Source organism: Corapipo altera, unplaced genomic scaffold, assembly GCF_003945725.1.
Source record: "Corapipo altera isolate COAL_440 unplaced genomic scaffold, ASM394572v1 89, whole genome shotgun sequence".
NCBI classification, from domain to species: Eukaryota; Metazoa; Chordata; class Aves; order Passeriformes; family Pipridae; genus Corapipo; species Corapipo altera.
In genome coordinates this window covers 361391-433235 of record NW_020884968.1, presented here as the reverse complement: position 1 = coordinate 433235, position 71845 = coordinate 361391, and the positions used below count along the sequence as shown (strand labels likewise).

Sequence of the window (71845 nt, the reverse complement as noted above, 5' to 3'; positions counted from 1 at the left end):
GGTGTACTGATTTGTGCCTAACTAAGGGAGAGCTGCCTAGGCTACTGCTGTCTGTCAAATAAAACATTTATTTTAATGGGTCAATTGCTCAGGTATCATCTATAAACACATTAAAGACCTCTGTCATTTCTGCTTTTAATTATAAAAAATTTTCTGTTGTACAAGGTCTAACATAGTATCAGAATGATTCTATTAGTTTTATAATGTTAAACAATCCTTTAATACTAATCTCATAATATTGTATTTCATTGATGGCATACATTTTGTAGAATGAAGGTACTAAATATTAATTATATTCCATTTAACAAGAAAATTTGCTACAAAATTCTTAGTTATATTAAATTTTAAAATTTTATGAAATTAAAAAATTTTAATGCATTTTATGCATGAAAATTTGTAATAAGCTAAGGAAAATCTTATATTTCACACTGTGCTGTATACATAGGCCAGACCAACCATGTGAGTACATAGTCTTTCTTTGTGACCAAAAGTCCTCTCAGAAATATTTTTTAGCCACAAGTAATATAAAGTCTCCAACCCTGCTTTGACCACTGGAAAACAAAATACATTGATTTTATGCCTAATCATTGTAACAAGACCCTATGTCCGCCTTGTGACATTTTGTTTTGGTTTCCTCCATAACAAATGATGTGATGAGGTTATAGTTGGTCTAAAAAGGGTTAAAGCTTACAAATGAAGGAGCTGGTTAATTACACTTTGTGGAAGTTATAAGTATATAGTTCAGATACATAACCCCAAAACCCTTACTCAAAACCCTTTAGGAAAGCCCCTGTTACTCTCAGTGTAACATTTCCCATGTTTATTGCCCCTGACTTTATCACATATTTACATAAATTTGTGCATTATGTTTTTCTGAGTGAAAGGATTGTAGCAGATGGCTTAAAATAAAAGAAAAAGAATAAATCTGCATGTAAAGTATTTTCATATACAAAACTGATGATGTCCTTTTCAGCTAGGACAAATCTCAAAAGTGTCCCAACAAGCTTCAGGTGTGATAGTAGTACTTAACCCATGGGTTTCTTGAGCAAAGAGGATAACTCTGTTTCCTTGCCCAAAGCACAGAGCTGTAAGACATTCAACAGAGCAAACAAATTTTGGAGGCAGTGGACAACTTCAGCCCCTTAGGATGGAAGAGCATAGAAAGCTACATCTGGAGAACTGGCTTAAAAGCTTCAGCAGTTGGGCAGGATGTAAAGACAAATGTGAAACTCCACATTGGCATTCAGATCTCTCATATCTGCATCGTGCCAAAATTTATGTAGGTATCTGAAACACAGAAGTCTCTGGGGAAAAAAAATGACAGGGTTTGATCAACTTCTGTGAAATGGATGGGTACCAGGAGAACTTCCTAAAGACAGACATACCATGAAAATATTGACAAATCTGAACAGAGGTGTTTCTAAAGACTAGTCAGAAGTGGCTCCTAGAAATAAATAATTCAGATTCTTCAGTCCCAGAGATGTAACAAGAAGAAGAATACTTGGAAGGATTTAATTCCTCAGTATTCATCACCACTGGGCACTCTTTGATTCTGTTGCTTATGTTAAGGACAAATGTTCTCAGATTGGACCTAGATGGTCAAAATAACCTCACTGAGCCTGAAACTGGTCATGGACTTGCTTCATTCAAATAGTGGAGGTCCTCTGAAACCATAATACAACCTTAAAACAGTCAAGAACAACTGGTGCTACAGACCTTGACTGCTGAAATACAGATGCTTGGTCTCCTTTTAGACTTCTAATCAGAAACCTTGCTCTTCCCCTTAATCCTTTCACTGCATAGGAACAGGAGTTGCCAGACCTCAGACAGGTCTGGAAGACCTCAGGACTTGTGGAGGCACAAAACTGTTCTTGCAGGTCTGTCGTCTTACTGTGTGACTGAGGAGCCTGTTCACAGACAGAGAGAAAGCCATGGAGCATAACTGTCTGCTCCACACAGGCAGTGGTCAGCCCTGGAGTGCCTTAACCATGCTTTTGAACTTAAAACCACTCCAGAGTGACTAGACTTTCCTGAGTTATATCCCAGAATCCCTGATCTGGGATATAATTTTAACTTGGAGTTCAACACATCAACCAAAGTTTTGCAAATGAGAAATAGCAAATAATCTGACAGGTGTCATTTCAGTAATTTTATCCTTCAGCTCAAATGAACATTGTTTTGTTATCAGTTACTTAAATGGATCTGTGTAACAATGTTGATGTTTAAAGAACAGTTGAATTTCATGATGATAAATCAGGGTAATCACTATGAGAGGTTCAATTTCCCAACATATTCTATCTAAGCTCAAATGCGTCAACAGACCTTGGTAAATATATTTGCCCAATGCTCATTAAAACAAACAAACAAACAAACAAAAAACCACCAAAAAAACAACAAAGCAAGTACTACATTCACTGATAATCACTTGGTGCACACCCATTGTGGAATATGCACTGCTCATGGGTCTGTGCTTTTTTTTCTGGTGTGGTTCAGTTGTATCTGTCAGTTAGTCTTCCAGGATGGAAAAGAACAATCATCTTGCTTTTAGAGTGTTATTGCAATGATGATATTATTCTTTCATTCAGAAATCTTACAAGACATAATTTTGTGATCATAGAGGTCATGTCATTGTGGAAACTGAGCTGCAACAAGTTTGAACAGTCTAGTTGACTTCCCCAACCATTACATCTTCTTTTTATGGTGGCCATGCTTACTGCCTCACTAGTCATACTCCATTTACTTTCAGAGCACAACAGCACTGCACGATGCGATTGTCTACAGATTGGTATTGGGTGCCATTCTGCACATTTGACTCTGTGTGCTTCAAAACTGGTTAGGATTACTCTTCCAACTAAGCAGACTCACATATAATATCATACATTATATTTCCTTGTGGGTTTCTGGATGTATTTCCGTTCTGAGGCTCAACTGAATAAGTCAGAGAGTAAAGTGCTGGCAAAGATGTGGGAAAGGAGGACCTTAGAACTAAGTCTTTTGGTAAAGTGAGAGGGGTGAGCAATGTGGGGAACAAAAGCTCTTTCAAATCATTATCAAAACCAGTTTTTTGCAATGGGGACTTAATTACCTCTGCACCTCTCTAATAACTACTAACAACACTGCTTTGGTGCCTGCCAAACCCTCCATGTGGCTGTGTATATATCCGCTGCCTTCTCAGCCTGTCACTGACCATATAGACACGGTCACTATCCCATTGCTTCCCAGTACTCCACAACCACTTGGTCACCACGTCATTCCTCTGCAGATCCATGTTCTTTGCTTGACCTCCCACTCACCCAGACTTAAGCTGTAGTAAAACTCCAGCTCAGGCAATGCTGAGAACTGCCAATGCTAGAGTTTTGTGGAGATAAATTTTGTTTTCCTGCCTTCTGTTCTAGACATTTCTTTTTCAGTGGTCACAGCCACATCAAGAAACATCTGTTTCAATCCCTTCAGCACCCACAGATATCACCATGTCCCTAAATTCTACCAAAAATCCTGATACATGTGCCAGAATAAGGATTAGGAAATGCATTAGGAAATTCCACTAGAAAGTTCCCAGGCTGGCACAAATAGATGAAAGGCCTTATTTTGGTTGCTACATTCCTCGGAAAAGGCAGTTTTATCACCATCAGTTTCAACAATAGGCATTTCAAACTAACAGGAATTTATTAACAACACTATGAGTACTTCATTTCTTCAGAGAGACTGGTAGCAGTAGTGTCTAGTCCTCATCTGTCCCATGGGGTTTCTCTTACAATCAGAGAGAAATGTCTGCTTTTCTTCACAGCCCACAAATGAGCAAATAAAGCTCTCCTTTTCATTCCCTTCCCTCCCTGTCTGATATTTATTCAGAGTTCAATGTGGCGGAGTGAAATCAGCAGCCCAAGGACCATTTGCTGGATCTGGATACTCCTTACACGCTCTCTGGGGATGACCCATCACCCTCCACTCTAGATGATGCTGCACATAATGCTGTGATAAGCGTGACTGGCAAAAGATGATGGCTACTGACATTTATTTGGTAACTAATGCATTAATAACAGTTTGCTTCTCTGTGATAATAGTCTAACTACCTGCAGCTGAGCTTAACTTTACTTTCCAGTGGTTCTTTTTCAGTTTGGTCTGGATGCTGAGGCTTGTGTAAGCATAACATAAATGCAGCTGGAAGCATGTCTGCCCTTTGGACTCTGCACTTGCTCTTCCCAGAAGGTCTGTCTTATTATTTCTGTTCAAGAATACATGAAGTTGGCTGCATGCCTAGATCTACATCTGGTATCTAAAAAGAAAAATAACAATTTGCTTCAACACTGTGTTTGGAGATGACAGAGGACAAGAAGAAGCTGAGGCTGAGAAACTTTGTCACAGAACTGAGCAGCCACACACCATAGCCTAAAGATGATGCTCCTGGGCCTAAGAGCAGGAGCCAGGGAATACAACTCTTTCCTTGTGTACACGTCCTTGTAAAAGCAAACTATGGCAGACTAGAAAGTGATTTTTTTTTTCCAAGATCCCACGAGCTTCAAATGATATTTATTGGTTACTTAGCTTGTCAAGGTCCTCCAGACAGCTGGAGCAAAGTTCATTCTCCATAGATTAAAGAAGATTTGTACCAACTTGCCACTTCTCTGAAAATTTCTTGAGGGTATTGAGATAGTCTCTTGGTATCACACCTCTAGCCCACTTCTACCCTGAAAAGTAGCTGAAGAAAATATCTGGTGTCCCCGATCTCCTGGATAATCAAGTCAGCATAAGGAAAACATGTACTTAACTGATCCACAGTCGAAGACTTAATGTAGTTAGAGTGTTTTGTATAGTGTCAGCATCTTGGTTAGCTAATAACTAACCTGTAATAACTATCATGTTCTCACCACAGGATGTGCAGCCTCCTAATTTTTGCGGGATAGATGATCAGCTTTTGCAGGATGGGTATTTCCGTGAATGGGATCCTGTTTTGCTCAAGTATGCCTCTGTGAAGAAAAACTCAGTCCTTTCCCAGGCTTGAGATACACATTGAAAAGGAAGACAATGTTCAGTCTTCTTAGACTGTTGACCAAGTGAATTTTTCTTTCCTCAGACTATTATTTAGCCAGGATTATCTGTCTGAGTCTTCAGTCACCCTCAGTCTTAGCATTACTTTGGATGCCTCTTTAGGGAAATCAGTGTTCATATTACTTTAAACACAGCTTTATAGTAGAAATACATATTCCAAATATTATCTATGTACTGTGGCCATGATATATTGTGGATGTATTTCTATAAATTCACTCTAAAATAACCCAGAGAAAGAACAGATGGAAAAGATTTTTACAGTCTTCATAACAAATCCCAAGCAATTTCCAGAAACTATGTCAGTTAGTATAATAACATTTGCACCCACAGTTCTGCCTTTTTGAAAGATTTGATATTGTATGTATAGGACTTCTTAGTCCTGTATTGCATTTCTACAGCTTTTGAAGTCTTACTTAAATTTTGGAAAGTGAAGCTATTGGAAACTTGGCTATTTCCTCATATTTGATGGCCAACTAAAATACTGGATATGTCTTGTCAGATGTAAATGATAGGATAGTATGTTGTGATGTGTGTATTTTAGCGACCAAATCCTTGTTTGTAGAGGTTTTATGTTGACATGGGAATCATGCACCACTTCATCAGTAATTTCACTCTCAAACCAAGGTAATTATAATAAAATACAATAGAGTAGAACCAAGCCACAACTGAAACATTAGCTTTCTCTCCTGGCCCATCACTTGTGAATGAGATGTGAAAAGTTCAGCCTTACCGTAACTCTTCACTAGTACCCAATACACAGGATTTCAATCAGTAAAAACAAATATTTTCAAGTCTTTACTGCTTTTTTTTTTTTCTAGGTTGCAAGCAGAACAGCCTGTAAAAACACCGCCATAATTCTACCAACACATGACTTGCTTAGCTTTGTCTGCTTTCTTAAATGCTACTAATACATCAATAGAACAAAATTTTATGACTTGCCCATCTCTTCTAAAGTTTTCTTTCCTAATTGTCTTTCTGTATGGTGCCTGTAAAGCATGTTTAACTGAATTCCTCCTTACTAAGGTACCTACTACAGAGAACAGTTTCTGACACATTTCCATTTACCCATACTGTCATTTTTTCTCCACTGCTTTGCTGTTTTGTTATCTGTACTTCTGGCAACCTTGCCATCCTTAAACAGTCCCTCAGCTGTGTCTGTTAACCTTGTGAATTTAAGGCACAGATAACAAATTTACTGCAATGCTGTGATTCTTGTATTCTTAATATCAGAATAATCCAAACAACAACCTCTGGGAGATCCACATACAGGTAAAAAGTCAGTATTGGTTATGAACTGATTTGGGAATACTGATTTAGTGTCTTGCTCTTGCAACAATTACTGGAGATTTGTCTGGTTTTCTGTAGTTTGTACCTCACCTGCACTTCCATAGCTACCATTCTCCTTTTCCAGGTGTATTGCCACACACCTTATGAAGTCTGATCCCCCTTCAAAAAGCAGCACCATTACCATGTCTACAACAAGTGAGTTGTTCTCACTAGCTTTTAGAATTAATTAATGTAATTAAAAATGCAAGGGAATTAGTTCACACTTCACCAGCAGATCAGGAAATCAAAATGTTTCTCTAATTTAACCCTAAATTGTAAGTTTTGTCTTCAAAAAATACGAAAAGGAAAGCTTTTGGTTACATTTATGGCTTAGGTTGGAGAAATATTAAGTAAACTTACTTCGGCCCTGATACATTGTCCCGTTTTAGTGTTTGTTACTGTTTGCTTCATTTTAAATCTCTTTCTAAAGACAAACACCACTCTTTAACCAGAGCAGAACTGCCCCCATTTCCTGTACCATGTGAAAAAAACCAAAAAGCAAAAACAAAACCTAGGCTTAGGTCTCAAAGGCTGGGAAGAAACCAAACAAACCAGCCCTAGTTCTTCACAGAGGCCCAGGCAAATAATGCTTTTAAAACAAACTTTGTCTGAGAAAGACTTTCTCCTTTGGAAACTGAGATCTTCTCTTTGAAGGCTGTAACCTGCTGCTCAGAACATGGTCTACTGCTTCTGGCTGCAGCCTTTAGCTCTTTACCACCTTCTGTTGGGATCATGTCTACACATATTTATGAAATCATTACAGTAGAGGTATATGTACATATCTGTACTTCTCCATTCACAGATCCTTACAAATCCTCACTAAAAAAAATCTATAAGATACTTAAAGATGCAGTACCATATATTGCAAATAAGTTACAATTGAATACAATATCTTCATAAAAGGAAATAAAATATGGTATCTGCATATTATTTATGTACTATTTGTATGTGGATCTGTGGTCTATTAATTTGTCTAAACCCCTTTTTGCATTTATCTCCTTGACCTGCTTTTCTCCACCTGCCTTTGCCTCTGTCCCAGGGCTGCATAAAGAATGGCCTATTAACTTTGCAGTCCTTTATGTAGCCTTCAAATTGATTATTTTACTTGGTACAAGAGTGAGATAGTTATTCTACTCTTCATCTGGTGCCTTGCTTGCTAAATTGTTGCTCCAAGAAAAATTCAGCTTTGAGAGTCCATATTTCAGCCCTCCTGAAATAAAGCTACGATCCTCAAACACAGTAACTTTGCATTTTGAGCAGCTCAACAGAGTGGCTTTTAGATCCTGTTTCCTTGAAGAAGGCCCTAAGAACATTCTCTGCCAACAGAGTGGTTATCAAAACAGAGATATGCATGTTTTCTAAAGCTTCACAAGACCTGAAATGAGCCCAAGATGAATGATCCTTTGCATCCCTTCAGCAGCCAATGCATCTGCAGTACTGCAAAGGCTTGGTGATAACACACCTGGGTGTCCACCATACTTAAAGGCAACATCTGCTGCCACATGTGGTCAGACACCAGCTTTTGGCAGATCTGCTGCCTGGTGGGGGAAAGGCTTAAGCTGTCAAAGCCACTGTGCAGTGGAAGTTGCCAGCTTGGAGCTGAATAATCACCCATTAATTGCATACACGTTTCTCTCCCTCAAGGGCAATTACAGAAAGAGAACAAGACAGTATTTCACAGTGAGGAAGTAACAACATGTAGCTGTGAACACACTTGGGAAATGCATAATTACAGCATGGTTCTACTGTAAATAAGAGGAAAAAAGTCAGTGAATCCAGTAGGAAGGGATCTTTTCCATCAGCCCTTGCTCTGGGAGTGACATATGCACCACATTTTTCCTGGCCTACTTGTGTGTGGCAAGATGCAACACTGCCCAAGGCAGCAGGATTTCAAGAGAAGTTCAGTGAGGTACTCCTGAGCAAAAGAGGCTTGTGTAAATAATGTCACAACCTGGCAACAATGCCAATCGTTAATTAAGTGTAAATTCAAAATCAAAGCCTGCCCCTATAGAGGACACAGTTTAGTGGGCTTAGTGTCACAAGATAATGATTCAAGAGTTTCTTCTGTGTGCTGGAATGGGAATGGGCTGTGTTACCTAAATGAAGTACCAGTCAAAACATATCTTAAAAATAAAATCCAGCTCCCACAGACTCAATGACAAAGGTTGCAGCCTACAGCTGCCTGCATCACTCTGTGCTCTTTACCTAATGGCTGGGATTTCCTACTCTACTGAGGGGCAGTTTTAGGTTTCCATATCACAGACTGAAAAAGACAAGCATTTCTTTCCCCATTTCTGTAGTACAGAGCAAACTACAGCACTAGAACAGCAGCCTTTTTAAGTAGCTTTACCAAGCATATGATTTTGCACTTTAATAATTATCCTTAGCATAAAGAGCCTCAAGCTGTCAACACTTTATGCTTACAGTTTCTTTAAGCTACAAGCAGTTTCTTTTATGAATTTTATTCATCAGGTTTAAGAATTCTTAGTTAAAACCACAAATTGTTATCAGCATTTGCTTAAGCTATGGAAAAGCTTAATTTTCTAAAACTAAAGTTAGACTTTTGAAGCTGATAATTTTGTTACCTCTTCTTTAAATTGTATTCTCTCATCTATATAAAGTCTATATAGTATTCTCTCACTTGTATTACTATCCATATGTGCCAGTATAAGATTATACAAAATGTATCACTAAAAATCTGTATGATTTTAACATTACGGAACCATTTATTGCAAATGAATTACAGCTGAAAGCAACCTCAGCATAAAAGGGAGTAAAATATGGTATCTACTCTCATATATGAAGCATTTTTCTCTAATACATATGTGAAGAAAGATTATGCTCTCAATGACTGCTTAATTAATTTCTTTATACAAATTATTCCACATGGGTACAACTTATTATGAAATGCAATATATTTTCACTAACTTAAGAATCCTTTAATGTCTGTAATGTGCATGAATTTGACCTATTGCATCCAGCCCTGTTTTCTGAAAGTTACAGACTACAGTGACACAGATGATGAAAGTGCTTTCTCTGATAAAAAGATAGCTGCACAAAACAAGGAGTTTGCCCTGCAGTGTGTTATTTCCTGGAACGAAGGAAACACTCCTGGACAAAAACCTGGAAATAATGTTCGGTGTTCTTTTTTAGAGCTTCTACAAGAGGTAGCTCAGATACAGCTGTTGTGGGTCAGACGCTATTTTTTAAACTTCTGTAGATTTCTTTTTCCTTCTCTTTGTAGTGCAGTGTTTCAGGATTGCTAGACAACTCTAAGAACAAGAATAGAGCAGTGTTTTAGCTTGGCTGACAATCAAATGAACGCTGACAAGATATTTCATGCATCTGAAGGCCTTTTGTCAGTGGGTGCTCTTATGCATCATCATCTCACGTCCAGCATCCAGCTTCTACATAAATGAATTTCTGCCTTTCATGCTTTCCGGGTACCTTTTTCCTGACGAGAGAGGCTGCTTTGCCTTGCGTAGCAGTGTTTACCGCCGCGCTGAGCCACAGATAAGTGTCACGGTCCCTTTGTACCATGGACAAGAGCAATGTCTCCGCGTGCGGAGGTGACACGCCGAGGCTGATCAAGCCGAGCTGTTGGGGGACAGCGCCGATGCCTCGGCGCAGGGCTCGGCCGAAGCCCAGCTCTGCCTTCTGGGATGTGCTGGCGGGAGCAGAAGGTGCAGCACGCCGGGCTGCCCAGGAGAGGGGGCTGACTGCCCGGCCCGGCTGTGCTTCCCGAGCCTTTTCCCGGGAGAGGCCGAACCTCCCCGGCGTCCGAGCTGCTCCTCACCGATACCGGCTCTCAGGCTCCCGGGGTAAGAGAGCGCTGGGTTTCTGGGCAGCGTGAAAGATCCTTACTGCGCACCGCAAGTGGAGTTCTGATGTGCTCTCTTGGTTTAACCTCAGTGGGTAACCAAGTACCACGCAGCCACCCTCTCGCTTCCCTTTTCTCCACCCCGTGGGATGGAGAGGAGAATCAGGGAAGGAAAAAAAAAATCATCCGTTGTGATAAGAACAGTTTAATAACTGAAACTAAGTTAAACGATAATAATTATAATTATTATAATAAAACGTGATAATATTAATAATTATTATAACAATAATTGTAAGTAAGGAAATCAAACCCCAAGAAAAAAACCCAAGCAATTCACAATACAGTTGCTCACCACCCAGTGACCGATTCTCAGCCTGTCCCCAAGCAGCGATCATCCCCTCTAGCTGACTCCCTCCAGTTTGTAGGCTGAACATGATGATGTTCTGTGATATGGAATATCCCTTTGGCCAGTCCAAGCCAGCTGTTCTGGACATGCTCCCTCCCAGCTTGTGCACCTGCTCTCTGGCAGAGCATGAGACACTGAAAAGCCCTTGACTTCGAGCAAGCACTGTTCAGCAAAAACTAGATTATCAGTGTATTATCAACATTATTCTCATACTGAATCCAAACCACAGCATTGTACCAGCTACTAAGAAAAGAAAGGAACTCTATCCCAGCCGAAAACAGATCATATGCTTTATATCCCACTCAGGCCAGAAGGGGTTTTACAAAGGACTATCTGAAGAAGTTGGTGCAGTGCCAGCACAGGTCCTGAACAGTGGCTTTAAAAAGAGGATCTTGATTTGGAGTGACTCAGCTAATAAGATGCAACTGAAAATGCATCCAATTATTAATGAGGTCCATGTATATTATTTTAGAAAACAAACCTAAACTGCATGGGAATTGCACTAGAAAATGTAGTTGTAAGAACAGTAAAAAAGTTGGAAAGGAGTAGATGACATCTTTCAGATAAGAGTAAGTTAAAAGAACAGAATATATAAACTTCAATAGATTTGATTACAGATAATTAAAAGATGGATTCTGCAGTTTATTCTGCTGACTTTATGTATAGTGTTTTGGCGGAAAAGGCTGTAGATATTTTAACATCTGATACCCACTTATGTGATCATGTGCTAAAACACAGGGAGAAAAAAAAAAGGACAAGATTTAGTAATTTGAGAGGTTCAGTTTCCTTGCCACTTGCATTATTCTCCTTTTCTCATTTTTTATTTTCATGATTAGTATTTTATAATCCACTTACTCAGAATTCCCCCACAAATGTTTTGTTCAGAAAAACATTAGTCATACATACTAATACAGGAACGATGTATTTGATGTTTGTACTAGAACATCTTTAAAGCAAAACGGAGAGGAGGAAGAGGAGAGACGAAGTGAGGGCTAGAGAGACCACTCACTCTACTGCTGTTTAAGATGAAAAGATTGGACAGTAGATATTTCAGCACCACTTTAAATGGTTTTGAGTACCTTTTGCCCAAACACCATTCTAAGTAACACTTTTGGTAAAGCAACATGTCAGCATTTTCAACCTTTCTATAACTGACAGTGCTTTACACATTATTACCTCACAGATCAGTATATTTATGTCCACAAAAAGTTATTGAACATAACTTGAGGCTGAGAACTTTGCACATATGGAAACTATCCATGAAACAGTTGGCTTCTTGTTAGTACTGCATCATTAACCACGTAAATCTAAAATCTGAAAGGTATTGACTGTTACTGAGGTGATGATAGTCATACTGATAATACCATATAACTGCAAATTTTTTATTGAAGGTTGCAACTGTACTTAACTCTGTTGGTCCAGTGTCTCCGGCTTTGTGGAACGAGCATTATAAATACTTCCTGAGTAAAGTCCATTTTAGTGGAAAACTCTGTCTTGCTAACAGTGCAGTTTCTGCACAATAATCTAGACATATTTCCTCTTCTAACAGAATAAAAGGTAACAAAGGATCACACAAAATCTCTGGTCAAGTGTGGTGGGTTTTTTTCTTTTCCTTATTTTTACTTCTCATTTTTCACTTAAACATTCTAGATTCAGCATGTCTGGTCACATGAGTGGCAAAAACAATGTCTTCCTTTTAGAGGTTCATGAAACTACCAGATGTTTATTTGGTCCTACAAGCATATACATGTATCCCTAAGGTTAACATTAGTAGATATATTTCCATGCATAAAGAAACTTGTTTAGGTGGACACCATGGACAGTTAAACAGAGAAATACATAAAAGCAGATAAAAGAAAATAAAGCAGATCAAGAGCTGAGTGTATATATAACAGTTTATACACAAAAAAGGTACAAATGGGGCAAGTATTGATGTATGTAAAGACTGCAAATAGAAGGTTTCACCTAAATATAGAAAGACAGTTTTATGTACAGGTAGAGGGTTTATCATCAGTTTCTAGAAAAAAAAATAAACTGTAAAAAACTCCATTAATTGTGTGAAACTGCTTATTTTTTGCCCTCATTAAATGCATAATCTGTAACTGTGGGTGAAAGCACTTTTCCTGAGGAAGAGGAACTTGATGTGAAACAAAAAAGAAGCACAATCTCAAAAAATCATTTTTTCATGTCAAACAGGTCACCTATAGATGGAACAGAGAGGAACAGATAAGAGAAAATTAATGGATAATAATAATATGTGTTAGAAAGATAAGGCAGAAGAAGTGGGAAAGACAGAGTTCTCAGAGAGACAAACATGAATGTGCATAGCCAAAAAAATGAGAAATTGGCTGTGAAATGGCCCAGAAGCATTCTGCATGCTCAAAGCACTTTCCAAAAGCCAACAGAAATTCAAAATGGTCTTTTGTTTAAAAGTAAAGTACAAGCATTTCTTTCTTCTTCCCAAGTGAATAAGCTCTTATCTTTAAGACAGAATTTGTCTTGAGTTGATGACAGACAAGAGCTAAGAGAAGAACATTTCTGTCATTAAGCTGACTAGCAAACTGCTGTGGGTTTCAGCCTAATAAAGTTCCCATTAACATCAGAGAGAGTGGGATTTTTTGATTGTTTCTTTTCCAGGGAAGAAGAGGTTCTCTTTAGAGCATAGGATTGTAAAATTTGATACAAGTGCATATTCAAAATTTGGGGATTTTGAGCATTTTATAGAACAAGTATAGATGGGAGGTACCTAATTTCATGGAACAAAAAATAAAACAACACAAAAAAAGCCTACAAAAGCAGCAGGACAGCCTTTTAGAATGGTTGTTATGTTTGTTACGAAACATTCTGAACAGTGTTGCTCAGCTGCTGCTCTGAACATTAAGCAGTTATTACTGCTTGCACTAATACCATCACACTAACTTGAAAAAAAAGTCTAAAAAAAAATGTGTTTTATTTCAATACCTGACAAATGTTTGGAGTTTGACTCCTGGTTTCACTGTGTCATTTTTTTGCCACAGAGCGAGATTACAGTTGCTACACTGTACTGCTGTGCTTAAACTGAACCACATCACAGAAGAAAGCATTAACATCAGCTTTAACACTAAGTGTCATAGATAAGTTATGTGAGAATCCTAACTCTACGCTTGCCTTGTAATTTCTTAGTTAAGAGATTTTTTTTCTTCCTGTTCTATTGTAGAAATACTTAATCACATCCTACACATATTATCTATTTCAGAGGCAATCTTATCACCCACAGTGCAACCTACTTCACTCTTCTTGAAGGAGAAATAGACATTAAGTGCTCACCAGCTAGAGAAGCAGAAGTATTAGCTCAGCTAGCCAGAAATGTCTTTGGTTCTGGCTTTGAGGATTGAGAACCACTTTTGCACAGGATTATGAGCCTCCTATCACATCCTTACATGTATTTAAGCAGTTCCTTTGATTTCAAAGAAGGTCTCAGAGGGTGATGACTTCGTATATCTTAATGTCTGTCTTTAGACACCATGTGTAACTACTAGAATGTGCATCTATATTCTGTTGCAGAAAACAACCCATTCATTTCAACTGTTTACCACTGCACGAAAGGACAGAAACAAACAGTTGAGACACTTGTGTCATAAAGTGGCTCATCTTACATCCACTTACTTGATGTAATGAGGCATACTAGAGGTAACCGTTGCAGTGCCTAGATTTCACCTTAGAGCATTAGCTGCAGGGAAAACTTAAAACTGATGTCCCAAAGCCAGTGTGAACCGCAAAGAGCTATGACCTGCCTTAACCGAGACACTCTGTCTTTGTACCTGCTCACTGCCCTGGGTGAGGGATCACGTGTAAACAACAACCCATATTTCAGCCCTAGCACACTCTAGGAAGCTCTATACTGCAACCCATCTCCTGGAAAAGCCAAGTGACAAGAAAGCCACCTTCCTCTTTCCAAACTGCCCTCCACTCGTATTGCACTGACAGATCCTCTTTCCAAACAACACCATTAATAAGCTCTCAGGCATATTTGCCTCCCTTTGGTATCCCTCTTGCCCTACTCCTGCTACAGCTTCAGGCTGAGGAATCTTTAGAAAGTAATTTATATCACATGGCTTCAATCAGTTTTTACTTATTATCTGTCAAATACTGATAGCATTTTTTAATATGGAATTAGGATTCTTTCATCCTCAAAGAAGTACTGAACCCTAATTGTCTTTCTCCAGAAAGAAAGAGTATAAAGCTGAAAAAAAGCATATTGAGAACGATACTGAAATGTTAACCTGTACTGGTTGCTAGCTACTTATTCTGCCAAATAACCTATTATTGCTACACACTTTTTACAGTGGGAGCAGAGCTGAAGACTGAAAAAATACTAACTTAAATAGAAGCAGAGGAAAACCAAATGAGGAAGGCTTTAGGATGTAAATTATGAGTATTGTTACTGTGCTTCTCTTTCCACTTTTCTTGCTTCAGAGGATTACAGGTAGTCTTTCCTTAATGCCCTGTAATAAACACACGTGAACATAGTCCAAGGTAACAATTTAAGTGGAATGTTGTCTGAAACCCACATGTAACCTGCTCCACTCCTTTGGAAGGTGGAGCAGGCACTCCATTCCCTGCACATAAAACTCAGTTGTTCACATTCAAACTTCAGCATCAGGACAGAGAGACATGCCTCTGCTAGTAAAGCAGTTTTCCTGGGTTTGGCTGGGATAGAGTTAATTTTCTTCTTAGTAATTGTGGTTTGGATTCAGTATGAGAATAATGTTGGTAACACACTGATGTTTTGGTTGTTGCTGAGTAGTGCTTACCCTGAGTCAAGGACTTCTCAGTGTCTCAGATGCACAAGAAGCTGAGGGGGGAGTATGGCAAGGATAGGTGACCCAAACTGGCCAAAATGGATATTCTCTGCTATAGAACATCATGGTCAGTGTCTAAACTCAGGGGAGTTGGCTGATTGCTGCTTGATGATGGGCTGGGCATCTGTCAGCAGGTGGTGAGCAATTGCATTGTGCATCACTCTTTTCTCTTGGATTTTATTCCTTCCTATATTTTTCCTTTTCCTTTTCTTTTTCCTTTTTTACTTTGTTTCTATTATTAAACTGTTCTTGTCTCAAACCAAGAGTTTTACATTTTTCCCAGTTTTCCTCCCCATCCCACTGGTGGAACAGGGGAGTGAAGGAGCAGCTGTGTGGTGCATAGTTGCCAACTGGGGTTAAACCACAATGGCAGTATTGAAGAAACTGCAGAGTCCTTCCTTACATGACCTAACATTTTCTTTCCTTCCCTACATTCAGATTCACTGACAGTTAGGGAAATACCTCTGCACAGCCTGGAAAACCTAGCCTATTAGTCCATGCTCAGCTCATTTTTTCCAAGTCTGCACTCTAAATATCGTCTCTTTGAACAGCATTACAAATATAAGATTACCTGGGTAAATTTCTTTAAAAGGACTTTCAAAGCCAACTGCTATATAATTTAATCTTCCTGAAATCAGATCCCCAGTGGTTACTGAATGTAAATGAAAAAAAATCTCAATTTCCTATCCAAAGGCAGAAGCAGATTATAAAATCAAAATTAAGTTCTTGTTTAGCTCACTAATGTGGTCTGAAATAAAGACATCTAGTAACAATACTCTGTGTGATACACAGTAAGATATTTTGTCTCTCCAAGTTCTCAGTAGATTAGAAAACGTAGCCTTACCATATTGTGCTAAGCACTTTAATTACTGTTTTTAGTACAGCTTAGTAAAGTGTTCTCAACAAACCTAACTTGAATTTCCTTGATTAATGCAAGATGTGATGTCCTTGCAGTAGGAATTGAACATTTTTTTACCCATCAGGATCCCCTCCATACACCCTGCAGAACAGGAAAAGCAGAACAAACACTGGTTTTGACCGATTAGGATTCTGTAAAACAGTATTTTGACAAAGTTTGCAGAGGAGAGGAGATAGGCCACCTAGGAGGCAGAGACTTCAACGTTAATCTGACAGATGAATCTGTTATCTTAAGACAGAGATTTTTCATCTCTGTTAGGTCTAATCCAGGATCCCTTTTCCCCCTCCCTTCCATAGTTGCTTCATGCCTTTCCCTTAAAGCCAACCATCAATTTTCCTAGTATTCCACCTCTCTACAGCTTAAACTCACCCAGTTGTCATCAGAGGGGTTGACTCAACCCTCTAGAAGGGTTGTCAACAGGATGAGAAGATTGAAGAGAGAGTCAAGTTGCACTAACAGACACAAGTAACTTAAAAAAGGTGTTTTCTCTATTGATCTTGGTGCTACTTCTCATTACTCCTAATACTGAAAAATTTATATTATTTGAAAGCAGCTAAGTGTTTGCTTGACAAAAGTAGATTGAATTCTTAGGCTGTAAGATGAATTTATCTGAACTCTATGGCTAGGTTGTGTAAATCAAATATGGATTATAGTGAAACCTGGAGCTAACAATCTGAACATTAATAACAGGTAGACTAGACAAAGCTGGCAGCTTAACTACTACTTAAAAATTAATAGCTGGAGTGGAAAGCCCACAGATTGTGGTATATGAACTGCAACAACCATATTACAACATAGACTACAGAACTGACCGAAACCCCCACCGAAACCTCCATAAGAGGATGTGAAGATGACCACATAGCAACCACTCAATAATGAAACAGAAAACCAACGAAGAGCAAGAAGACACCGGACACTAATATGGGTGTTGGTCCAGACTGTCACAGGAGGGATGCGGAGTTTAGATTGTAAGGGTATAATTGCCCAGGGATTTCTTCGTTCATGGTCCCTTGTTTAGGCAGTTAGCTTGAGATACCAGATATCATAAGTGATCTGTGCCAATAAACCTATCTAATGGAGATGAGAGCCCAGTGTCAAAAATTTCTATAACATCTACATTTTCAGGAATTTAGGTTTTGGGGCTTTTCTGCTATTCTTCTAATCCTATATCTAGCATAACTACAAAATAGAAGAGCCATTCTAGAGTTACGATCTAACTGCCTTCTACTTAGTCCTTTCCTTGCAGTCAGATCTCCTTTTTGCCATTAACCAGCAAGCTGACTATCAGGTCTAAGTCTCAGCTGGTTATAACTACCAAATATATAATATTTCATTATTGGATTATAAGAAATCATTCCATCAAGAATATGCAGGAATATTGAGCGTTCTGCTTTCCTCATGATGTTACTGGTTACACACAACCTGCACAGGCTTTAGTCATCTGAAAGCTAGCCTCTATTTATTGGCTATAATTTCAAGACATCGCTGGGCTTGTTTTATATTTTATAACTACTAATGAGGCCTGAAAACAGTGGCTTTTCATGTGTTATCTGTTCAGCTAAATTTCAACCACACTTTATTCCAAAATACGTTTATTTCAAAGTATGCTGTGACAGAGGGCTGCTGCTTCCATTTTGCAATGTGTTAAACAACTTGTATCACACCTATTTGGCGACAGGTAATTAAAATACAGGCTGTCAACTGAGGTTCAAAAGTCTTTTTCTTTGCATGAAAAGTAACAGTAATTCCTAAAAATAGTTATATGACTGAAAGCCTGAGGTGATCTTTAGTACAATAACTGAAAGAAATCCAAAACCAAAGCCAAAGATAGATAATCAAAATAAATAAACTTGGATAAAAAGCATAAAAGTGTAAAGTGATTGTGTGTTTACAAACTTAGATTAAAAAGAAATGATTAGCAAAAAAAAAAAAAGAAGTAGAGAGGACATTTTACTGTGTTCTGGATTTGTGGAACAAAGATGAAGTAATTCACCTCAGCTATCATTTACCATGTTTTTTTTATAATAAGTGCTTAGAGTATTGTTTCCAGCAGTGTTCTAATTCCAGGTTGAACACCCAGCATTCAGCATCACCTTGCTGCAGCTACTGTGCACCGATTTCTCTGAAGAGCTGGGGTCTAGTGGAGGGAGCCAGGCAGGGTGGAGTGGGTGCCTTCTAGCTGGACAGTTCCCAGACCTATCTTTTAACCCTTCTTCCTCCACTTCCCTACTATAACATAATAGCTGTGATAAATTTTATTTTGTTCTTTTTTTCTTGGTATAACTTGATATGTACAGCATACATACATTTTTTTGTTAGGTGTATCATGGATCTAGCCTGCATCACTGAACTGCAGACAAACCTTATGACATATATAAGCATTTGACAAGCTTTGGGCTTCAATAAGGATGGAGACAATGCTTCCGAAAGGAAAGGATTACTTTCTTCAGCGGCTGGTTGGTTGATTTTCTGCCATATTTTCACGATGTCAACCACACTTGGATGTCTTCTCTCTGGCAACCAGTGACAGGACCTGAGGGAATGGCCTGAAGTTGCATCAGGGGAGGTTTGAGTTGGATATTGGAAAAAGGTTCTTCACCCAGAGGGTGGTTGGGCTCTGGAACAGGCTCCCCAGGGCAGTGGTCACAGCACCAAGCCTGTCAGTTCAAGAAGCATTTGGACAATACACTCAGGCACGTGGTGTGACTCTCTGGGATGGTCCTGTGCAGGGCCAAGTGCTGCACTCAATGATCCTTGCGAGTTCCTTCCAACTCAGAATATTCTGCAGTTCTAAGATTTTCTCCTGCTAATTTCTGCAAAGATAAGGGCTATGCTATGACAAGGCACAAGTGGAATTTGGGCCAACGACAGCTAGAAGTCCCGTCCCGTCGTGTGTCCCCCCCCAAGTGCCGCGGGGGTGTCTGTCCCGGGCCGGTCCCGGCGCATCCCCCGCTCCTTGCAGGGATTGAGGCGCCGGGCCGAACCCCGCCTCCTGCCCGGCGGCCCCGCCCGTCCCCGCGGCCTGCGGCGCTGCTGCGGCGCTGCCCGTGTGTCCGGGCCGGAGCGAAGCGCTGGGGTGAGCGTCCCTGCCGCCCCCGGGGAGCGGGGGGCGAGGGGGACATGGGAGGGAATGGGCCGAGGGGGATGCGGGGCGTCCTGCTGGCGGAGGGGCGGCGGGGCCGCCATTGCGGCCCGGCTCTTTCCTCCTTTCCCTTCCCTCCCTTCCCTTTCCCCACCTCCTCCCACGGCGGTGCCGCCGCTCTCCCCGCGGAGGGGGCGCCTTTGGCTCCCCAGGTACGTCGCCCGCTGTCCTGGGACGGAGGGGGGGGGGAATAAGCGGCGCTTGGCGGGGGCAGGGAGAGGAGGAAGAGGAGGAGGAGGAAGAGGAAGGAGAAGAAGGAAGGAGTAAGGAGGTCACATGCGAGAGGCGGGCGGGGCGGGGGTCCCTCTGCGGGAGGGGGGTACCTGTGGGTCTCGGGGGATGCTCGGCGGGCAGTGCCGCCTCTTCTGCGCCCCCGCCTCCCGCATGCCCTGCGCCGCTCCTGCTGTTGGCAGGCCTGGAGGAGGAGGAGGGTTGCTTTTCCCCTCTCCTTGAGATCCTAGTCCGGCAGATACATCCTCACGGAGGTACGGCGACCTGTTTGTCCTGCTGGTAACGGTGTGAAACAGACCGGGGCGTGTGAACCTCCGGTTTCCGTCGCGGGAAAATGTTTTGCTGAGGGTTAATTTTAGCGTCGGGCTGGATTTAGGCAACTTTGGAGAGGCGCTATCCATTTTCAGAAGCCGAATTTAAAGTGGGTCATTCGTTCTTGGAATGTGGCGTTTTGCATGTATCTGAAGGGTCGCCCTGGTAGATCTGCAGAGCGAGCTGGCGAAGCTCTCAATACTGTGATTTAATCTCCATTATCAGTTCAAGTTACGCATTGATGAACTGCTTATGCTGAGCAGTTCCCAACTTCGCTGTAGTCAGGTGTGAGTAGACGCACTGATTGACTTTAACATGGAAAATATTCAAATACTAAACTTGCAGAAAGAGGTTGTTTGTATGTTTGTTTGTTTTAAATCATATTAGTGTTTTAAATCATGTTAGTGTGCTTAGAGGTATAAGGCCATTGCTGTGTTTCTGCACAGTGTTGTCAATACATTTTATTATGTGCATTTGTCATCTTGTTTTTTATAATGCGATGTAGAATTGTGTTGAACATCAATTGCTGTGAAAATTGTCGGTTTATGCTAGAAATCCTAGTGTTTTGGGGGATTGTTAGTCAATCCAGCATTGCGAGAAAGCCCATTTCTATTTATAAGTCAATAGTGTTGTTATTATTTTTAGTAGATGTTGTTCATCAGCTTTGCAGTTTTAAGTAGGCCAGATGCAGTGATTCAGTTTCTCTTGGTTTGTTGACGGTGTTCAGGGCCAGATACTTTGCATCAGATGCACCAGTGGTCCTCTTGTTATGACAGAAATCCGTGACTTTAAGTATTTAAATATTTGACCTTTTTAATGATGCTGAAATTTGTGAAATACTAACCTTAGTTCAGATGGACTAGGTCTTCTTTTTGGTGTATTTGAGTGTGGTTGGCTTGATGCAATGGGGTTTAATTTTCATAAATTCTCAAGTATTTAGCCATGATTTTTTCAAACTGAGTTTAGCACAATAGTTCTAGGCCTTTGTTCATGTGAAAGAATGTATTTAGACTACCATATTAAACTTTGTCAGTCCATTCTAGTTAAACATTAAAGCTTTTTTGCTGAAATGTTTTACAGGGCCAAACCTTATTTCTAGTAAGCAGGACTAATGATTTCATTCAGTGAGTTAAGTCAGCATACACAGTATTATCAGTGCTTTTTCAGAAGATATTGATGACATGGTAATGATAAAGCACACTTGTGACAGCAGGAACTGTGATTTGACATGTTTAGGCAGCAACATCCAGCAAACTCATCTGAGTCACTTCAAAGGATCACAGATTTATTGCTTGTTAAACGTTCTCTAATTTAACTGTATCTGCTCAAAATCTGTTCTTAATTTGAAGTCGTTAGTGATTGTGTTAAAAGACAACTTGCACATTACCTCTCTGCCTCGCTGTCTTAAATTCAGCTAGGAGTAGGATTAAAAATGAAAGGTTGAAAAAAGTAATGTTTGTAAAGAACCAAATGAATATCTTGTAATGATATCACGCTTTTCATATGAAGTTCAGCTACTCAGTCATTGGCTGAAGCCCTGAAGCAGCATCTCTTCAGACATCAGGAGTTAATTTCTATCTTACACTGACAGCAAAACTAGATAAATTATGTGGAAGTGTGTTAAAATAAATATTTTCTGCTGAAGGTTCAGATGTAGGTCTTTTCTAGAACTTGCTGCTGTTTGAACTGGGTAATTATTTCCTTACAACGTCCTTTAAGCCTTAAGAAATAAAATGGAGGTAGTATGTAAAACCTGATATTTTCTTTTGCTTTGAAGCATCTTTAAGTGATATAAAATAGGAGTTAGGCATGAAAAAATATTTAAAAGTTTGTCCTGCATTCTAAAGTGGATGTCAATTTCTTAAAATTCTGCATTCTTTAAGAGCTCTGAAGAATTTTTAGGCCTTGAGTTTGCCTGGGGTAAACTTTTGCACCATTTTGTGGAATAGCTTTTGAGTGGGTGACAGAATCCTGGGTGTTTCTCAGTAATACATAAAATGACTGACCTGTTTCAGGAAGAGTCCCACAGTTCTGTGCTAGCAAAAGAATAGCTTTGCTTGTCCAAGTAGTATCTGGCTAGCAGCCCTGGGGCATATGTTTATTGTTGCTCTGGAGAAAAACAAGCAAACAAATGTGTATGAGTAGCCAATGTAATGAACCAGTATAGTGATAGGGCATCAGTAACTTCTCTGCCAGCCTGTGTCAGTGTCCCACCACCCTCACAGTAAACAATTTCTTCCTAATACCTAATCTAAACCTGCTCACTTTCAATCTGCATCCACTCCCCTTTGTCCTATCAGTACAAGCCCTTGTAAAAAGTCCCTCTCCAGCTCTCTTGTAGGCCCACTTTAGGTAGTGGAAGATGCTCTAAGGTGTCCCTGGAGCCTTCTCTTCTCCAGGCTGAACAACCCCAACTCACTCACCCTGTCTTCAGCTTTTCAAGCTGACTTGCTCCAGCAGATCCACGTCCTTCTGATGTTGAGGACCCCAGAGTTAGATGGGGGCAACCAGAGCCAGGTGAGGATGACTCTGAAGAGCTGTTCTTTCACATGCTCTTTCACATATCTGGTTTGAGTTCATTTTAGAAGTGAAAGTCTGGGATATGCTGTTGAGAAGGAGTCCTGAGGGGAAGAGACAATGGAGATAAAAGTAAGGGAAATGCTGATGCCAAATTTACAAGCTGTTTACTCTGCCATTTTCTCAGCTCTTGCAGAATAAAAAATGAAGTGTTTGGAAAAGGACAGCAGTGTTTTGCAGGACATGGCTCAAGTAGCAGGGCTTCTTCAGCTGTAGGGAAAAACTAGTCCAAGGTTGGAGGACTCTGATTTGACTTTATGAATCTGAGTCTCACTCTTGGGATGGGGGAAGGTGACACTTCTGTTCCCTCAGATGTTCTAGTAGCCTAAAAAATTTATTTCCTTTTTTTTTCTTTCTCTTTTTCACCTTCTTTCAAAGGTCTGAGAAAAATATTGTTCCGTACAAATGCAGGATGTGTGCAACTGCCCTGTTAGTTTTGTTAGGTCACCATTAGAGCATAGGAAATTGGGGAAACATCTTTCTCAAGGAAACTGGTGGTTTGTTGTTTTGGTTTTGTTTGTTTGTGATTTTGGATTTTTTACAGGTAGAAGTTATTTAAGGTAAGAACTGTTACTTCAGGATCAAGCAGAGCTACTCTAGGTCTGAACACTCAGATAAAGCCAAACTTTGTAAGGAGTCCTCTCCTGTGTGCTGGTAAATCTTGCCCTGCCCCTCCGATGGGAAACCTTCCCAGTCTTTAAATGTGTTGCATATTTGTAACTTGTAATTCCTGCTGTGTTGCTTAATTGAAAATCTAGAGTATTGCCACAATACTCTACAGTATCTTCTGCTTATGTCTGGGGAATTTTGTGGGTGTGTATCAGTTTGAAATTTTCGGTCTTATTTTATTGAAGTGTCTAGTTTGGTTTGGTTTGTTTATTGGTTTGGGGTTTTTTTAAATATTCCCTCATGTTCACTAAGGAACATTTGTTTTGAACAGAACAGTGCTTCAGACTGAGAGGTATTTTTAAAGGCATTGAAACCTTAAAATGCTTCTGAGGCAATGATGTGTTACAGCTAGAGACAGAATGAGTGCAGCTTGGAAGGGATTTAAGTGCCCTTCAGGAATGGGAGCAATGATATCAGGAGGTCACTAGTAATGTATCCGCTACAAGCAGATTTCATGAAAATTAGTTCTTGCAGTTATATAAACAGAAGAGGGAGAGCGTACGTCAGTAGAGTGGGTTTTGTTCATTTATAGCATTCATAGTAGAGAACAGTATAAAAAATGTGTCCAGGTAAGCTTTGGAGGCAGTCTCCAGCTCTTTGGGATTTTTATTCCCCCTGATTTACAATCCTCATTACTTCATCTTAGAATTTGGTTTTATCTGTGTTGGCTCTTAATCTGGGTGCATGCTAGGGTTGTTAGAAAACACACTGAGAGAATTCTGCTAATACTCCTGCAGGTTAATACAACTTTATGCCAGATAGTCTCATTTTCTTGGACTTTGAATAAGCAGTGTACCAAAGCAGTATATTCTGTCCAAGATAAAGGTGTCTATGCCTAGATAAAGAATGACGTTGGACTTCGTGATGGTGAGAGAGCAGATGGTTATGACACTTAGTTCCTGGACCCTGAGGTCTTTCATTGGTTCTAGATAAGGTGTTTAGCAAACTCAGGTCTGGCCTACTGTACTACACTGGGTGAAATCCTGGAGTGCCTGTGACAGGCTGTTCACTGTGAGGTGGATACTGCCCACCCTGGCTGTGGGATGGGGTATTGCCCAGGCTCCTCCTCACGCAAAAAGCTGTCGACTCAGAACTTGCTGACTTGAAGACCATTATCTGAAGTTGCCTTTAAGTATAACTTACATATTTGAATATTAGTGTTATAATACCAGTTACTGTATTAACCTCTGTTCTTCTGAGAAATTTTGGTTTTATCTGTGCCATCTATTGTGTTCCTACAGAATAACAGGTAGTGTAAGCAGCAATGTAAGCCCTTTTGTCAGAAAATAACTCTTTTAGTAAGGAGAGGAGAGGCAAAGAACTGGCATATGAGGAACGTTTTTGGCAAGGAAATGCATTATTCTTTTGTTTTGTAATGAATGAACTTTACTGCTCTCTCCGAGTCGGCTTTTCTGCAGCCTTGTAGTTTTCACAGTGCTTCAGCATCTTTGCCATTAGATTGGCCATGTCATCCTGTTTCACTCATTGGAAAGAAAAAATATTTTCAGATGAATTTTTTTAGCCTTCACAGAAAAGCTGTTTATGGTGGGAATTCTTGGGCCATATTTAGTGTTGTCAGAGACATATATAATAGGTATTCTATGTTTTAAATATGTTTCAACAGCAACTGTGACACAGTGTTACACTGTGTGTCTAGTTACTTTATACAGATATGATTTCTCTGGTATCTTAACCTAAACTAGTATTGCCTTTTCCAAAAATTGCATCTGTGTGACACTTTCAGTTTTGATTTTGCTGAGCTGTTGATAGCCTTTGAGTAAACCTTTTTTTTTTTTCAGTCACATCTGTTATCTCATCTCAGTTAAATTCTGCTCTGTGTTTTTTTCCTTGGAAAGAAAAAAAAATAACATAAGAGGTGCTGTTGATCATGTATGATACAGTAGTGTAGTAAACACAAAAATAATTTAAAACAAAGACCACAGAATGGAAGGAGAGGGTTAGAATAATGATAGAAAGAGATGTACTGTTCTGATAGTGCATCTCTAAGATATGTGTAAAGCTGTCACATGCAGTGTGTGCCATGTGCTTCTCTCAGTATGAATGAAAATAATTACATTAATTGTAAATGTAACCTGAAATCATGGGCTAGCTCTCACCATGTATTTATTAGTCTTTATTAGACTTTGAGGACAGGGAAGGACTGCAGTCCTAAACTTGATTACTTTGCATTTCACTTATTATACTAATTAATACTATTAATAAGTGTAAAATCTTTATTTTACTAGGAAGTTTTGGAATTTAATTCTCTGTTTGGAAGCTTGAGTCACGGCCATAAGAATTAAGTGTTAAAACAAACAAAAAAACCCCCAACCAACCAACCAAAAAAAAAAAACCAAAACACACAATTGCTTTAATTTAAATAGATGCAAACTTGCCTTTTTTTTCCAGGAAAAAAACCACTGTTGTCTATAACTTGGAATAGGTCAGTATATAAAACTTACTTAGCTAAATATTTTAGTGGTAGTTGAGTGAATGCATGCAGTTATGAAGAAAAGAAAAGAGAAATGTTACCATCTTACATATCTTGAAATCAAGGGGAGTGAGGATAAAGTATATCACCAATATACTGGTATGGATTCTTATTTCAGGATTTTTGATTTCCCTCTTAAATGTTTTTACATTTCAATAAGCTTATAGATTCTGTCATTTCACCTGCCTAGTAGATGAAGGGAGATTACTGATCTCTCCTCGCTGGTACCCAGTACCAGGGCATGTGGGAATAGCTGAAAGCTGCATCCATCGGGGTAGGGTTAGATTTGACAGGAGGAAACATATCTTTAACAAGAGGGTGGTCAAACCCTGTAAGACTCTTCTTTGAGAAGGGGTTGATGCCCCAAGCTTGTCAGTGTTTAAGAGGCATTTGGGTATTGCCCTTCATGCCATACTAAAACTTTTGGTCAGCCCTGGAGTGGTCATACAGTTGGACTAGGTGACTCTTTCTCTCCCTTCCAGCTGAATATTCTATTCTGCACTCATGACGACTCAAATAACAATAAGACTGTTATTTGGCTGAAATACCAGCAGTTTTTTAGCTCCAAGAACACTTTCAAAGACATGTAACACAAGGCTTATACATGGAAACAGGATTTTATTTTATTTTTCCAACTGTTTCAGGACAGATGCTCACAAACATTATTGCAATGTGCAGGTGTAGCCAGGAGCTGGTTAAGGCAATCCTCAGTTTAGCCTGAAAAACCATCACGTAAAGTCTGGCAAAGGAAAGTCAGAGCCAGAACATTGCAAATCCCCTACATCTTGTGGAGGGCCATATGCTATTGGGACTGCATGGGGAAAACCAATTTCTGTCTCACTCACATGTCTCTTGTGGCAAAGAATTAATGGCACAGTTTATATTCAACACAGTTGCTATGAACTCCACCTCTCCAGGCAAGTTTGCCCATAGGGTTTCTGGCAAGATTATGAATTATGGGCTGTTCATCTTCCTGGTAAGAGTCCTTCACCGAGGCTCTGCAGAGAATGAACATGCCAGTCTGTAAACATCATTTCTTCATAGGACATACTTTTTTTTGACCGCACATCCTTCCTGAAATTTGTCATATAGAATAACCCAAACAATGGGACTGCCTGGAGCCAAAAGAAGGCTTGCCAGGTGCACCCAGACTCCTTCAAATCAGAGGCAGACACTGGGTCAACCTAGAGATGATACAACAGTTCTGATAATATGTAACTCATGTTGAAAAAAAAAAAAAACAAAACAAAATTGTCTATAAAATATTAACCTTTACGAGAAACAGGAAAGCAGATAACCGATGCACTAAGAAGGCTCTTTCTAGGAAAAAAACTCAAAAGTTTTAAGAATGTGATTTTCTCTCTTTATTTGCTAATGTATTTTTTTCTGCATAAATTTGTATTTTGGCATTCAAAAATCCAAACCTCAAAACCCTAGTGTATAATTATTTTTTCTCTTTTTAAATTATTTTTTTTTTAAAAAGAACAATAACCAGTGTCCTGTATCACTTCGGATGCAAAAACTCAAGTAATATGCATGAATATAGGTGAAGCAGTCCCTGTTTCCTGAGGAGTGAGAATGAGGATCAGTAACAGTCACACACAGAAGAGTTGTGTGGTATTTTCAAAAGTGTGACACATCTCCATGACAAGCACGCTTTTTTTGCCTTCCTAAACTCTCTCCACCACTGAGTTTCTTGCCCAGGGATGCATGAAAAGCGCTCTCGTGCCTGCCTGGCGCTTGTGTTGCCCACATGGAGAGCTGAAAAATGGCAGCTCCTGACGAGGCAGCAGGTCTGGAGCCCTTCCAAACACAGGCTGTTTTGCACAAGCAGGAACCTATGGAGAAATGGAGCCAAGGAAAGAGCAGAGCTTACTCCCACTACAAACTTGTAATGGGCAAGAGAGCCAGGGCATGAGTGGTGCCTTGGAAGTGCCAGGGAATGCTGAGATGGGTATGGAAATGTCTGGCCAGGTGACTGTATGACATTCCAAGGCAACTGTTGCTTTTTAATAGTCCCCAAGTGCCTGTAAGATAGCTGCCAGAAAGGATTGAAGATTTTGCTTTTTATATGCCCACTTGAAACCACCTGAGAATGTTGGTGTGATGAAATAACTGATGATGTCATTCACGTACAAAGGAACGTTTTTTATTATTATTATTAATGAAAGAAACTATGGGAAACAATCCTCTAGCACGCAGTTTGTGATTAATCATTTTGCAGAGCTGGTGGTATGAGTGCATAAAGCTGCCAGGCGATGTCTGTTCAGGTAAAGAATCTCAACATTGTGATGGCAGCTCAGTGTGACGAGACAAGCCCTGCCATATGTCCAAATGTGGATCTGATGGATCAGCAGGCAGAGCAAAGCTGGAGACAAATTCCCTTGCTGTATCCCCCATCCAGAGAGCTTTAAGGCAAAAACCGGTCTGTGCAGACTACATGGAATTTGTAAACTGAATCCGAAGTTTTGAGTCACACTTCAAAACAAACTGGTAGCCAGTGCATTTTAAGACCATGCTTTTCTCTTTGCAGAGGGCCTCACAAGGCAAATGGATGCTGAACTAGCACATCCTGAAACAATTAGCTCTGGCTGTACTAATTGCATTTCCATACTGTGCTGTAGCTAGCAACAATCCAGACTGGAAGTAACAACTTCCTATATAATTGGCACTGAGTGCCACAGCAAAATAAAAAGTTAGTCATGTATTTTAGCCAGTGTAGATGGAAATTTTTTTGGAGGTGCACGTGTTACTTGGCTTTTTTCTTTTATTTTTATTTTTCATTATTGACATTGATGGCCTCATCTGATGTTTATATCTCATCACAGACGGTTTCCTATGGCCTGCTGGGAGGAGTTCCAGTACAAAGCAAGTGTTGTTTATAGCACTTGAGTACAGTGATTCTGCTCACACCCTTGACCCAAAGGTCATGGTAGCACTCAAGACACCTGACCAAACACATACCACATATGTCTCTCCCCTCTACAGCTCTTTACCACCCATGTTTGAGGCAGCTGCTGTAGAAACATAGGAGGAAGATTTAAGGTTGTATTGTGCTCGGCCGTCCTTGTCTGGTGCTTTCAATTGCCGTAAGGATGTTCTGTGTGACTTCACCTTGACCATCCCTGGTTGGCTTGCCTCTTCCTCAGCTGTGATGTCTGTGCAGCTCCCTGAACCAACTTTAGTTTTCCCCTGTGCCCTTGTCTCCTCCCTGGTGTTTGCCTAGTGGTGTGTTACAGATCCCCTGTTGTGCTTTGACTGACTGTGTTCTTGCAGGTTGAAGTTGAAACACTGTTGAAATACAGGAGTGGGAAGGAATTTCTTTTTTGTGGTTTACTAAAAGATAATCCCCACAGGAGGAGGCAAAGTTTTGTTCTGAAATTTCAAAAAGCTGTTCCCCCAGCATTGCAAAAACTTGTCTGATGTGATTTGTACCACAGGATATATAGCTTAATCTTCTGAGCATTTTGTGGAAAATTAAATTTTCTGTGTGTTTCCGTGAAACTTTTGTAACCTTCTTAGTCCACTCTTTCTAGAAGCTTTAATTGGAAAAAGGTTTTCATGGAGGATTTGAGGGAATAATACATCTAACTGCTCCAGTTTTATAAGAAATTTAACTTAAAAATTGGTGTTAAAAGCCTTGTAGTCAGAAGAGGCTTAGGGTAATTGCATGACCTTTAACCACTGGTTACATACTTTTTTCCCCAGGGAGACACTGTCTGGCAATCTAAGTTGTCATAGCAGCTGAATTTATAGCGTATGTGCTTTATAGAATGATTACTACAGTATTCAGGGGCTGGACTTCTAATCTTCTGGTTATGTCAGCTCTGGATGTGCTAGTAGCTAATACTACCATTTTTCTGGAATTGTATGTAGATCTAAATCTGGACAGTGCTCCCTTATTTCCGTCAGTCTAATTGAACATTAATTCTCTTGTTTCACAAATCCTCTGAGAGATGAAGGGAGACTAGACATTATTTTAGGAACAATTTTTAGAGCCTACTCTCCTAATTCTTAGTCATGAGTTTAGCAAAAAGAGACCTTACATAAAAGAAAATACCTGTTGGAATTGCGGAGGTTTTGTGACTAATGTGTTTTGGTTTTGTTTGTTTAGAAATCCTTTCTTTATGGATCAGCCTTCTAGTGATGGTGAAACTGGAAGAAGACCACTCTGAGCAAACCCAGGATGAATCGGGTGCCAGGTGACGCAGAAAATGCTCACAGTAGCAGTGTGGAATCTTGTCCTTCCTTGCGGGATGTCCACTCCATCAACCCAGCGCAGCTGATGGCAAGGATCGAGTCATATGAAGGCAGAGAGAAGAAAGGCATTTCGGATGTCAGACGGACTTTCTGTTTGTTTGTTACATTTGATCTCTTATTCATAACCTTGCTGTGGATAATAGAATTAAATGTGAGTTGTCTTTTCAGTACCCTTTAGACTTTATTGAAGTATTTATTCACTTCGGAGGTGGTTAATAAGTTGCTTCTTTCTATCCAAATTATATGCTATTTGTATCTGTTTGAATTTAAGCAGCTTATTACTTTTAAGCTTTCATGACCATGGTATCAACTCAACTGCATCTACTTTTATTCATTAGGATATATGTTTATCTTCTTATCATGAAAGCTTTTCATGTTTCCGTAGTCTGTGAGCCATGCTGAAGAAACCACTGGAAATCCAGTTAACTCCTCAGGCATCAAATAAACAAAAATGTCACCTTACATCTTTGAATTTGGCAAAAAGTGTGCATTTTAACAGGATTCAAGACTTTGCCTTCTAAGTAACTTTAAGTTAGTGATTTGATTGAGGTGTCAGTCCCTGAAAAGACTTCCAATGGCAAAAAATTGTCTTTTGCTGTGATGTGTTTTCTTTGAGGCAAAGTTAGTATGTTATACATTGTGTATGGCAGGATGTATTTAAGAAGCATAAACACCCACAGTTTTAACTCCATGATTTGTAATTTGGCAAATGAGGCTCTTCTCCTAAAATTTCCAGAAAGCAATAGGATAGATGATATGTTGTTTTTTTATAAGTACCATCCTAGTTCTTGAGCGGAATTTTAAGAAATAATCTAAAGTTTGCATTTAAGAAAGGACATACTAGGGAGGAATCCCTTTTCTAGACAAGAAAGATCTTGAGTACATATTTTTTGTCAGCACTTCTTTACAAGATAAATAACCTTGGTTATTGATTTGGCATGGAGCTGACTGTTCAATAGTTCATTCAAACAGTGAAAAATACTCATTTTGCTTTTAATTTGAGAAATCGGGCTTTGCTTTCCTGAATGCTGTAATTTTAGGACTAGACTTCTGTTGTCTCTCTCGGTGGAAAGATTATTGTACCTAGTGTGTAAAGTTATCTTGTCTTAGAAAAGCAGCATAGTGTTCTGATGCATTTCTTTTTTTAGGCCAGTGTCATGATGTTAGAAGCTCGCATGTGATATCTGGGATCTGACCTGTGGTTAGGAGTTTTGTTCTGTTTTTTTCTAATTGTATTATTCTTTGGGAAGCCAAATAGCAGTGTGTTAGGACTGTCTGTCACTGGTGCATAAGTGATGGGACTTCCGAATTGCTGTGAGGGTTCCTGTAAGTATTGTTTTCCCTTTCTTGCTATTTTCCAGTTTCTTTAGAAGTAGATTATTTTTAAATGCTGCAGGGAATAGCATCGTGGCATTTTGAACAAAACACAAGGCTTTCATAGTTCTCTGTTCATCCTTACGTTAACATGGTGCTCACACAGCCGTACAGTGAACAGCTTGGAGGGGGGGAAGTTGATCTTCCTTATTTATGCTAGAAACAGACAATCACACCTGATGCAGTAGAGTAACCAAGAGAAAACCGTATTTAGAAAGTTATTTGTCAGGTAGTCATAGAGGCGAGGGAGAGGAGAAGAAATAAAAGAAATTTGGAGTTGCAGTGAATAGTCTCAGGAAAACACTGTCCAGCAGTATAGTTGGGAAAGTGTGGAAGCGTCTAGACTGCATTGCTTTGAGATGGTGAGCATATGTCGTTGGCCTGCTTTGGTACCTCCTTTCCTTAGAAAGATGACAGTAGTCAAGCTCAAAGCCTTCTGTTGGTGTTGTTTTACATAACTATTTCATGCAGTGCTTAATTACAGAATTTCATATTAAAAACAATACGAGTTGGACACTGAGGTTTTTAATTTTCCACTAAGACAAATATTCCTCTTGTTCTCTGACCCAGTACATCTTAAATTATTTTTTTCCTAAGCCTGTTTGAACAGTAAAGTGATGAATCCTTCTGCTAGAAAGAAAGATAGTGACTAAGGAAGATGTAATTTTGTATCTCTTTAGCAAATGAAAGAATTAAACTTGCATGTTAGTTATTTGTGGGAGAATGATCTAATAGTTGCAGCTTCTGTGTTTTTTATAGTGGGTCCTTTTGCTCAGCTCTTCTAAAATAAACTGAATGTGTGCTGATAAGGAAAAGATCTGAAGTATAAATTCAGTTACTGTTTTGTTTCCTATTTGCTGACATGTGACTAATGACATCTCGCTTTTGGGTGGCTTTTTGATCAGCTGTTTTGATCCTCCTTATAAGACATAAAATGCTTTGTGTATCCATGTAACAGACCTTACATTTAATCATTTCTTCTTCCCTCGACAATTTGTTTGCTTTTATTTTGGGCCAGTCTGAAATGTAATTTGCCTAGGCCAGAGGATAATCCTAAATATTTTCACTTTAAAAAGTGTATATAATCATGAAAAACAAATAACAGTAATCTTGAAATTAACATTCTTAGCATATAGGTCCTCTGTATTTAGTTTAAGGATCTTCTTGTACATCATTAGTTTCACCCTGCACATTTGTGTGTATTTTGTTTTCAGTAACTTCTATTCTAAAGCTGTATGTGGTGTTTTTTCTTTGTAGGTAAAAGGAGGCATTGAGACTACCTTAGAGAAAGAAGTCCTACATTATGACTACTCTTCTTCATATTTTGATATATTTGTAAGTGTTCTTCCAAAAAGAAAAAAGAGCAGCAAAACTATAGTTTCTCTGTTCCTCCTTCCACAGGTGTTTCCTACTTTGAGTCCTGTGAAAAGGCTGATCTTTTCTTGCTAATTTAGATCAGAAAGACTTGTGCAAAGTTTCACTCCTCTAGGGTTTGCCCAGTCCTGCTCTGGAAGCAGGCTCGTGGAGCCTGTGGATGGAGAAGCTTAGAGACACTGAAACTGTATCTTCAGCTTTGGGGGAAATGGAAAAGCAGATGAAAAACTCAGTGAAGAATGTAAGACTGGTGTAACACAAAGGCAGTTCATTAAGAGGACAAGACCTGTAGTCCTCCAGCTATAAAATCATTTTGTTTAAACCAATGTTTTTGTCCTTCCACAGGCATAAGTTGGTTGCAGTCAGGAGACACTTGTTCACAGGTTGGCCATCATAGCTCAGGTTTTTTCAGATTTCTGTGTTTTAACTCAAACACTAAGAACAGATTACATCCTACTGTATTAGGAAATTCCTGTCTTTCAGCAGCACTGTAGCTTTGAAGTTGCAATGCATTTTGCACTGCATGGCCCAAATAAAAGGTGTTTCTTTATGGTTTTCCTAAAAGGCCCCATGTTTTTGCAAGATCGTTAATTGTGCCAGAACTTGTTTGCCTGGCAGAGATGACTTGGTTTGCTATCAGTCATTATGTATTAATGCCTATATGCAGAATCTCTCTTTGAAATTGGTGTAAAAACCCATCCTCGCTTCTGCATCAGACCGTTTGCTCTGTCAAATGGACTTAGGTACTGGATACAAAAATTTCATAAATTAGCAAACTATGATACTTCTCCCTTTCTCGCTGTTTTGCTGGCAGGTTCCCCACAATGTACCGTACTGCAGAAGGCAAAAAATGTTACCTGTAAATATTGATGCTCTGGAAATTATTTTGTCCCATAGTTGAAACAAGGATTAAGAACATGTAATGCGAAATAATAGATTTTTATTCCCCATGAAGGGACTAGATCATTCGAATTCTGCAAAATGATTTGTGGGCTTATACAGGATTTCCTCTGTTTCCACTACACATTTGCATAAGATTAAATGGGTTCATTGTACTTGTAGCCATAGTACATTTTTAAGCATTTATTTCACATCTTTTAGATTCTGAACACATCTTTAAAACAAGTTGGAGACAATCTAATACGCAAGAATAAACAAGGAATTTGAAGGTTAGGGTCCCTGATCAGAAATCTCATCTGTCTGCTACTGATTTAATTTTCTGGCCTAGAAATACCATAACTTACCTTTCTTTACTGCAAAATAGTCAGAATGACTTGATAGTGCAGGCATTTCCATAAAGAATAATGGATTTTTGCAATGCTAATACTTAAAAAAATACTAGAAGTATAGTAAGTAGAAAATTGTTTTTAAAAATTCTTCTCATTTTCTAGTTGCATTTGTGAAGTCTTTACAGTTTTTAATGATATTCTTGTACAGTAGCACACCACTAAGATCAGTGAGATGCACAGTGATGCTCAAGGTATTTGCTGGAGTAACTGCATCTAGATTTAACTGCTTAGATTCCAGTCAGGTAAAATGATCATGAACATACTTTGTGTAGTTTTCTTATGTTTCTAACTTATTTGTGGAATTGCCTGTGCTTGCATATCTGAGCCTATGTAGGCATGTGAATGTTATAATTTGCTTTACAAATGGGAAATTATGTTCTATTTCTGTTTTATAAGCACACATTCGAATTTGTTTCTTGATAACAGAACTTACATTGTCCTGTTTTAAGTTGTTTTGTAAGCAGTCAGTATATTCAGTGAGATGAGAATCTCGTGGTTCTTCTGTGTTCCGAATTAACCAACAAATATTTTTTTCCTTTCTCTATAGCTGCTGGCAGTCTTTCGATTTAAGGTGTTAATACTTGCATATGCAATGTGCAGACTGCGCCATTGGTGGGCAATAGCTGTGAGTAGTAGCCAAGCATAATGGACTTTTTACTAGAATGGATCAGACAAAATTTTAGTTGCCGCTTAACACTTGTATGTTAAGAATCCTCTTGATGCTATATATAAAAATTCATTATACAGTAACACATTGAAAACTTCTTTTCTGGAAGATTTTCAACCTAGAGGCAAGAATTTAATAGTACAGTGGGTGTGGTTCTTATTAGGTATCATGTTAATACAAATTGAAGATTTATTTTTAATCCAGTATGGATGGCTAGTCATAACTACTTGTTACCTCTGACTTGTTAATTAATGTTGGAAATATATTTGCATTTGAAATAGTGAACCGTATTCAGAAACAAGAATTGACATTATTGTACCAGAGATCCAGCTTCCATTAACTCCCACATTCTTAGTTTTTAAAGTTTTTGGTGTAGTACCTGTATTGCTTCATGCTGCAATACAAAATGCTGAATATGCATCGCTTCTTAAAAAGGAACCTCTTGAGAACTGTAGGCAATCACAGTGGTTTGGAGCCAATATCTTTAGTGCAGCTGTACTGTGTTGATAAGAAGGCAAAACTTGGTGACAGATTCATACTTCCACCAGTCAATACAATTACAGATTGTAATACAACAGGCATATTGCTGGCTTAGTACTTTGTGGATCAGTAGATCAGTACTTTTTTCTTCCCTTGCACTGTGTTAGGTGCATGTAGAACATGTTCACGTATAACTTTCTCCAGGTGAGTAGCATGCAGTTTGTTTTGTAGTCTGAGGCTACATGCCATGATTTTTATAAATTGTATTACTAGCATGGCACAAACATGTACATAATGGTAGCTGCTGCTCTGACTGTCCTTATATTTAATGCATATCTTAAAAATCCTTGCTCTTGGTTGCGTAGCTTTGGAGTATTTTTTAATCCTCCAACTTGATGCCTTTGTTTGTGAGAGTAAACCCATCATGGTAGTAAGCAATTAGATATATAAAGCTCCACTGAAGGTTTTGCAGAAGCCTTTGATCTTAACATCCTACCTATGATTGCCAGAAGCTAACTGGCTAGTTAGGTTCTGCTGTTTAAAGAATTGCTGGACCCAAATGCACTAGTAGAGATAGAAGCCTTGCTTAAGTGAACAATACTTGTTCACTGCTTTTGGGGGATTTTTTAAGATGTTTTATGCAGCCTGCCATTTTTTAGAGAGTATCAAGTCTCCAAAGAGATAAATTTTTCACAGTATCAGTGTGTGAATAAAAACATTTATTCAAATTTACTTCTGTAAAGATGTTTTGTTCTTTGAAATGGATCTTTTGATTTGGATAGTATTGAAAAGTGTTTGAAACAACTGCTGTTTTCTTTTTTCCCAAGTTCATAAGTAGTTTGGGGTTTTTTTTAAGGGACTTGGTGAATAGAGAAGTGCATCTGCATTGTACAGTAAGATCACAATTTATGTAATTGAGTCAGTAGAGATGCTACACAAATGTTATCTGCTGTGTGAAAATCAATGTTTGGAGGTGTTTGTATTAAAAGTTTATTAAAGAGGTTATTTTAATAACACTTTAAGTTAGTTGTATCATGCTTGTTACATTTTATTAATCTATGTGATCTTGCTGTTGTTAATAAATATTTAAAGTTGCAAATAATGCATAATGGCAGAAATGGGAAAGTAAATCCATTTATTAGTTTAACTGTTCTGTCTCTTTCAGTTTACAACAGCAGTGACCAGTGCCTTTTTATTAGCAAAAGTAATTATTTCACAGGTATATATTCTAATCAAATGTTTGTTTTACTTTGTTGTTTTCTTAAAAGCAAAATTCTGTAGAATAATTTTTGTAATGTTTTGTTTCCACCCAGCTGTTCTCACAGGGTGCTTTTGGTTATGTGCTCCCCATCATATCCTTCATACTTGCCTGGATTGAAACTTGGTTCTTGGACTTTAAAGTCTTACCACAAGAAGCTGAAGAAGAAAACAGTAAGCTCTTGATATTTCCCCTCGATTGCTGCAGTTGGCAGTGTTTGATCCCCTGTTAGCTGGCATAATATTGCTTCTTTCAGCATCTCAAAATTTGAAAAGCTGTGGGAAAAATTAAATCATATGGCATGATTTTTCTTTTTTGGGAAAGGAATATATGCCTTCAAAGAAGTGAGGTTTTAATTGATTTAGGGAGGCAAAGTTAAAAGTTACAAGGACCAGATCAACCATTTCATTCAAGCCGTTAGGAATGCATATCATTTTGTATCCTTGAGATACAAAACTTTAACTGACTTGGGCTTGTAAAACTTTTTTTTTTGGGTAATGCATAGAATAAGTGTCTGGTTCCTCTTTTAGACACAATAACTAATTCAATGTCACTAACTCTTCTTTTGAGGTAGAAAAGGAAAGGCAGACAAGTGTTGTGGAGAGTCTTCTTCATGCACAGGCAGAATGAGACCAGAGCAAGTATGAATTTCAGCCACTTCAAGACGAGGCAGCAGGTCATCTGACGCTCAATATATTCTACTAAATGGAGAAAACCATTGTTTTAGTTGAAAGAGAATATTGCTTAAGTGGTGAGGAAAAGAAAGCATACAGGTGCTTTGTGATTTTTCAAAAGCAGGAGAGTAATTATACAGCCAGCCTGTTGTTTATGCATCATTACCTGAAATACAGGCTGAAACTCTGTTGGAAGGGCATGTTTATCTGTTAGGTATACTTTACATAGGCATGGATGCCTCCGTGTTTTTTGTGCTCTGAATGCAATCTTTCTACTTTGATCCCTTCCCTCTTCTGTTTCACCACTCTAAGAAGTTGGTTAAGTGAGAACAGTGGATTTTGCCTAGAGAAAGAAAAATTTCGGGTAACTTTTTTGTCTTTTGAGGAGGTGAGAAAATACAGCTGCGTCAGACCATTATCTAATTAGATAAGAAATCTAACCAGTTCAAAGACTTTTTGCATTTTTTCATATTGAATTTTTATAGGCAAGGAAAGTATTCTATGCATACACATGTAAATACTTCATGAAGGTTGCAGAAATTAAGTATGTTGAGACAGATAGGTGAAAGCAAACCATTAATGAGAAGCAAGCGAGAAAACATTTAGTTGGTTATATGTGGCACTTCACTGATCATTAAAATTATACTCCAGATTTTTAGTTAGCCAGTGAATATTGATGAATTTGCATACAGCATCCTAATCATGCAATTGCACATAGTAGAAGGAAGGATTCCTTAATTCATGTGTACAGTATTTCTGTTTTGCTAGTGCATGTCACCTTAGTTGCCTTAAGTTAAATAGAAGACATAAATGTTAAATTAACTGTTGACACTTTTTAAAAATGTATTTATCTAAAGAAGTAACTTGTTAAGAATGCTAATATATAATACATTAGTCTTCAAGATTCTTCATTAATATTTGATTTTTAGGATGCTTTGTATTAGTATTGAGGAATTATTTTTGGATTTTTTTTCTTTTAGGATTTTTGATAGCACAGGATGCTTCTGAACGAGCAGCTCTTCTTCACCCAGGAGTCCTCTCTGACGGGCAGTTCTATTCTCCTCCTGAATCTGTAGCAGGTAGTTACGTTCACATAGTGAATGATTTTTCATATTCACTTTAAAGTCCTGCATATTCCACCTCCTTCAAGAGGGTAACGGGGGAAGGGTGAGGGGGAAAACCCATGTTTTTATTTTTAAATGAAAAGTGTGCTTTACCATCCTAAAATGCAAGGTTCTTTTTTATTCAGTATATTCTTTTTATACAGTAATTCAGTTTAGTTACTACCTATCAGACGGGTTACAATACACATAGTTAGTGTATTGTATGTCGTGTTCTGACTAAAAACAAGGTAAGTCTGAAAGAAAATGGCACTGCAACTGAAAGGAGGAAGTTATGGTTTGCTTCTGCCATCGATGATCCTTACAAGCCCCTTTCAATTTGAGATATTCTATGACTCTGTGATCTCTTTTCTGCTTGCAATAGCATTTATGCAGCCATGCACTATTTAATGCAGCCTAAACTTGGAGCTTTAGGGTATCTTAGAATAGCCAGTAAACCTGAAACTGCTATAAAGCAAGCTGAAGTTTCAATCAAAGGCTTTTTCTGTTCTCATAAAAAGAAAAGCCCTCTCTGTGTAAAAAAGCTTAGCTGTGTGTGTATATTAAACTGGTGGCTACTGTTAAGTACATCTTAACTCTGTGTATCATATGCTTTGCTCTAGTTGAGGTATGAGCTGAGTAAGTCAAAAATAAATATAAATACTGCAAGATTTCAGAATGTGTTTGCAAGCATTTCAAGGAAATGAGTAATTTCTTTGTGGGTTGACTGTATTTCAGTTACCTGAGAATGCAGTGTGAACCCCCAAATCCTATGTCAGGCTTTTTATCCTAAAATATAAATCTCTTCTGTAAGGCTATGCTGTATTATGCAATATAATTAAAATAATATCTGCTAATTGCTACAGATAAGTTTGCCTATCTTGCATTATATAGTTATACATGGTGATATTTTTCATTTTAATGTCTGTCTCTGTGGTTTCTCTGTGCTGAGCATTTTGGCTTAATGAATGACTTCGAGCTCCATCTAGGGGTGACAAAGCATTAATGTCGGGTATAACTAATAATTCAAAGTCAAAATGGATTTTAGTTGAAACTGTGAGTTTATCTTGAGGAATAATGGTTGGAAGTATTATACTGGATTCAGCCTGGGGGTTTTTCTTGGCAACAGAATATACAGTGTGAGAGGAAATATAAGTGGAGCTAACATGGTTTTTTTTAGATATTTTGGCTGGGTAAGTGTTGCAAGTGCAGTGAGGTATCATGTCTCAGCATGCATGTGTTGACTACAGGTGTATGATTGTTCCCTTCATTTCAGCTTATCAAATGGGATTCAGTAGCAGCTCAAGTGCCTTCTAGTCTGCCCTGACTGCTTTGTTTAAGCACCCTTTGTGGGTATGAGGATTAAAAGAAACAGTCATATGGATATGTTTGAACTAAACACACACACTGGTAGTCACGAAGTAAAACTGCTAGATAATATACAGTAAAAATAGTTCAAAATATTTTCTTCAAAAATCTGCATTTCTTTCTGAGAAGACAAACTATGGATTGGTGTAAGAGAGCAATTTTTGGTTAGTTAGTCTTACATATTGATTTGAAAAATATTTAGGAAGAAACTCTGTGATCATGCAGAGGGGAATAAACCCCTCTGCTGACATGGCAACATTTCTAAGAACAAATATTTGCTTTTAGGAGGTGATGTTTAAAACAGACTCTGTTGGGGTTTTCAGCATATTTATCTTTCTTGAAGGCACACGTGTCCAGGGCTATACCCCAGGCCCACTTCTTTGTATGGATTGATCCTTCATCTTCAACATCAGACTTGGTTACCAAGTAACTGTTCTGGAGGTAGCAAGTGAAAAATCAGCCTGGAAAGAGTAAATTTATTCAGTTTCTGTACAATTTGAGCTTCAAAACAAAAGGCAGATATGCTATTACAAAAAATGAAAAAACTTCAGAGTAACTTTTCCAGAAAAAAATACTTAACCCCCCCTTTGTCTGTCCCTTTCCTTTGTGAGAGGGAATGCCTGTACATAGTTCAGCTTTAAATTCAGGCCAAAAGCCCAAGTAAGTCTACAGGCGTTTTATCAAAGACAGTTCTTTACTCACCTTGTTGGATTTTTTTCTTTGGGAGTCTCATTTAAACTGCCCAAGACACGTGTGGTGAAAGACATGTGCTGATAATTCCCTCAGCTGTCCCTGACAAGGGCTGATTGCTGCAAGGGCTGACTGCCACCTCAGGTGTGGGCACAGACATCTGTGGCTTGGGCTGGAAGTCCAGGAAATGGGGGTCAGTGCTGCTCACCCTGCTTGCTTCCTGTCTTCTTGCTCTCCCTGCTGAAAGTGGCTGATCCATCAAGCCACCTCCCTGCAAAGCAGTGCCTCCAGCAGGAACTGGCTCTGAGCAGGTAGCCGTGTGACTAGCTAAGATTTCTCTTTGATGCCTTCCAGGGCTTTGTCAAAGCAGAGAGCTGAGAGTGGGCAGGGCATGAGGAAAAGAGAACTGGTCAGGGAGAGGCAGAGGGAGCTGGTTTCCGGCTTAGAGTGAGACAATCTCTTGCCAAAACACTAGATTATGGAATTTATTAATTTGTAGAAGCAGTATTTCTGGCTGCTTTGAAAGTGTCTTCTGAAGTTGTCTTCCAAGGGGCAGGGTGTGACAAGTGGAAAAATCTGCTTGTCAGTGAGTAAATGTGGAGTTGATTGTCCTGAGTATGTTGTCATGAAAATTTGAAGTCTAACTGAATCCGTTGACAGGATATTTCAAGAAGGATCCCAGTGCTGGGGTTTGGGTTTGTTAACTGTGACAAAAAAACCCACAAACAACTTTCAGTGTGAAACATTTGAAAAGATAAGAAATCTGAAAGAAAAAGTAAATATTTTTATGGGAAATAGTTGCTTTGAATTGCCTTTTGATAAGCCAGTACTGGTGGTGGTCTGATTTTTTTCTTTTTCCCTTCATCATTTTTTTTTTTCTCTTGTCTCAGCTGATCTAATAGCATTTTTGTCTTCCTTTTCAGGATCTGATGAAGACTCAGAAGAAAAGCAAGACAGTGAAAAACCAATTGTATAGCAAATATGAGAAAGCAGGTAAGTTCCTTTGCATAGGACCTGGATATTCCTAAAAGTATGTTTTTCTTCTTAGTTCCTTCCCAAATAATTTGAATGGTGGTCTAACTCTTAGGAGTTCATCTTTTTAGAACTCATTTTGTCTCTCTTAGCAGTTTGAAGCAGGAAATCCTGCCAGGCTCTTGAAAGTCTGGAGGTGGGGTCCTCGACATTTATTCGTTTGCTGTCCTGGAAAGGACAGTGGTGGACCAGATGTGTAAAAACTCCTTTCTTTGCTAGGCAGCAGAGATACTTCTTTGGAGATGGCAGTGCAAGAGTACTAGGAAGAGATTTTCTTTCGTTTAGGTCTAGGGCAAGTAAAGATTTCATGGGAGAAACTACTTTGGTATTTCCCCTCTTCAGTCTGTTTAATACTACAAGTGGGTTACATTTGGACCAGCTGCATCTTAAGATTTTTGCAGTGTACTTTGTTTAAATATGAGAGATTATTTCCTTATTTTGGAAATTACTTCATTTACTTCTGGAATTATCTTGCCCCATGCTTTCTCTTCACCAACCCACAGCAAAGCTCTAGCTATGGGAGATATTAAATACCCTTGAAGCTGAAGCTTCTGATTTGAAGGTCTCATCTGGAAGAGTGGATGACCTTTTCACCCTCTGTGTTTACAATGTCTGTTTTCTTTACTCCCATCTTCATTCATCCTGACTTGTTTAATCTGTTGCAGAAAGAAAATCTTGGAAGGAAGTTGTTGGGGTTTGGAAACTGGCAACAGAGTCTGTGGCTGACTTGCTGGTGGAGCTGCTGACAGGAGAATTTACTCCTTAGAAAGTAAAGGGAATGGTTCCCATGTACTGTAATACCTCATGAAGATGTACGTTGTTGACATATGTATATTAGGTTGCCTCCCAGGTGGTATGAAAGTATTCGTCCACAATGTATTTTATTATTCCATGATTCCTGAAGTTGATCTTCTAATGACTAGGTAATTACTGGAAAGTGTTGTCTTGTGTACCTAATCAAGAGACTGGTAATATAATGAAGTAAAACTCCTCTGTGGTGGAAGTATATTTAATAATTGTTGGGGCTCACTAGATAAAATTATTTTATGTTATTGCAGTTTGTCATTAGTTTTATGTTTACTTTTTTTTAATTCCATGCATTTTCTTTTTTTTTAATGGATATGTTCACTTTCTAAAATAAAATGTTAAAACATGGGTAATGTATAATGATATTTTGTTGCTTTGTCATTAGAAAATCTGCATATACCACTCCCTTATTTCTTGCTATCTTAACTTCAAAATATATTTTGTAAGAAAGATTTCCTGCCCTTTTTACCCATATGGAGGCAGTTAATCTGTATTAGGTTGCTTAAAGCTCTGAAATATATAGATTGAAAAAAACAAAACCAAACTATTTCAGCTTTATTAAGAGTATTTTTCATTTTGTGCAAGGAACTTGGCACTATGTAATCAGGTTTCTAATAAATACCAAAAGGGTGAAAAAAATACCAAAAAGGGGAGAAAATGAACATAACTCAGAATGTACTTACGATTTTTGGGGTTATTAGCTTTGTGAGGGTCAGGAGCCTGCAGAACAGTGTGATCAGGAGCTTGTATTTTCACCTGGCATGACAGTGCACATGCTGCCAGACTTAACATACAATTTAAGCATGTCTGTGGTTATCTATAGACATTTCTCACATGTACATGTCACAGTCCAGGCTCTTTTGGATGTTCCACAGAGGGAGCTTTTCATGTTTAATCAAATTTACTTATTTGATATATTAAGCCATTATATGTGATTTGGATTTAGGAAAGTGATACAGCAGTACGCTGAAATCACAAAACAAGCACACTGTAGGAAAGGCAAGATACAGTGGAATCACAATACAAATGTGATTCCATTAGTAGTTCCTGTATTCTCCACCATGACGGTGCCCCCTCATTGCCAGGAAATAATGTGGGCTGTGGCCAGCTCAAGCCAGTGGCTCGCTTCAGATTTCATTTTCTGGGCTGGCTGGCTCAGGAAGACATGATTCTCCAGTAGTTATGTCATTGACAGGACTGCCATCAAAGAGAGGGAGCAGAAGGAAGAAGATGCTTTCTGAAACAATGTGGATTTCTGTTATTAAGAACTTCACTCTTTTTAAGCTGGCACATCACAGGCAGGAAATGATCAGCATCTGCACTTGACACCCCTGAAACTGAAGTTACACAGCCCCTGTGTTAGACTTTACTTGAAGCCAGCAGATGCCTTTCTGAGAGGAATTATCCTTTTGGACTCATATCAAATGCTCTCCTGTTGCAAACTGCTGCCCTTCAAGAGTATTTCTCAAAGCAAGGCAGGGTTTGGGACCACTGCAATCCAAGAGTATTCATGCTTCTGCTTATACCAGAGCTGCTTTCAGCATCTTTACACTGCAAAATCTTTACACTGCAAAACTGAAGCTTGCTTTCCTTTTTGGTTTGGATGCTAGATGCCTCTTGGACTTAGAATAATGCTTTCCTTGTTGGGACACAGCCTTGCATGTAGCAGATCTCCCAAGCCCCGTTCAATAAATTTGAGACAATTAATATTATGTTTGCATGCTGATTTACTATCTGCCAGATCATTCCCATTTCTATTTTCTGATTCCTTAATTAAGAGGGAAGGGGTTTGCCTTGTATCAGCAAGGGGCCTGAAATATTACAAACTAGTAACAGATGATTTTTAAGTGCTTTGCATGTATATTATTGCAGATACTGCCAGACAACAGTCATAAAACAGGTTAGCTGCCTTTTTCTGTTTCACTTTCAAGAAGCAAACAAAGTTAAAGCACTCACATTTCAACTAAAGTAAGCTCCATCTTGTTTCACAATCACTTAACCCACTTAATTTTCTGCAGTAGAAATTGTATTCTGTTAGCAGACTGGTTAATAGGGAAACTCAGAGAATAAGTGGAAATTTTATTTTAGGAACTTGGGTTGGGTTTAGAAAAAGCTAAAATTATTCTTTTTATACTCTGATCAACAGAAGGAAAATAGACCATTTGCTGTCATGTTAGTAGTTTAGTATGATACTAAATCCTCTCTTTTTCTTTCCTTCATCAAGATTCCAGCTTTATCTTCTAACTATGTAAAACTGAACATAAAAGGAATGGTGCCTATCTAAAAAAACGGTCTGTAATAACTACTTGCTCAACATCTTTCAAAAACTTTATACAGGTCAGGCAGGTTAGCAAGCTGCAAAATGTTGCCATCTTCTGCGAAGTGTTCAGGAGGCAAAAGATGAGTCCTAAAAGCTTTGTAAATCACATGTTCCACAGTCCATTTCCATGTTTTTGAACCAGAGTCAGAATCTTCATTCTGAAATACAGGAGAAAAAGGACAAACAATTAAACTGAAGTTCTCTTTTACCAGAGAACATTCCTTAAAAAACTTTATAATGTAAGACTACAGCAACTGTAAATTTCTGCTAGTATTAAAGAAGTTCATTCTATACAGTCAAGTTAATTTTAAGCTCCGTAAAGTAATTGCAGAATGTGTGAGTGTAATGGAATAATTAAGCAGGTATTTAGACACAGTCATTTTTCATTTATATGCATCCTTATTCTTCTATAGAAATATACCATAAAAATACATCCCAAACTCAGAGGTCAAGAACTCCTGTAATAATATAAAGTACACTGCAATGCCCAAAGTTAAAAGGTTCTCTCAATACCTATAATACCTCAGAAAATTTAAGCCACATTTTTCAGAACCTTGCCACACTGCTACTTGATTCACTTCACTGAAAGAGCTGGGATTAGAAGTCTGTAGCTGAAAAAGCAGAAGTTTCCTATAGGTTGTTAGTTGTCTGTTCATAGGACTAGTTACAGTATTCTTGTACCTGAGAGTTTGTTGGATTGGCTTCACCTATTATATACTGCTTTCTGATGGAGTAGAACATGGAAAGTTCTTTACTTAGGCTTTCAAAACACTCCTTTTCTTCATCCCAGTTTACCTGTTATAAGAAAAAGAAGTCATTTTACAGAATCTGGGTAGCAGTCAGAGACTTGATAGAGAGTCTTAATATGGAAAAGTCATAATAATGTATTGGCCATTTTTGTGCTGATAAGGTAAAGGAATAGAACAAAGAAAGTGTAGGAGTGCAGGCTTTTAAATCAAAATACAGGCTCATTCAGTCAGGAGTTATGAATACAGAGGCAAAGCACAACTATTTAGTAACCATAGCAAAAGTGTCTGGAACACATAGCAGTACATTTAAGCTGCACCAGAAACTGCAAAGGAAGGGCTGGAGTTGCTTAAATGTGAAGTAAAAAAAAGTAATTGCAAATTAATAAAATCACTGATATATATATATATATATACCTCTGTGGCCAATCGAAGGATAAACATAGGCAGTCCTTCAAGCGGTGGAACATAGTTGTCTATCAGAAGTGGTAACCCAATAAGATTTCCTTCCTGCAAGGCAACATTGCTGCTTCAGTAAAAAAAAAAAATGTTCTTTCTTGCAGTAAATGCATCAAAACTGTCACGTACTGTAAGACTGATTCTTACCAAACTCAGTGAGCCTTAGGAGCAGCTGAAGCTACACATTTTTAAAGCCTGATGCCAGGCAGACATTGCAGGAAGAGGGTTACTGGCTTTGTTTAACTTCACAAGGAATGGATTTAAGCCACTTGACTCAGGAAAACCTGAATTCAGCCTCTTCCTCTGGCTCTAGCCACTGACTACACAGATCCCACTTCCCAGGACAATATCCAAATGAAGTGCCTGGGCTTGATGAAGCTGTTTGCTTCCTTATAAAATAAATTAAGGGATGCACACCTTGTTGGTTAAAAGATCTGCATTCTAGTTATGGAAGCAATGACTAAACTGTGGACTGCCCAGAGATGTTGCCCAGTCTCCCTCACTGGAGACATTCAAAAACTGTCTGGATGCAATCCTGTGCAATGTGCTCTAGGATGACCCTGTTTGAGCAGAGAGATTGGACCAGATCATGCACTGGGAATGGGTTCCAACCTTACCTATTCTTGGTAACTAGTTAAATATAAACTTTATGTAGCACCCTTCTTAAAGGCAGCATAAGTCCTGAGCATTTTTAATGAAAGGGGTAAGCCATCTAAATTGTACTGGAGCTAGTTCTTAGTGATATTAAGCATTGCAAACAAACTATTGCAGTTATGTGTTACCAAAATGTAAAATCATGGAATCATTTAGGTTGGAAAAGACCTTTAAAATCAAGTCCAACTGCAAGCCTAACACTGCCATTCTTACTGTCTATTACTATAGCAGGAGTCACCTCATCAATTTCAAGAGAAAAATAATCCTTCAACATCTCAATCTTCTGTTTCAGAAACTCCACAATGTACTCAGCAAGCTCTTCTTTTGGGCCATCTTCTTCTGTCCAGCCACTTTCAGGATCCTCTAAAGCAAGCATTGAAAGTTCATATAAAGGAGCTGGCTCCTAAAAGTGGAGAAGGCAAAACTTTTGTTAACAAACAGCATGGTCTGTTGGAAATCTATAGCTTCTTTCTTCACATAATAAGTAATTGCAATATGCCACATCTGCCCTGCAGAACAAACAGTTCTGTTTATCATAACCAGTCCAAAAAGGTTTTAATTTCTTTATGATAGTTCTGTGCAGTCCCCAATCCTGCCAAGTACTGCAATATTTGCAGGATAAATACTGGCAATCAACACTATATTTCTGTAGATTGTGTATTCAAATTAATTATTTGTCCTAATGTAATGAGCAACAGCAAAACTTGGTGAATATCTACAACTGGCACTAATAACAAGCAGCCAGGATGACCATTTAACAGTAGAAGGCACAAAAAATTAAGGCTGTTCTACATTCTGTTCTTACTGTAAAAGAAACAAAACAACGCTCTTGTAGTGGACAATAACCAACCTGACTATGCAACCAAAACTATGCATTTGTCTGACAGGACAGACTTCTTTAAAAAAACCTTGTTATATAGGATGTAATGTAAAATTATACTTACAGATAACCTTAAGACTCCGAAGTTTGCAAAGTCATAAATAAGTATCTGGTAGAAGAGTTCTTGGCTAAATTGAAGCACAAAAATTAGTTGTATGGACAGGATCACATATCTTCAAGTTACTATAATTAAGAAGGGAAAGTAAGAATCATCCCGGAAACATCAGCTGTACATATCCAGTCATATTAATAAATATCTTGCTTTAACTAAAGAGTTTAAAGATTCACATGCACTATCTAGATATTTACAGTTAAATCTATTTCTTGGTTTCTGACATCATCAGCCACACCGGTGCAGAAATGTTACATACTGAGGCATCCAACCAATATCAATTTATTCCCTGATAATTTATATTTCAACTTCTTTATTCCTTTGTTGCACTGCAAGAAATGCACAGGAGTTGGGAAACTGATAGACATGTCTGTCTCAAGTATATTCTCTGATTTGTTACAAAATTTATGTAGCTGGCCCTGTAAGGCTGCATATGCAAAATTACAAACTCTGTGTTACAATCATGTCCTGCAGATACTCTTAACCCAACTGGATACAATGTTTTTACAGGACTTTTCTGAAGTTTCTGCTTGCTCATCTTTATACAATGTGCTGTAGATGATCCTGAATCAGATCATGATAATGATCATAGATCATGGAGACAGATGATCATAAAGCAAGAAAAAGCCTTTTCCTTCCCACTGTCTATGAGCACACAATACAGTAGCTGGCATTTTAATTACACTGATTCCCTGAAACTTCTCTAACATGGGCCAGAATTGCTTCCACTGTTCTGAACTGAATGCTTAAATCTTTAGCCTCATGACTTTTAGGATAGGCAACAAGTGAATGGTGTTGTTTTTCCTGTCATTTCCTTCCTTCTTCTAATTAGCTTCGTAATTGGTACTTATTTCAGCTGCCAACAAATCTAACAGCTTCTTTACCTGAGTTTTGTTGTATTGAGAAGGTACAGTTTTGTCTGATACTGGGCCAGAGCCCACTGTGGATTGACACAGCCAACAAAGGAGTGATCACGTAGCATCTCCTGAAGTTCTGAAACAACGCAGGAGTGTGGAAAAAACAAGAAGGATATAATTTCATAATTATATATAAATTCAGGATTTCGTATTTGCAACCCTGCTCTCATTTATTCAGTTGAGTGGTGTCTTTTTAGCATTAAAGTCTCAGATTATTGTTCAGTCACTACTATAATCCTGCTCCTTCTTATAGGCCTGTCCTACCAATTATTCACATGTTTTGAAATATTAATAATTTCCATGCACACTCATACTATTAAAGCATCTATGAGAACAGTTATATAACAGTTAAACTACAAATGCAAATTAAAAAAAAATAAAATTAAAATCCCTGTGTTTGAATAGCCTTCCAAAATTAATTTCCAGCCATAGGAGATTAGTGAGGGAGAACTAACAAACTTCAAAGAAAACTGCAAATTTAAACCAGCTTTGCAACACAATCTAGTACTGTCAGATTAAATTCTGAAACTGTGATAGAATAGGTCCATAATTTATTTTTTTTTCATAATTTTTTTATTTTTCTCTCACTAAGTAAGTTTTAGTATATATAAATGAGAAGGCTGGGAAAGATATGAGAAGTCAGATTCCATAAAAGAGTTCATTTTAGGCATTCCACAAAGAAAATTCACTGGTTGCCATCCTTGGGAGCAGCTTCATTACAGCAGCTCAGCATTGCAGTCACAGCACATACAAAGCACTACACTACCCTAATTCCACCGGAAAAGGTAACATTATGAGGAGAGATTTCTTTCTTTCCAAAGTCTCATAAGTATTTCTTACACATGCGAAGGCAAGACACAACTTCAGGGAGCTTCACAAGTTTTATTGTGTATTTTGAGACATTTTTGGATATTTTATGGCTCAGGGACAACTCTTTGATTTCAGTATTTAAGCAGTGACTATCAGATATGGAATTACCGGCTCAGAATTACCAGTCTTCTGCAAAACATTTTCTGAAGCACAAGTAAAGTGTAAGTACATGCTTTTTAAAGTTCAAGACTTTTAGTAATTTATAAAAAAGTTATTTCTTACAATAACAATTCTTACCAGAAAAGAGAATAATATTTTATCAGTTTCATCATTTCATGTAAGTGGGACAGATACAAATGAAAATGAAAAGCCAAAGCTTTTGTTAAAAGCTTGCTTAGCAAAACAGTGAACTGACTGAGCCTCCCTTTAAATACCTTTTTCCTCAGCAGTTCAAACAACCATAACGAGTTGCTGAAATAAAAATAATCTTGGGAAGCAAAAGGCTTGCTTACTTGCATGTCCCTGGTTACTGATTTCCTCCTGGAGAGTCAATACACTAGTCAAATTGATAATTCTTCTTCTAGGGGTGCAGGCAGCAGTCATGTCCTTTGTGGTGTCATCTTCCTCCATTTCTATGTCTGTGTCTTCCCGTGGTCTCTTTCTGCAATACCAAACCAAAAGGAATTAGGTCAATTCTCCTATCACTTAGGCAAAATACAGCAACAGAAGGGATGCTCAATTCACATGCTGTATGTTAACACAAGAAATGTAGACCATTTCCCAGAGATTCCCAGAGTGACAGACCATTTTATTTTGCTTCTGAGGCATAATCTGTTAGGAAAAGGTAGTTCAGAATTTTAAGAGAATTTATGACACACTAATACCAATCACATCAGACAATTGTTTAAGCACCAAGCAAACTGGCCTCTAAAGGACACATCAAATAAATGTTGATATTTCTAATGATTTTTTTCATGATAATTTCTCTGTAGCACTGGGAAGGGGAAATCAGATTCCATCAGACAGCTTTCGCCTCTTGTAACAGCTCCTGCAGGAGCTGCACTTTTATCTTTACTAGGTTAATCTCTGCAAAATTCAGTGATGTAGTTTCTCATGTAGTAGGATGAGGGACCTCCAAAGAGAGACAGACCAGTATGACATCCCTAAACTGATGTCATTATTTATACTGCTTCCTGCCTCTCAGTATGAATGGAAATCCCATTCCAGTTACAAAATTTATCACAAGTTATGTAATTTACAGTTCACAGATTAAGTTTAATTTCCCAACAACATGTCACGAAGAGTTATTCTAGGAAATTTTTCCCTTCTGGAAAAGCAGAAGTCCAAAGAGATCAGAAAACCTACAGTTTCAGGGCCATGCTATGAAATAAACAGGTAGCCTTGCACCACCTCAGGAAAGATGAGACTTACCGAGAAGGCACTGTCTCTCGAGACAAGTGCCCACTCTCACTCAGCCCTCCAGGCTTCCCTGTGTCCTCCTGAACATCAGCCATTTCAACCAGATCGCTGACTTCTTCCATTTCAGCATCCTGTGGTCTGCTTGCACCCTCCGGAGGTCCTGCATCAACCTCTGTTGTCACTTCAGTGGGGCCTGTATTTGGGGGGTTGTTCCCTGGCTGAAGAAAAGCATCCAATTTCTGCTCTCGGGAATCAGTGCGGACCATCTGATGTGCGTAAACTTTATCACTGGTTCCTTTGGTAACCACAGAAGAGTTGGCTGCTGATTTTACAACCTCACTGGAAGAACAGTCAGCCCCTGGAAGCAGTGTCTTCATTCAGACAGATACGAGGAAGCAAAGAGATTGAACAGCAAGAAAAAAAAGAAAACAAAACCAGAGAGATCAGCCACACTTCTCACAGTATCTTACTGCTCAGAGGCAAGTTTGAAACCCCAAAAAAACAGTGTCAAGTGCTTAAATAGCTTTGCATCTGCTATCTGCATAGAGTTAATGTCATCATCTTAGCAGTTTAAATCATTAGTTAACATTCTTTTGTCTCAAAGGAAAAATAATTATTGTAATTCTTATGCTATGCTCTACATAAAGAAAGATTAGAAAATCTTCCTGATTTTTTTCTGGTCAGATTAAAAGTGTTGTCAAATACCCAGAACAGTTTCCTCAGTCACATCTTCACATAAACCAGGGCAGAATAAAAAACCAATTTACCACATGTGAAGGCCAACATACTTGCAAAATCAAGAAGACTGGTCAGGTACTTGACATAAAAGTATTTAAAATGTTTTCATAGTTTTTTTCTCTCTTTTGCTTCATTCTTAACATTGGTACACTAAAGCAATTTCATCCCTGAAATAGAGAGCAAAGATCTCAAGGTACCAGTAGAACACTGATTACCAATCCCTGCATAGACTGTACTATTGAACAGAGTAAATGTATCCCTGATGGTTAAAATAGCACAGAGCTGCAGTCACTTCACATATGTTCTCACCTGAGTGAAGTACATCCTTGAAGAATTAGAGCCCAATAACTTGCTCTCTACATGCTGTTGCACACGCTCTAGAATACTGTCTTCGTGAAGAAAATGGACCTCATGTTTTGTAGGGTGCACGTTCACATCTACATTTTGGGGAGCTATTTCCAGACTGAAAAACATTTTAAAAGAAGTTAACCTAAAATATCCCATGGATGGCAGAGAGAGCACAAATTGGTTCAGTGCAAAATTTCTCCAGCTGCTCTGTGCAAAGAAGTCAAAAAGATTCTGAACCCTGCTAAAGTTACGTTACAGTCAGATTTGTTTAGTACATTAAAAAATAATTAATCTGAAGGACTCTACTCCAAACTCACCAAAATCAGCTTAAACCAATAAGCTTAAACCAATTTCTCTATTTTATAACTACAAAAACCTATTTTTAGAAATATCTTTTACTTGTGGTGTCTCACGAATTAATACGAAAGGATTTCAGCTCAAGTTACAGACATTCACTTCTTCTAAAAATAAGGTCTGTCTTCTTAAGATTTAATGTGATTTAATTATCTCCTGTCTGATGATTACTTACCTCAGTGCAGTGCTTAACATCGTTATCAGGAACAGAAGCGTTTTTCTAAACCTACTCAGCCTAGCTATATCCTACAAGATAGTATTAACAGGCTACTTCTTCCTATTACTTTACCTTAAGTATAAGAATGGATGGGTACTTTTTGGCAAATAAGCAGCGTACACAGTTTCTATGGCTTTCCGCAGAGCGGCTGACTCTACCAACCGATCTGAAACACAGAACAAAAGGCTATTTCCAAAGAGCCCGGCTCAAATACACTGCACAGCACCCAAGCACTCCTTCACACCAACACCTTCATGCTTGGTATCTTCAAAGGGTATCTGTTATACCCATTTTTCCCCCGAGGCCTATTTATTCTTCATATAAAACCAGGAATAGACAGTATTGTCTTAGTGTGTTTTATAAGATTTTTTTCCACAAATACCAGAATAACCAAACTACCTTTTTATTATTTCAATACATTCAAGGTTTCTTGCATCTCAGGTCAGTGTTCTTACAGAATGAAGAGACCACTCTGTGTAAGTTAGCAGGACAAAATCATTACCTTGATACTCCAAAGCTTAAGTTTCTTTAGGCCCAGTTTTAGCTGCTTTCATTATTTAGAGTGCAAAGCATGATGCACATTACAAAACTAAAAACATTTTAAGATCTACAAGTAACTGAAATACTTATTCTTCAAAATGTGTTTAAGAAGGCTTATATATTTTGTAGGTCTGCAGAAAGTTTTGTCCTTATGATTATGTAAGCAACATAGGACTGTACAAAATGCTGCCTTTTTTTTTTTCAAACTTACGGTTTATGAAGAGTAAAAATATACATTTCTTCACAGAGTAGTTTGCATTCGTGATGTAGCCTTTCATTTTAAAGGCCAGATTTGCATCTTCACAGCCTACTTCTATCAGTTCTCTATTAAGTTTGACAGAAACAAACAAAAAATTAATTCTTCTGTTGATGCAAATTTCTAACAGTACTCACAAGCAGCGATATACTGACCTATATTCTATTTATATCACAGTAATGAAAACATTAAGATTATTTGAGAATTCAAATATTCATTGCTAGGCCACAACAATTATTTAACCTGGACTGCACTGTTTCTTCTTCCTAAGTAAATGTAAACTACTAATGTTGTATGATTAGAGTCTGTAAAACTACTCCCATTATCTTTTTAATACCATATCACAGTATTCATAATATTATCATTTATTGATAATTCTAATATGCATTTCTCTGTGTAAGTCATTGACAGTGACAAGGACACTTCAAATTGTCAGCAGCCAGGGAAGAACACATTTTTTTCTTGGACTTCTCCGTCTGCTTTTGTAATATAATATTTCTTGATGAGCTGTTAAGAAGTCATTAAAATGTGAAAACTTTTCTCTTTCTCATGCACACAGATCCTAACATTAACTATTTTCATAACAGTTTTAATAATTTTCATGATTCATTAGTTAAGGAAATCCACTTTGGTAGTTTGTGAGCACAACTCTCTAACAAGGCATTATTGCCAACTTCTAAATTTAACACAGAAAAGACTTAAGGGCTACCTATTTTCAATTCAACCTCAATATATACCGAGCACCATTTTTATCATTGATTTTTATCAATGTGTTCATTTTTAAGCCAAAATAACATCATTTTCAACAGGGTAAAATAAAGTTTCGCTTGAAAACAAATGACCAATCATTTAAGTTGACATGGACTGTACTGAACTGTATAAAGGAAAAATTGTATCAAAAGAGCATCCATAGTAGATAAAAACAAATGCATAACAAAGAAATAAAAACAACACCGCGAACTTTAATACTAACCAGCCCCTCTAGTTCACTGTGCTTCCTAAAGGAGCTTCCATTAAAAGTTACATTCATTATATCTGTGTGACTTTGGTAACAGAATCAAAGTGACACCCGAGTATTTGTGGGACAAATCCATTCAATGAACTCTTCACAGCTGAATGTGAGAGATTTTTTCCTAAAGTGGCAGATATGTCTTCAAAAGATGATTGGTTTTATTTGGTTTTAACTTTTCTGTCTGATTTACACAGCCTTAGCTAATGAAGCTTTTCTCAAAATAAGAAACCATAAGATTTTAGAAAAACTACGGTGAGTAGCTTTAAAATTTATCAGATAGCAGACTGGTAAGAAGCAATAAGATTTTCAAGGCACAGGAAGAGCCAAGGAACTTGTAGAGAAAACAGGTTCAGCTTGCTGGTTTTGCACAAGCATGTAGAAAGTTAAAAGCAGATGGTTCCCTTTTCATGCATTAAAGGAAAACTTTGTGACTTCCCTCTTCCCTTCAGTACAGAAATAAAAGCTACATGTTCTTCAAGAGAGGGGAGAGCTCTCTAATGGCAGCACTCTCTCTCCTCTGCAATTCACCTCGAAGAAAACAAGGAAAGTTAGCACAACCCATGGTCTTTAAAAGAGAAAGGGAGGGTGATTCACTAGAAAACTTAATGTCAAAAGTAAACTTGACATCAACATACCTGCTAACAGCATTTCCAAAGATGGACCTAATGTTGTCCACTGTTGAGGCGCTGGATAGGGTTCTAACATCTGACACGGTATCACCTTGCTAAAGAGAACAAAAATGAGTATCAATCAATTCACATTTCTGGCTGAAGTTTTAGAAATACTTTAAACTAAACAATAACATTTCTAAAACAAAGGCATGGAACATAACATCATAATAATGCTTTCGCATTCTTATTTACTTATTTATGCTTAAACAGGCAATAGATGGTAAATGGCACGGGTTTACAAGATTTGCTAGAGCACATCAGACCCATTCAGGCTAGTAACTCCATCTTGGAAAATGAGGAACACACACAGTTCAGTAAATAATTATCAACAACGCCACAGAACAAAGGTAATCTACCCCATCCTCTTTCATACAGTAATTTGTAGTCAGACTTTCAAGAGAAGCTGAAACAGCTCATAAAGCTAAACCAAAACATAACATTGACCACATAGAAAATTTCAAACTCCTGACAAACTTTTCTTGTTTACTTCTAACTGATGTGCTTTCTATCCAAACTGCACCAATGTACAGTTCAACATTTAAGTACATGGGAAGGCTCTGTGTGCTATTCCTGTTGCAAAAGATGCAGTGCAAATTTTCAGATATACGTATTATGTATATATACACAGACACACAGTCAAGTTATACTTTATCTACACACCTTTTTAACTGAAAAGCTGATGCCTGAGTTATGGATGGCATACCTGAAAAACAGGTAAACATAAGTCTGCAGTATGTGAAAGAAAAGATTATTTGCCCTGATTGCTGAAAAGTAGCTAGTAATGGGCACAAGCAATTTCACTTCCTGTTAGACAGTAATGCTATTTGAGCCAAACTGAGCTTTTGTAGACTGAACTACTATAAAAATTAACTGTCTTCTATTTATAACTCACCTGTAACCATATGAAATTCAAGGATCAGATTAGCTCATTTCTCAAAATAAAGGATCAACTTCTATAGACCTGGTTAGTTCAGTTTCACTTCATAGGTTTAACTAAATAAAACCAGCAAAATGTCCTCAATATAACAGACTCAAGTCTCAACTACTATGGAGAAGGATCTGAATAATGGCTAGCTTGCCCTCCTAACTTCCCCTACCCAGATGGTTCAGCTGCCTGTGATCTCAGGGCTGAGTTCTGATACACTACAGCTGCATAACCTTGGCTCAAACTTTTAGGGAAGTTACTGCATTGTGAGAAAAAAACACACCACAGAACCTTGCAAGATGAGAAATGTAAAAATGCAGACAGAGAACAGACTGCGACTGGGAATTCAAAAATTCAAGAGAAAAAAAACCCCCAAAATTAAATAATACAAAAACCCTAATGAGAAAAACAAAACACCAATGAGCTGGAAGCCTGTACCTCAGCAAGACTTTAGATCATGCTGTTCCACAGAGCAGCAGGACCTGATTCTCCACCTCCTGACTCTTAAACATCTCATTCAGGAAACAGGCTAACTCCTGGTGTACAGTCTTGCTACTCTTTGCTACCTTTTGTGTTTTCTGAAACTGTGAAGCAGTTCTTTTGTTTAGATTGTGTAGATACTGCTTGCAAAGCCTCTGCACATGGCAAAAAATGCAACCAAGGGGCTCAGGAAGGGAACATCCAGTAGCTAAAGTGATATTACTCTTTTTTGTGGATGTGAAATTGCCATTCAGCTATTTTGAATTTTGCCAAATCTCAATGCTCCTGTGCAGTTTTTACATGGATTCTATTTAGCCCAAATGCATTTGGAGTTCAAGTCTATCGCCATTTCTTTGCTGGAATTCTTACAAATAATTAATAGTCACGGGTAGAATACACTGTTTCTCCTCTGGATTTTTCATATCAAATTGGATGGACTGTTATCTGACACTGCACACTAACAAAATAGTTAAAAAAAAGCCTAACAACAAAACCAACAACAAAAAAAAATACACCAAACGCACACCTGCCAGTCCCTCTGAAAAACCCCACACTTCCACCACAGCAGTATACAAAATTGGAGCTTCCAATTTTAGTTTACCTGCTAACAACTTCTAGTATTTTTGCATATTCTTCATTTGGATTTTTTAAAGCTTTTCTCCTTGTATTTACATTGTAAAAGAGATCTTCAACCTACAGAGGGAAAGATCACAATTACAAATAATTTTAAAAATCCTCTCTTACTATATAGTTAATCTAAATCCATCTTATTAATGTTTTTATGTATAAATTTTATGAGAATACTTTAGTTTATGAAGGATCAACATTCAATTTATTCCTTACCTTCTAGATTCACCTAACAAAATGCAAATCAACAGAAACACATGCTTTCAAATATTTTGGTACATCAGTATTTTCACCAATAACAACTCTACAGCTCCCTTTTCAGTGAAAGTTATATACCTTCTACCAAAGATGACAATGGATTCCCTGATTACACCGTGTTTTAATGAAATGCTAAAACAGTTGCTGCACTCAAGGCTGTTAATGTAACAAGAACAGCAACTTAAACATTTTCACTATTTATTTAAACAACATGCAAATTATTTTTCTGCTATACTGAGAAAGGCAGAAATTTGAAGTCCAGCTTCTTTTTAAGACACATTATCTTAAACACTGACACGTGAAGCTTGCTGGGTGTATGCTCCCACAGAAGAGAAACATCTGCAGACTCCTAGGCCAGACTTCCCCTTCCCACTGCACGCTGTGCAAAATGCATACTCCTTCTCAATCTGATCTCCTTATTCTTCATAATCCTAATGCCAATCCTAATCCCAACTCACATTCAAGTCTTGCTATGATATATGAAAGATATGACTGGAAAACAAAGCTATGACTGGAAAACAGTGGTTTTGCAGTTTCCTGCACCAGCCCTCATCTTCTCACTGTGGCTCATACAGTGTAGACCACTCTCCATATTCCCAGCTTTTTGTAAACCCTAACTATCCATTGAGGTTTTCAGCAGTCCAGACAGACTATGAAATATTTCTGATAGCAAATGACTATGCTGTCCTCAAAAGAAAAAAAAAATAGAGGATCTTCTGAAATTTACCTTGCTGCCTTTGGTGAAGAAAACAAGACCAAAAACCCAACAAAACCAAACAACATATTTTACAAGGTGATACTGTCACATATCTTACAACAAAATTGGTGCAAGCCCAACCACCAGGGAACAGAAAAGAGACAAGAGAAAACGGGCACAAAGCCTACTGTGATCTGAGTTCCTTGGTTTCCAGCACAGGGTTTCGGAGGGGCTTTAATTTTTCCATCACTGTAAGTAGCTCTAGGTAGAAAATAAAAAGTTGTCAAACATCTAGATTTAGAGGAGGGCAGACACAGACAGATGATGACAATGGAATAAGACAAAAGAAATCCCATTATCATCACACTCCTCCCAGCAAAGAATTGGGCCATTGAGAATTAATCCCTCCCCCCACTTTTCTGCTAGAGGAAAACTGTTTTCATTAATTTTAAGACCCAGAGGGGCAGTGGGGGAGTGGGAATAACAGAAGTGGAAAAGGGGCAGATAATGACATATGCATATTTAAATTGTATTACTGAGAATTTTCCTGTAAAGGCAGGATTATTGCATTCTATCTTTCATAAGAAATTGAGACATGGCCTAATAACAATTCTTCCACTAGACTTTACACTTCCGTTATACCAACAAGAAGTTCTTGACTTTACTGTAAGATCAGTTCCATTCTGACTGTAACAGGACTTGGAGCATAGGAGATTTCTGACCTATGTAGGTCTTTCAGCAAGTTATACAGAGGCATAGTTTCATACAAATTGTGAAATTTTATCCTGAAATGGAGGTAAAGACAAGTGTTTATCCTATATTAGCTGCTGAAGTAGAATCCCCTTTAAGATTCCCCGACCCCCAACCCCAACTTTTAAAATACATTGTTTAGCTAAAGCTTACCTTCACAATTTGGGAAAAAAAATCACTCAAACCATGTTTTCTCACATTCTTTTTTGTAACTATCCTTACTCTACCCTCCTCCTTAATAAGAGCACTGAAAAGAGATACATCTGTTTGTTATTCCATGCAGCACAAGTCACATGGATCATAGGTAGCATACCTGAATGCACACTTAGCATCAGCTGTTTTAGTTGTTACTGTAACATGGGCAACATGACTGATGCTCGCCAGTGCCTAGGAAAGGAGAAAGCATCTTTGTAAACCTTTCTCTGGAGAACACTGAGGTGTGCACACACTTTAAACAGCGTGGCTAAATTTTGATATGCCACTTGCAAGTAATTAATAAAAAACCTTAAAAGAAAATTGCAGGTCAGTAAAGCTTTAACAAACTTTAATACCTGTAATGGTGACTTTTATCTGGGGACCTTCTTCTGGTCTTTCTAACATTTTGTTACCTCTTAAAGTGCAAGTGGTTAACCATGTAACATAACTAAAAGAAATTTACAAATTTATTACAGTTGGGCGCTTTTCTTTCTTCCATATTACCAAAAAAACAGTGGGAAGGTTTTAGCTCTTATTTCTTCATCTTGACCCAAGTTCTTATCTTGACTGTAGGTAATACTACAGAGTTAGGTAACAATGGTTTTCCTGGAAAACTCAATGGACAAGTCTGCACAGATGCAACCAGCCTCAGGACCAGATTCCACTGGCTGTGGAAATTATTATGTTGCAAGTGTGTGAGGAGAGGACTTATGCAGTCTACCCTCTGGAGCATGCAAGGATCTATGTATCTGAGCACAGGCAACATACGTATCTTGTTGTTCACCTGGCACAGAAAGCTAAACTCATCCATGACTGTTCTTCCAGAGAAGCTTAGATACAGCCTATGAGAATATGAAGAACTCGTATATCTGAGAGTATATCGGATAATAACTTTATTTAATAGCAAAAGCAAAGGAAGACAAATGTACATTTTAAACATCTAATTTTAAGTGTGGTTTTAGAACAAATGTCTGACATCAAAGATTCACCTTTCACTCAGATTTTTCATTGCCTTTTACCTGCAGCATTTGAGAAAAGAAGCCTTGTTTTACTTCAAAAAAAAAAAAAAATCTTATTCCAGAAAGCAAGAAGAATATATACCTCTCCCTAGGCATCCATCTAATATTGAAAGACACAAAAATGTATTTTGAACTATATTCACATGGCAGACTCTTGGAAAACAGAAGCTTCTATTAAGAGTACTGGGAATGAGATAGTATGTACACCCCACTACAGCAGGATAGCAACAATGAACAGTTTCAAAACCTTGATGAAGAGCTCACCTCGCCCCTAAAACCATATGTAGAAATACTAGCCAAATCTTCAAATTTTTGCAGTTTACTAGTAGTAAATCTCTCACATACAATGTTCAGATCTTCTTTCTATGGGAAAGAGACAAGCAATAGTCACTTTGCAAGTTTTTCAGGATCAAAAACATTTATAACTTGAAATAATTTTTTAAAGGTCATATTAAACACCAGCATACAGCTGTCAAGTTTATTTACTTACTCTGATCCCACAGCCGTTATCTTGGACCTGGATGAGCTTCAAACCACCTTCTTTAACTATTACCTGGATACTTGTAGATTTAGCATCCAAACTGCAGAAACCAAGAAAGCATTCTAAAGAATAAAGGACTACACGATGATTTAAAATTTATTTTTTCTCATACAAATGATAATTTGTTTCTACCCATCACTCATACTGGAATTCATTCTCTTACGTGTGAATCTTTACTGTCTCCTTCCTTTTTAACTACAGTGATACGTAATTCTAAATCACCATCCACAATACTTATGAAGAACTTTCAGAAATTTTAAAAACTAAGGAGGGACCTAGGCCAGGACACAGATCTTCTCTCCCCACTACTGAAACCTACTGCAGAATCTGTTGCTTGTTTTCACACAGCTGATACAGCTCACTACACCAGACAGAGTTCTGTTTAATATTTTTATTTATGATCTGGACAAGGGGATTGAGTGTATCCTTAGTCAGTTTGCAGAGGACATCAAGTTGAGTGGGAGTGTTGATCTTCTGGAGGGCAGAAGGCTCTGGATCAATGGGCCAAGGCCAATCCTATGAGGTTCAATAAGGCCAAGTGCTGGGTCCTGTACTTGGGTCACAAAAAGCCCAGACAGTGCTACAGGCCAAGGGAAGAGTGGCTGGAGGCCTGTTGGAAAAGGACTGGGAGTGCTGGTCGACAGCTGGCTGAACACGAGCCAGCAGTGTGCCCAGGCGACCAAGAAGACCAATGTCATCCTGGCTTGTATCAGGAACAGTGTGGCCAGCAGGACCAGGGGAGTGATTGTCCCTCTCTATTTGGCACTGGTGAGGCTGCACCTCAAGTACTGTGTCCATTCTGGGTCCTTCAATACAAGGACATTAAGGTGCTGGAGCAAGTCCAGAGAAGGACAACGGAGCTGGTGAAGAGTCTGAAGCACAGGTGTGATGAGGAGCAGCTGAGGGAGCTGGAGTTGTTTAGCCTGGAGAAAGAGAGGCTCAAGGCACATCTTATCACTCTCTACCTGAAGGGAGGTTATGACAAGTTGGGGGTTGGTCTCTCCTCCCGAGGAACAAGCAATAGGACAAGAGGAAAGGGCCTCAAGTTGGGCCAGGAGAGGTTTAGATTGGATATTAGGATAAATGTCTTCAAGGAAAGGGATGCCAAGCATTGGAACAGGCTGCCCAGGGAAGGGGTGGAGTCACCAGCCCTGGAGGTATTCAAAAGACATGTAGATGTGCTGCTTAGGGACATGGTTTAGTGGTGGACTTGGCAGTGTTAGGGTAATGGTTTGACTCAGTGATCTTAGTGGTCTTTTCCGCCCCAAATGATCCTATGAATTACTAACTTGGCACTGAAAGCAAACGATTCATAAGCTTCTCAAACAAGAACGAAGCACACCGAACACAAACGCGAACACTGCCCTGCCGTGCGCTCAGTACGGGCGCACACAGGCACTGCCCCTCCTCAGCACCCGAGCCCACGCCCGCCCCTCGCTACACGCCGCGACGCACGGCCGGCCCGCGCCGGGGGCACGCCCCGCGTTACCAGTTCTCGATCATCTCCTTGATGGCGTTGGCCGGCCTCTGGATGACCTCGCCGGCCGCGATGCGGTTCACCACGGCCTCATCCAGCCGCCGGATCACGCCGGCCATGAGTGCGGGGACAGGCGCGCGGCCCCGGCCGCCGCCGCGCGGGGAGCGGCGCGGGAACGCGCCGGGGGCGGGGAGCGGAGCGGGGGCGCGCAGCGCGGGAGGGAGCGCGCCCCCTGCCGGCGGGAGGGCGTGCGGCGTGCGGGTCCTGCTGCGGTGGCGCTGCCGCGTCTGGGGTCCGGGAAGGGGTGGCCGGGACCCCGCTGTGGGTGGCCACGGCCCCAAGGGGCGATGTATGTCGGACCTGCGGGCAACAGGTCCGACAGCAAGCTGTCCGTGAGCCAGCAGCGTGCCCTTGTGGCCAAGAAGGCCAATGGTGTCCTGGGGTGCATTAGGAGGAGCATTGCCAGCAGGGCGAGGAAGGTGATCCTGCCCCTCGGCCCTGGTGAGGCCATATCTGGAGTGCTGTGTCCAGTTCTGGGCTCTTCAGTACAAGAGAGACATGGAGCTCTTGGAGCGGGTACAGTGGAGGGCAACAAGGATGACCGGGAGAGTGGAGCATCTTCTTACGAGGAAAAGCTGAGGGAGCTGGGCCTGTTCAGCTGTGGGAAGAGATGACTGAGAGGGGCCCTCATTAAAGTGTATAAGTATCTATAGGATGGGTGCCAAAGAGATGGAGCCAGGCTCTTCTTGGTGGTGCCAAGACCAAGATGAGAGGCAATGGGCAGAAACTGATGCCCAGGAAGTTCCACCTAAATATGAGGAAGAATTGCTTTACTGTGCGGGTAACAGCACTGGTACAGGTTGCCCAGAGTGGTTGTGGAGTCTCCCTTTCTGGAGATATTCAGAAATCCTCTGGATGCAATCCCGTGCAGTGTGCTTTAGGATGGCCCTGCTTGAGCCGGGAGGTCAGACAAGCCGACCCACTGTGATCCCTTCCAACCTTACCCATCCTGTGATTCTGTGATTCTGTGAACTGCTGTGAGCACTGTGGCTGTTGTGTCCATCGAGGCTGAGCTCTGTGCCTACAGACAGCAGGACATACTGCACTGGGTGTCTGACTCCTGTATGTGTGCCAATCACAGGATTCTTTCCAGGGTGTCCCTGTATGCATTGTGATATATGTCTGTGGAATCACAGTACACATAGTTACTCTATAACCTCAGGAATTGCTCAAAAATATTAAGCAGATTTGTGCCATTTGTACAATGGCTAAAACTTGGTGGCAAGTGCCAAGCTTTGGAGTCTCCTGAGGTTTGGAGACACTTGTCCAGCAGAGCTCTTGCTTTCTCTTTCAGTGCTTACAGAAATGGTGGTTAAGCACTGGAACGGACTGCCCAGGGAAGTAGTGGAGTCAACATCCTTGGAGGAGTTCAAGAAACGACTGGATGTGGCACTTCATGCCACGGTCCAGTTGACAGGGTGGTGATTGGTCGAAGGTTGGACTTGATGATCTCAGAGGCCTTTACCAGTCTAAATAATTCTGTGATTCTGTACAGCCTCATGTGTCGTTCTGGTCCTTGTGGTCCGAGTACGACCAGTGTAAAGGAGACAGGAAGCCTCTTCCCTTCCTTGCAGCTGGGGAAGAGACCCTAGCCACAACGCAATGAAACCTATTGCTCTTGTAGTGACCAGGAGAGTTGCACACAAAGGAGTTAGTGAACCACATGTGAATGCATACCCAGCCTGGCTTTGGGCCTGTGTTGTGCTGCACAAACCCCTTACCTGCAGGGGAACCTCAGCTCCGAGCAACAGAGCGGGCTGCCAGCAGCTCCCCCTCCATATCAGCAATTACACCACCTGCGTGGCCTTGTCCTTATCTAGAAATGCAGCAAGGAGTTGTCATGTGAACATCCTTTCTGTTTGACAGGAGAAATGATGAATGGAATTTTTTTATGCAAGAAAACCCTACCACAGCTCGAATGACCAAAATGAGATAACCCTTTCTACAGAAAGAGTCTGTATAGTGCAGTGCACTTGCACTGGAGGCCCATTCAAGGCTTCACAACTCAAGGATACCAACTATCAAAAGGGATGTAAGATTATCTGTACTATTGTATATTTCTTTATTTTTCCATCTCCAATAAGAGATGGTACTGGAATGGCAGCAGTCGAGCACCTCCTGGTGCAAAACAGCTCTAAATTGCATTTCCCTAAATACAGTAAGCACCATTTCTCTCAGGCAAGCTGTGAATGGAGCTTCAGAGAAGCAGAAGCTTCTCCAGGAGGGCAACCACACTGCAGTGTCTTGTCAGGGTGATGTATCTGGCGCATTTCAGTGTAAAGCACCAGAGTATATTCATATTGTTTATGTGTTGCTTGTAACTGCAGTGCCAAGAAATGGACATCATTCCAGTTGAAGATGCTTTACTATTGGCATTTCTTAATCTAGTGTAACATAACTTCAGTGACTTCTCATCCCCTTCTTAAATGCCTGTTTTCATGTTTGGAATCATATACTAATTGTAAAATGTTGAAAGCAGTTTTTACTTCGCAGAAAGAAAAAAAACAAAAGCATCCTAAGAGGTATACCTTCACAAGTTCACTTTAAATGGGCTCCCAGCCAATGGCATGAAGATAGAGGCCTCAGGAGGAATGTGTAAAGCATGAAGCAAAATCATTTTTTGTGAGTGTTAAGTACTAAGTGTGTGAAGTGTGGACTGGCGGTATCTTGCTAGAAGGTGCTTTGCCTTGCAAGGACATCTTGTCCTCAGCTGTCCAGGGTGGCTGCTACAAGGTGTCACTCTGTCCATATGTACAGGTGCCTGCAGTGCCCCCAGGCATGAAAGATCTCCGCAAAACCCCCTTTTGAAGCTGACTTCAAGTTCCCCACTTGTTGACCTAGGCAAAACTACCTGGGCAGAGGGCCAGCAGTCCTGCCCCACCACCTCCCTGGCTGTGGCTTCCCAAATCTACAGGTTGCAGTGACAGCTACCTTGGCCATAGTGCACTTTTGCTTTGATTTTCCAGAAAAAATATGGGAGCTTGATATAAGCCCAGCTGTGAGCATGAGTGGGGCAGATGGCAAAAGGTTAATAGGCACAAAGAGAGGGTGACCTACTGTGCACTAACCTTGACTGTGTACTGACCTGGGAATCACCAGGAGCATGGGGAGCACTGAGCTTCAGATCTGGGGAATCTGGCTCTGCTCCAAGATTTCAGCTTAGGGCAAGGATCTGTTTTATGGTGGCCTTGGATAGTCTGCCAGAAGCTTCAACCAGAGCATCTGGAAAGGGAGGCAGGAAAGCAAAAGACATCTGCTGGATCTTGGCACTCCATCTGGGACAGAAGACACTTACTCAAACTCACCCTTGTCTGTGCTGTTGCTGACAGCTGTTTGCGCTGTCAGTATCTGCCCTAGACCAGCCAGAAAATCTTCACCTTTATTCCTTGTACCTGTGTTACAGTTTGTATCATACCAATGCAGTTCATTTTAGTGGATGTTGCTTGCATGAAGCTTTAAAATTTTGTGTGGTCTGTGACAAACTCCCAATTTCCCTGTGGAAGAGGGTGTGAAAAAGTTTGGCTGCAAAGAGCCATCAAAAGACTTTTTCATTATTTGCATCACAGCTGCTCCAACTGGAGGTCAGCCCTGCCTGTTCATACCCTGCAAGCTTTGCTCCAACACATTCCAGTTTAAACTGTCGTTTTGTGTGACAATCTGTTAAAAAAGGGAAACATCCTTAGTAACAATCTAATCGCTGAAAATACTTCATCAGAGAAGCCTGGGAGAGTTATATGTGAAATACCTCTTTGAATTTTAGATTTTTAGTTTTCCTTTTTACTGATAAGGTAAAGAATGTATGAATTTGTTTTTATTAAAGCAAAGAAAAACTAAATTATCTAGATTTCATTTAAAATAATTAAGGGAGATACAACCAGTGTATTTTTATGCCAGGGCTCAGAAGTGGTGTCAGGGCAAAAGAAGTGATGAAGAATGAATGAAAAGAGCCCATTGGAATCTTAATGCTTTTTAAGATCCCAAAGAGGAAAGCTGATATATTTAGCAGTCAATGCTAAAAAATATCTGAAGGCAAGAATTAGTTTCTTAGAAACGCACGAAACTGAAATAACCCCACAGTCATTAGAGAAATGTAATGAGTTTTTGCCTTAAGACATAGAGGATCATTTAAGTAAAAAAAAAATAATTAAAATATACATAAATAATATAATGGAAGTGCTGCAATCTTACCAAAATCTTTCTCATGCCGGGAAGAGGTGACCTAAGTATCACTAAACAACATGGATTTGGAATGCTTTGATTTTTATTATGAAATCTGTTTTCTTAAATGGAAAGATTGATCTCTCTAGTTTTGCGTCTGATAATCTAATATATTCTTTTAGATATACACAGAAGTTTTATATAATGAGGGTGGTAAAACACTGGAACAGGTTGCTCAGAGAGGTGGTGGATGCCCCATCCCTGGAAACATTCAAGATCAGGTTGGATGGGACTCTGAGCAACCTGGTCTAGCTGAAGATGTCACTGCTCATTGCACAGGGGTTGGATTAGATGATCTTTAAAGGTCCCTTCCAACCCAAACTGTTCTGATTCTATGAGATTGTATACAATTTTGAAGTCCTATCCACTCATTATCTGCAGCATGCACTTGCTATTCCAACTCAAATATATTAGGAAGCCCAGAAAATAGATTCTAGAGTTATCTGTAAGATGTTACTGACCCATTCAAAGTCAACATTGCTTTATTTGGTTTGAGCAATTAAAAGAGAGTATTAAGAAATAGTAAATAAGATTTAAGAAAGAATTGGTGCAGGGGATTAGAGCACAGGGGAAGCAAATAAATCCTGGTTGGCATAACACTGTCTTCTTTACAAAACTAGAACCCAAGAGTACATCCTGTAACATGAGACAAGGCTGAAAAAAGGCAGAGATCTGCTACACTGAACAAAGGACTGAAGAGGCAAAATTTGAAAAATTAAAATTATCAGAGTTTTAGACTGAGGCTCAAGCAGAATAGGAGGTTAAAAGATGAGGATTACTTGAACAAAAAAGCCTGATCTTTTGTCTGTTTTTAAAGAGAAGCAAGTTGAGCAGCATTCCAGTATGCTACTACTTTTATAGAATTCCTTGTAAAAACAGCTTTTTTTTTTTTATTGGTGACACTCCAGTATCTGAAAATATCTTCTCAATTGCCCTTAAATAATTTTCCTTTGTGTGCATGTCAGAGAAAAACGGTATCTTTCACTCTTCTTACAGTTTTTCATTCCAAACAGCAGCAAAGTTTATGACAGTTTCTCCAAAATGTCTCCAGTTGTCTAGGAACAGATAACTGAAAGAATGCAAACAAATAACCTTGATTCACAGACCTCTGCTTCTTTTCAGCTTATCTTGACAAGCACCCAAAGTGTCCAGGCAGTTCTTTTAACCCTTAACATTGTAGAATACAGACCCACTCTTCTTGCAGTGAATTTCATGAATCTTTAGGATGCAAAATAAAATATTAACACAAAATTTGTGTGGCAAAGGTTGGCTGTATATCAATAGCAGAAGCAATAGCACTGGCAATACTGATGTATTACTAAAGCTATTTACAGAGAAGGATCTGCTTCGACTTAATGTAGTGCCTACCTGTGCTGGTTTAAAGGTAAACTGTCAGGGGGAATGAACCCAACTCAAAAGAGAGGTTATAAATCAGAATAACAATTTAATAAAATAATATAATAAGTACGATTATACAGACAAACAATTGGTTTTAACCCACAAAACCCAAATGTATAACCCAGCACCCTGGGGCATGAACAGAGTGGTGTTCGTTGGGCCCCCTGAATCCAAAGTAAAAGAAGAGGGGAAAACCTGTTGGTGAGAGTGCTGTTGCAGTCTGGTTGAGAGGTGGTGGTTGCAGTCCAGTCGAGGGTGGTGGTCTGCAGTCTTCCTCTGGATCCCATGAGTGGTTAAAAAAGTTCCAAGACTCCAAGATTATATATCCTCCAGTTCAGGCAGGAATGCCCAGTACCTCTCTCAGGGCGGGGAGTTCCACAGTGGGTGAGGACAGGGGGCACTCTCCTATCTCACAGGCCTCTTAACACCCAGTTTATAGCCTGAGGAGTCAGGCTCCTCTCGGCAGAGGGTGTAAACAGTCTATTGATAACAGTTTCTGGGAAATGGCATGGAAGGCTATAGAGTACACAGTTTTGGGTTATACCCATACAGTGATGAACTGGTCCCAGCTGTTCTAACTAGGACACTACCTCAAAAACAACATTGCACAAGAAACCCCATCCCAAGACATTAAAAAGCAACAGACTCATATTCCACTGAAATCTAATTATCTCATATATAATTCAAGACAGTAACTGTCACAGAATCACTTGTTTAGCTATAGTAATTTTATTCTGACTTGGTCACTAATGGTCCAGAGCTTGGTAAAAATGTACTTCTGTGAATAGAAGAGCTGCTCAAGACTACTGTCACATGGCTTTATACATAGCGTCAAGCATCTACATAAGGCAAGAAGAGTTTTTGCTAGATAATATTGCCCCAGTTAAAATTTTTTTCACCCTAGTTTATAGTTAATTTTTATGAGTTCTGAAGGAAAGCAGGTTCTGGAAGCTCATTATGAGAAAATAACTTTGAAGTCCCTATGTTTTGTATTTATATCCCCTCATCACACCCTGTTAGGTAAACAGGTGATATTATTAAGTCCACTTGCTAGGACCCTGAAGCACCCAGATGAGCAGGATGACTTGTGCAAGGCCCTATAGGACACGCTTAACAGAATTTGGAATCAGAGCTCTTCCTTTTTTTTCATCAATACGTTAACCATAATATCACTCCTCTACCTAGAATATGAGCAGTTATTTCTACAGACCTTAAAACATCTACAGTTGCACTTCTGAAGTGTAGGGTGATGGACCAGTTTAAGGCCATGGTGACGGTTCTGATCTTATGGGAAACACCTCAGCACCTGGAGGGGGCATTCTGAGAAACCCATTGTCAGATGATAATGGGTTACACAAAAAGGGACAAAGAGACCTCGATGGCTTCATTAAAGTTCTCAACAAAATGGGGAGACTTCACATCAACAGACTGATAGGATTAATGAAGGATGGAGTGTTATGGAAATAGCATGGCCTTTCTTCGCAACATCCTACACCGGAACCGACCCTTAGGCCTATGTCATCTGTCTATCACCCCAAAAGTTAGTACTGACTATAGTCACTCAAACTGCCTAAGGAAAAAAAGTATGAAAAGAGTTCGGACAGGAGCAAAAATCAGGGAGAAGTTCCATCATCCCTGCGGAGGTAACTACGAGCTGCCCTGTCTCCTTCCACTCCTTCGGACACTGCAGGGGTGAGCAACCATTTACTCTGCTTTCTTTACCTTGACCTTGCCTTATACCTTATGGATTACCATCTTTCATCTTTACCCCATAAATACCTTATTTACTAATTGTACTTTGCTACTTTTCTTTATGGATACTAATTTTACCTTGCCCTACACCTTGTAACTTACTGGGTATATATCTTACTTTATATTCTTTTTTGTTGTTGTTGTCCTGTATTGTACTTTATTGCTGACTTGTTTTTCAGGGTTTGCTTTAAGGTGGGCATTTCCTTATCTTAGTGAGTTAAAATGCGTGTTAGTGGGAAGCAGCTATATTCTTTCTTTTTTGCTTCGTGTTAACGAGTGTGTTTAGATTTTGTTCTAGTCTTTGTAAATTGGCCTGTTGTGGAGGGGGGTTCCTTGAGTTTTGTATTAAGGCTTAGGTAGTTGTGTTGTTTTTGTAGAGTGTGCTTCTGGTTTTTTGGGATGTTTTTTATTAGTTAAGTGCAATCGTGCAGTTAAACATTATCACCGGCAACGTGAACCCTACAGTAGTTTGTCACATACTTGTATTAAAAGTTATTTTGTGAGCTCCTAGAGTTAGTGCAGTTTGTTTCTGGTGCTGGCAGCATCGTAACTTGTAGGAGAACTTCGCTGAGAAGGTTCTGCATTGCTATTAAGTGCCATTCCCACATCAGGGTATCAAAAGTCCTGTCCATTGCAGTGAGTCTGTCTAGCGAAGGGCCTATTTAAGTGAGGTGCACCCAGACTGTTTTGGGTTTTAAAGGGCTTTGATATTCTGGGGACACTGATAGCCAATGAAAAATATATTAATACAGATGAGACAAGAAATCTTTGCATTTCTGCCCCTTTTCACATGACATGAAGGAACAAAAAAATGTTCTGCTGTACAAGCTGAAGATTTGCTACACTCCAAGTCTTACAGGAAAAATGGGACACACTGTATATGTGGAGTTCCCTTAATGCAATCTGCGTATTGGAACTTGGTTCCCAATTGTTCAATTTTCTATTCTTTCTTTTATATCTGAACTGGTTTAACAAGATTATCTTCCTGTACTGACCACTGTGGTTTGTCCTCATAGCCTGGGATGTCTGGTAACATCCCATTTTGATTCTTGTACCTCCCATTTTGTTCTAGGATAACAGATAACACAGTCAACAAAAATAACTTCATGTTGTCACAATCACCCATAACTATCCTAAACCCAACCTGACCACTGGATAATTGCTATCACTGCTAAAATCAGCCAAAGTCAGCTTATGCCAACATAACCCAGACAAGTGATGAGACCCTGCCCTGTCAAGGTGGTGCAAATCCAGAAATTAGGCTTTCATTTGTAATAGCAAAAATGGTATTCACTACAGACTAAGTCCTGATTCTTAGGGAGGGCACTGGTGTAGGCAAGGCAGTCTGTATTTGTCCTTTGCAACCACACCAGAACATTACTTGTTATCTCTTCTTTTCATCTGACATTAAAAACTGTCATAAGCAGAATGCTTACACATATTGTTACTGGGCAGGGTCTGGAAAAATTTTACCACTGCTCTTCTCAGGTTATTTAGTTTCTTTTCAATGGACATCAAGAGTAGCAAAAGCACCATGGATTTCAGTCAGCCAAATTTTAATTTTTGAGTTTCCCATGAGCAGAGAGACCATGCCTCATTGACAAGAAAGCCTAAAACAAATAGTTACAAGTCCAATCAGAGAAAAATGCCTTGCTGCAATATAGGCTATATTCCATAACTGGAAGAACACCATGACTGCAGAGTTACATAAAATTTGTGCAGAAATTTCTGGGGATTTTAAATAATTTTATCTGCAGCAAGTAATTCAGAATTTGTTGTCTGCTTGTGCTGTAAGGAAATAGCTTTGTAAACCCATAGGAGTTGAAAGAGCCGTGGAAACCTTTCTGAGACATTTCAACAAGTAGTATTCAGATGTCAAATTAAAGAGATCCCTGCTACTTTTGAAGATAATCAGAGCTATATTGTCTTCCTCCAGTAGTATGACAGTAAATGTGTAAACCAGATGTGCCTTTTTCAGATAAGGCTCTTTTCTTGACAAACTGGAATGGACACATAAGCAGTGTTTTTCACCACTTCCTATGTGAGTGAGAGGGTTGGGTGTAGTCCTTGGAAAGGAGTAAGTAATTCAGGAAGAGAAAACCTGCCAGCATCTCCAGATGGCAAAAGTCTAAATACAGACCAAGTAAGCACTCCTGCAGCTGGAAGAAACATCCCACACGGATGGAACAGACACAGGTGCAGTGGCTGGATGCTCAGTTGTACGGGAATGGCCATGTCAACCATGCTGTACCCCTGAGATGGAGGGGATCACCCTGGCTCTGTTGGAAAGTCCTGAAGGATGGGTAGCAGAAGGTGTCCTTTTTAGTAGTCACTGTCATGATCTGGTTTTGAGAGTTTGAATCACATAAGCGGACGAGTGGAATTTGAAAAGCTGTTTGCACCCTTGCACCCCTCACAGGGGTGCCCATTGTTGTCAGTAGGAATAAATACCTTCTGCTTAAAACCTGGCATGGACTCATTACAAAAACAAACACAGAAAACCTGCCAATCTCTCCTGGTATTCAGCCAGGAGTGTGCTGGTGCTGAAATCTAAACGGGAACATATTTGAATTAGTTGCCCTAGTAATCCTGCATAGATTATTGACTCTTTTTCTGATGCATAAACATCTCCTGACCTTTGGACATCTCTTCGTAGGAGCATTCATCTTCCTCTCTGTCACCATGCGTGTCACCTCCATTTCTCATGAAGTAAGGCTCAATGCCACTCTCTCTTGCTAAAATCCTGTCCAGTCCTTGGTGTTGTTGTTGGATATGTTCTTAGCTGATTAAAATTTGGCCTTCATGCTCCAAGGCACCTGATGGTCCACTGCTACTGTTA

General features: G+C 39.2%; 2 protein-coding genes across 7 annotated transcripts; one reads left to right on the top strand and one right to left on the bottom strand.

Annotated features, from left to right (window-relative positions):
* The first annotated feature begins 19352 nt into the window (after nt 1–19352).
* On the top strand, nt 19353–42504 carry STARD3NL (STARD3 N-terminal like). Of its 5 annotated transcripts, none has more exons than XM_027664998.1 (9): nt 19353–19436; nt 29898–30194; nt 32675–32752; nt 34628–34705; nt 36393–36446; nt 36541–36658; nt 38140–38238; nt 41241–41310; nt 42015–42504. In XM_027664998.1, the coding sequence occupies exons 2-8, from the start codon at nt 29970–29972 to the stop codon at nt 41291–41293; spliced, it is 705 nt and encodes a 234-aa protein (XP_027520799.1). In that variant the 5' UTR covers nt 19353–19436; nt 29898–29969; the 3' UTR covers nt 41294–41310; nt 42015–42504. The 5 variants fall into 5 exon arrangements, with proteins under 5 accessions (XP_027520799.1, XP_027520802.1, XP_027520803.1 ...); XM_027665000.1 differs by lacking the exon at nt 19353–19436 and adding an exon at nt 19542–19655; XM_027664999.1 differs by lacking the exon at nt 19353–19436 and adding an exon at nt 19883–19988.
* Nucleotides 42505–42695: 191 nt separating this feature from the next.
* Nucleotides 42696–61730, bottom strand: MLH1 (mutL homolog 1). 2 transcript variants are annotated; one of them, XM_027664996.1, is made up of 11 exons: nt 54574–54662; nt 52882–52994; nt 51521–51674; nt 50486–50844; nt 49567–49715; nt 48212–48320; nt 47280–47343; nt 46574–46738; nt 45640–45732; nt 45158–45271; nt 42696–44634 (listed from the first exon to the last, which is right to left on the bottom strand). In XM_027664996.1, the coding sequence occupies exons 2-11, from the start codon at nt 52905–52907 to the stop codon at nt 44467–44469; spliced, it is 1401 nt and encodes a 466-aa protein (XP_027520797.1). In that variant the 5' UTR covers nt 52908–52994; nt 54574–54662; the 3' UTR covers nt 42696–44466. The 2 variants fall into 2 exon arrangements, with proteins under 2 accessions (XP_027520797.1, XP_027520798.1); XM_027664997.1 differs by lacking the exons at nt 42696–44634; nt 45158–45271; nt 45640–45732; ... (3 more) ...; nt 49567–49715; nt 50486–50844 and adding exons at nt 55270–55312; nt 56616–56707; nt 57785–57857; ... (2 more) ...; nt 60051–60141; nt 61591–61730 and having other exon boundaries at nt 51556–51674.
* Nucleotides 61731–71845: the final 10115 nt, after the last annotated feature.

What these genes read in the sequence shown, in the direction of transcription:
- MLH1 (XM_027664996.1), bottom strand. Translation starts at nt 52,907, where the DNA reads ATGTATATTTTTACTCTTCATAAACC. An exon ending in CTCAATACAACAAAACTCAG is followed by an intron (nt 47,344 to 48,211) that starts GTAAAGAAGCTG and finishes GCTTCAATTTAG; the next exon opens with CCAAGAACTCTTCTACCAGA. An exon ending in TTTCTCTTGAAATTGATGAG is followed by an intron (nt 45,733 to 46,573) that starts GTGACTCCTGCT and finishes GTTGCCTTGCAG; the next exon opens with GAAGGAAATCTTATTGGGTT.
- STARD3NL (XM_027664998.1), top strand. Translation starts at nt 29,970, where the DNA reads ATGAATCGGGTGCCAGGTGACGCAGAAAATGCTCACAGTAGCAGTGTG. An exon ending in TGTGGATAATAGAATTAAAT is followed by an intron (nt 30,195 to 32,674) that starts GTGAGTTGTCTT and finishes TTTTCTTTGTAG; the next exon opens with GTAAAAGGAGGCATTGAGAC. An exon ending in TCCTCCTGAATCTGTAGCAG is followed by an intron (nt 38,239 to 41,240) that starts GTAGTTACGTTC and finishes CTTCCTTTTCAG; the next exon opens with GATCTGATGAAGACTCAGAA.